Raw genomic sequence first — 70,200 nt, forward strand, 5'->3', positions numbered from 1 at the left:
TAAGCACTTGGCACAGCTACAGACACGAAAGATCGTTATACAATGCGGATGTAATTAACCACGCGTGTAAACACGTCAGGAGACCAGGCCGCGTGGTTATATTTGTGTGCTCATACCTGATATGAAGAGCAACGTACGTCAAAAAGGTCCGCGTATTCGATGGGAAAACCCCAGTGGTTTTTGGACTGTTTTAATTGCGTGGGAATAATGCCTTCACGTAGGCGATCAATAAAATGCAGGACAATTTTTAATTTATACAAAAGAAAACTCATTGTAACAGGAAAAAGTTAATATGACCTTGGTCACTTGGAGATTCAACCACTGGTTTAAAACATTTACACCAACAAAACATGTTTAATTAAACCAGGTTTAACAAAATGAAAATTGGGTAACAGAAAGTTGAACCATTGGCTTTGGCATAGGATTCAAGTAAATTTAACTTAATGCTTTCATTTGCGCTAAATCTGTAGTCGACAAAAATCCTAAAGCAGCTTTTATGAAGGAAACAATTTTAAGCTGTATTTAACTAAACAGCTTTTAAACGTGTTTAAGCCTTGGTGTGAATGGGGTATTATAACCAGTGTGAAATAACAGGGGAAAACTTCGTGTGGGCGATCGATTTTAGTACAAAAACGTTAGGGTATCAACTTATTCCCGGCCACGACGGAACTAAAATACAAAATTATAGGGGAACCGGCTTGAACAAAACATTCAGCCGGGGACTCCGTGAGTTATCCACCGCTACTTGCAACGCGAAATGTTTTCTTGTTGTTTGGTCCGCGGTTGGGCGATGGGAACGGAGCATTTTCTAGGGAATTTTCCCCGTGACCCTTAAACTTTGAATTCAATTAAAAGTTCTTAGGTCACGGGGAAAATTCCCTAAAAGATGCTTCGTTCACATCGCCCAACCAACCTAACAACAAAAGAACATTTGGCGTTGATTATAGCTACGCCCTTAATCTCTTAATCTCAGCCTGGGGTATTTCCAAAAAGGGTGAAATCTGCACTCATATAACGTTTTCAAACCATGCCGTAATCAAGGCTCGCTTGCTATTATTTATCAGCTTGTCAATATCACGGGATACGTTTCCTCAGTTGTTTTAAACCGATAACAGTGTCCCGGTCGGGGAATTATAAACGAGACTTATCTCGTGAAGACCATTGACTTCTGTTCAAAACTCCTCGGGCCACAAATTCGTCCCGGGCTATCAATTCACACAAGTTGAAGCCAAGTGGAGGGAATCGCTAATCTGCGAAAATAATGAGTAAAAACTGTCTTCTTGCCTCTTATTCGGCAATCAGGAATAAAACCGGTTTCGATCTCGGCTTCCTGTGGGAACAAGTAGTTTGTGTACGAAACTTTGTACCGGCCAACAATTAATTCAAATAGGTTCCTACGTGTCCGGCAAATATAAGGAGTTGGAAATTAAAGTCCAGAAGAAATAATAAACAATATTGCCTTCGCGTGGGTGCCGGCCGGCCACAAATTCTGACTCTGAGGTTTGAAACTATGGGAAAGACCCGGGGAAATAACATTTGATGTCAATTTATCCGCCCACGAGAACTGATCGGACAAGAATTCTTCCCATTAATTTAGTCGCAAGGTTTTATTCCGTTTCACACGGCGATTCCAATCAATAATCAATAGTTATCAATTAAAATCGATTGATATTGAAATTCAATAAAAACCAAAGCCGCAATGTTGAGTGATTTCCGATTTTCATTGAATGTCATTGATTTCTGTTGCAAATTATAATGTTTCTTTTTTCTTTTTCTTTTTTTTTTTTAGGGGGGGGGGGGGGGGGAGGAGGGGTTAATAAATCTTACAGTTTAGAAAATAGACCCAATTAAGTTAAAATGTTCTGATATTCGATAACAAGTAAAGTACCACTAATTAACAGTAACTATTTATTATCTTTGCTGTTTGACAAGTACTTCAAACATGCATTCCCTGTCATTAAATCGGAATGTTTGTTAATATGACATTAATAATAGTGTCACTCGAACTTGCCTTTTATATTGTTTCTATTTCTCAATTCTAAATGAATCACTCAGAAAAAACTGAATAAGAAATCCGGCACACACACCACATGCACATACTAATATTCCCTTGTTCTAACCAGGCAGGCGACAATAGTTGAATATTTTGCGAGAAAATCAAGCCCCATCCATTTCTCTGGTAATATCTAAATAAAAATCAATAAATTAAGACGAGTCGGCGAGTGATTTTCGATTTTTATTAATTATGCAAATTAATCAATATTAATCAATTGATTTTTATTGATTTTTATTGATTGCAATCAATGATTGGTTTTCATTGATTGGAATCGTCGAGCGTTTCAGTATAGTCGTGTGCGCGTTACAATCTTGTTTAGCCGCGGTAAATAATCTAGAAGGGTCCTATATCCACACAGCCTCAGTTTAGACCGAGCACTTTTCTGTATAACACTTGTTCAGTCTTCATTTCATTGCCGTAAGTTTGCATTTTTACAGCTCTACTTCTTTATCATCAGTGATGGTAAAACGCATGACTAGTCCTCGCTTTTTCTTCTGGAGTTCCGTACGAGAAGCGAGAAACACCAGAATTCGTTCACAAACGACAATTTTGCAGGTCATAGAAGATAGAGCATTTCAAAGGCGAGAAGAGACAACTCGCTTCTTACTAAGACCGAATTTTAATCGCGCGGAATGTAATGAAATTTTGTACACAATTTTTTACAGTTGTTATCCAGCACCTACAGCAGGTAACTACAGCGTTGAACACCAGCCTTCCTTGCTTAAGCTTTGAACTTGTTTGGCTCAGTAAAGGAGTGCGTTCCTAAATAGAAAAGGACTGGAGCCAGCACCAGAGTGAAAATTGGTCCATGTACAGCAGGGTTGCGCAGTAATGTAAGTGACAGTATTCCATAAGCATGAACCAGCCAATGAGCAACGATGATGATCACGTGACGCTTACTGCTGAGTAGCTGGCGGATATGCTGAAAATGAGAAGAAAAGCAAGTTACTATAAAAGTTGCACTGTCAGATCATGGGTTTGAAACTACTGTGATGGCCGCCTTACGATCCGTTAAATATTTGACCAAAGTAAAAGTTTACTACTTCCATTTCCTTACCCTTCTTTTTGGAAGAATTTATGACGAGTTTTAACTTTATTAAAAAGTATGTGAAGTTCCCACAAAGTGTAACGATTTCACTGAGAGATACGCTGTTACGAACGGCTATCGCTCGAAACGTCAGCTTTTTATTCTCTTTGCTGGAGACCAGTATTTACCTCATTAACGCCGAACATTAGCTTTTCAATCCCCCACCTACTCCCCCCCCCCCCCCACCCTCATTTCATAACCTTCCTTTCAGAACGAAAAAAATAGATTTTAGCGAGCAGCCAAATCTCGCTATGATCAAGAGCGCTACTCAAACTGGACCTCGTTGTAGATTACTTATTTCAGAGATAGCAGCAGTTTCCAGTCTAAACATTTTTAATTACATAACTTTGTTTGTTTGTTGTTTGTTTTTTTGCTTTTCAGTGCCAAGCCTGGGTACCGTTACAACCGAAAGAATATAGATTCATCAAAATTGCAAGAAAGAATACTGTACTGTAAAATTTTGCTTGTAGGTCCTTGGTTAAACAACGCAGTCTGTGAGGGGTATTTCTGAGAACAAGGCAGACTTGTTGTACAACAGTTTGATTTTAGGTAATTAAAATACTCATTCGAATACTCACTGTTATTTTGTTCTTGGCCATCACTACAGCAGTGCTCAAAATAGAAATAACTAATGTTGCATACGGATAGGAATAATCTGAAAACACAACAACAAGAATACATTCAGAATATTCAAAATCGAAATTTCTTCAGTTGACGCAAGTTAAGGATGGTGCATTCTTTTGTTGCTGAGCATGCAAGGTACATGTATTTTTCAGAGAAAATTATGCTCAGATTTGGGGGAAATGCTATACATTGCTTTGCATTTTAGAATCATTTTTTTGCCTTGAAATGTAGAAAAGAAAACTGTTTCTAGACAGATGTTTCGTTTTATCTTTGGCCACCGTAAAGAGATTCGAGTGCTGACGTTTCGAGCGTTAGCGCTTCGTCATTCGCTCTGATAAAGGGCTAAACGTCACCACTCGAATCTCTTTACGGTGGCCAAATAGACCCTTCTCCAAAATGGCGCCAATAGATTTGAATGAGTTAAAATTGAACTGAATGAAAAACTGATACCAGCACTGGAAAGAGCACCTTTACTTTAGTAACCTTGCAAAGTTTCAGCATATTAGGTGTTATATCAGCTTAGGAAATGTAAGATGAAATTTGACAAATTTACAAACATTTGTATGACTGGGGGTGTACGTCATGCCTCCAGTCATACAAACGTCTGTAAAATTTTCAACTTACATTTTCTCAGCTGATATTATACCTGATATGCTGAAACTTTGCAGGGTTACTAAAGTAAAAGTGCTCTCTCTAGTGCTGGTATACGTTTTTAATTTTAACTTATTTGAATTTTCGGCCGCCACTTTGGAGAAGGGTCTATTACCTTTAACGTTGTTCATAAAACCAAACATTCTTTTCTATTCCCCACCGACGCAGCACCACAGTTTCTTGAGAAACTAACCCCCTTATCCATTTGTTTCTAGAGAGGCTGGCTACCAGCACAGTAATAACTAATACTTACAAATAAGTCCACCAAATAAGGCCTGCAGTAAAGCGAGAGAAGGCAGGAAGTACAGAGCAGCATAGGTGGAGGTCCGTCCATGGCCATCACAGAACTGGTGCGAGATGATTGGACGGAACAATAATAGGAGCCCAACTGAGAGTGCATAATACTTAAGCACTATGGTGTACCTGATGAGAAAGCCCAGTCACATCAAATCAAAATTACAACGAGTTGAAGGGTTTCGGTTTATTTTAAAAAACAGGGTTGACGTAAAAAAGCTAATGGTTGAAGTCGTTTGCCTTAATTGTTGTAATTTTCAAGGAAAGTAGAAAGCAAAGTCAACTGACATTCCATTCGGAGCATGATTGAGTGTGACATTTGTTTGAATAATTTCAAACTGGTCGTTTGTTTCCACCTCACTGAAGTTCAAAGAACTATAATGATCATTTTTTCCATTATTCAGATTCAACCGATTTATTCTTTATTCCATACCCATGACATCCTGGGCCTAATAGTTCAAAGAGCAGATAAGTTACTTTATCCAGTGGATAAGTCGCTATCCAGCGGATACTTAACATTAATTGTTAAAAACTGGATCATTGTATAAAGCAATTCCAGGGATTTTCCATGGCTTAGCGGCCATATGAGCCATTATACCATGCCCAAGAAATAGCGACCATTAAATTGTCTTCTGGTTGTTCTTGCAAAGCAAAATCAGTAAGATCTAGCAACATTTCTCGATTGTTTTAAATAAAACAATATTATTCCACACACGCTTGTTGGATATGAGATGATTATAGCCAACTCGGCGCTACACGCCTTGTTGGAATAATTGTTAAACATCCTGTGAAATCATCCGGGAATATTGCCTTTCTGTGTGATACTTAGGCCAAGTTGTTCAGTGGATATTCTACAACAACGAGCAGGATAATTGTTTTATTATTCAGCACATTGATAACAAAGCACAGTTTTATTGCAGTAAAGAGGAAGACAATCTTCTGAAGTCATTACTTGTTTAAAGCACTCTACCATTTTCTCCCCAACACACAAAATTACGCAACATTGCAGGGTATCTGATGTGTATGGACAACGCAAATGAGTGCACCATAACCATATTTGAGATGTAGTTAATACAGTGAGTTCTGAATAATAAATGTATTAGTTTGACTACATTTAATCTGCTTGATAGTGATTATCCACTGGTTAATGTTATCCACTCTTTGAACATTACAACCGGACCCAGTGTGGTACATCTTTCTTATTTCATGATCTTGAAGCTTGAAAGTTTCCATGCCTTCTTTTATAAGTCAAGTAGTTGGTAGATGGAACATCACAATTCTATCACAGAGGTCAGTCATGGATTCAAATGGTGTTGAAGCCTGAATTTTTTTTCAGGCTAAGATAATTATTGCAGTTGCAGAGATTGCAACCATACATCAGTCATCTTATAAAATTTTATTATGTTAACCCTTTCAGGTCTTTAAGCCCTAACAATGATCAGCATCAAATTTCTCCTTGTAAAATCACTGTTTGTTCAACCCGTGAGGTCATAGGATTAAGGATACAGTCGAACCTCCAAGTGCGACCACCTCCCATAAGCAACCACCTATCCAAAGCACCAAATTTTTCCCAGTCAAAGCCCTATAGTTGGAACCTCTCATAAACAACCAGCTCTCATAAGCGACTGCGACCACTTTTTGAGGTGACGTCATTATAATTTTTCATTGTTTATAACCTCTCGTAGGCGACCACTTGACACATGGTCTGATCCTCATTTTCGCTGTATGTACTACACTACTCAGATTTTATGAGGAACTTTTAGTGAAAACCTAGCACTGCTCACACTGTTACCAGGAAAATGAATGCAATAAATTCTCTTCGAATAAGTAGATGTGTCAGACCTGTTCGCAAAAGAGACCCCCTCTGGTTCGACTCTCGTAAGCGACCACTAAATCTTAGCATTTTGGGTGGTTGCTTTCTAGAGGTATGACGGTATGAATAGCCGAAGGTGAATTTTCTTGATATTTTAATGACTCCCCCCCAGTACTTTTATAGGAAAAGTATGGGGACAAGATAGGAGAACTTGTTCTTTGATATTTAGGAACTAAAGGATTACAAGGTACTTACAGAGGATAAACCACTTCCTGTGTACAATGTAGAGTGTTCACATGATCAGGTTTGGGGTTAAAGAATATCGTGTACCAGTCAGACAACCCTTCAGACTTACAGGATGTTAAACTTAGGCTGCCTACAAATTAATTAAAAGGAAAATAAATTATTAGATGTCTCCTTAAATAAAAAATTATCATAAAAGTGTTGGATTAAAGTCAGGCATCAAACAATAAGATATTTCTAAAACATCCAACTAATTCTAAAAAAGTATTTTTACTCAAAAATAAGGTCTATTCACAGAGATGTACATGATTGAACATCAATGTACTGTACATGAATTTTCGAAGTCACAAAAATTAATAGATTTAAAAAACTAACCTTGAGGTTTGCTTGCAAGAAGAGCAAGGATGGCAGCTAAGGCACTTTCTACAAATGCACTCAAGAAGAGTAGGTAGGTTCTATGAACAAGAACAAAAAATAAAGAAAATTGAAATATTGCAAAATGATAAACAGTCTGTTTCAACCTAAGAAAACGTCAGACATGGAGGGAGCCGGAGGATGATGGACTCACATTCTCTTTGTACGCTTTAAATTAAATAACTTCTCGACATGTCTTGTGAAGTCGTGGAAACTAGATTTCTCAAACTCGTAAATAATTCATGAAGAGAAAACAAAGGAAATCACTACCGTGAAGGAGGTTTGGAAATGTGATCTTAATTATCATAAAATTTTGTGAACTTTTGCTTCAAATTTCTCCAAGAATTATCAATAGTTTGAGAAGCTATATCAAACACTCGAAAGAGTGTTTCCTCCTATTTCCAAACAACTCGAAGTTGGTTAAAAAAACTCAGCTGCGCCTCGTTTTTCCAACCTACTTCTCGGTGTTTGGAAATTGGAGGAAACATTCTTCCTCATGTTTTATCTATTACGTCAACCACAAATCTATTAAAGTGAGGTGTTGTACTAGCTCTCATCAGTTCTTCCATGGTCTTGCATTCAGCATCGTCGATAAGGGTTCTGACCATGATGGATGATCATAGTCAATGCAGAGCAACCAATTAAATACATGTACAAAAATTTTATACTCAGTCAGTCTGATAGGCATCAATACCTTTTTCTTTCACTCTTTATGAAGAAGTCGATAAAGAACCAATGGAATATAAGAGACAGGAAAGACATAAATCCCAGGTAAAGCCAGTCATACAACTCAGGCGATGATGAGCATTCCAAGCATACTGTACCATTGGTGCGATAACCTCTTGGACAAGCCTACACGTAAAACAATCAAAATAATATTTAACAAATAACAAAGCCTCAACTGTTCTGTTGTAAAGCATGCAGGAAGCGGCAAGGCAATTGTACTTGTTTCGAGCTACAAGAAAAGCATAAGCTTTACCAAAACAGGCGGCCGGTTAACCTCCTTTTTCAGCTGCAATTTAGAGCGGAACACAGCAACGCAATAAATTCTTTTCTCTCCTTGGTCTCTTGTGTTGCTTTGCAGTTTACAATGCAAGATTGTTCGTGATCGAAGGTTCAAATCCATTTGTGAAGTCAAAACATTGTTGTGTCTTCGATCGTGTCCTGAGGTACGATTAAACAAGTCATGTGCCTGCATTACTACAGACAGCAGTTTCCTTTCCCATCCGTATAGTGTCAACGAAAAGTCTTCTCATTTCTTGTGCCCAGTTTTTCGCAACATTAATCTAAGAACGCCTGGTAGTTATGGTACCTTATGTTTACTCATGGGAGTGACGAAATTTCAAGATAAATTTGCATTTACGGAAAGTAAACAGTCTCAGTAGCCAAGATAAGTTTCAAATATGTTGTACTGACATGTATTTGGTAGGATTTTAAACGAATTTCGCGGTATTACGCGTTTTTTTGTGAGTTTCGCGGGATTCCGCGGATATACCTGAATTTCGCGGCTCCACGACCGCGCGAAATATCAGAAGCCCTGAACATAGAAAGAAAAGTATTTTTTTAACAGGCAATAATGATTAGGTTCACGATGAATGACAACCCACGTGACATGGCATGAAAATAGCAATGTGACAGGTGTGAACTTTCTTTTCTTTCGCCTGCTCACCGTGCATGATGATGATGATGATGACCAACTTTATTTAATGTACACGAGATACTTGTGTGCTAGTATGGCTGACATGTTGGGATACTCTACAGTGTACCTGGTTTTCGTTTTGCCTGGTAGTAATCTAGTCAAAAAGATCATCAGAAGCAAAATTTGTTTTCTATTGTGTGTTGAAAAATAACTTGTACTCCTTTATTGACACTATCTGGCATACCATAAACTGCCGCTGATAAGCCTTGGGTTTATACAACTTTGCAAGGGGTTTTAGATGGGCTTATAAACGGAGGGGCTTATATCCAGGAGGGGAGGGGGCGGGCTGAGGGGTTATAACTGGAATACAAAAAAAAAAGTTTCAAAATGAGTTATAGCAGTGTCTGGGTTCATACTCTTTTGAACTTTTGAAATTCCATGACTTTTCATGACCTTTTCCATGACTTCTCCAAGTTTTCCATGACCTAAATTTGACCATTTTCTTGGAAATCATCTTTCATTTTGGGTATGTTTTTACTGTTTTCTTTTCAAAAACCCCAATTTATTTTGTACTTTTTAATAAACATCATCTTCCGTGACTTTCCATGACCCACACCTAAATTCCATGACTTTCCAGACCTGGAAAATGAAATTCTAATATTCCATGACTTTCCAGGTTTTCCATGACCTGTATGGGTGGGCCTATAACCAGAGGATGGGGGCTTATAAGCTGCAGTTTACGGTATTTTGGTAGAATGATTTCAAGAACGTTTGATTCTGTTCAATCAATTGAGTTTGGAAACCAAAAAGGATCCAACCCTCACAAAAATGTTCTTGATTTCAATAACATGTTTGTGTACTAAACCCAATCAACCTCGGTCATACACCTGAGTTCAATTGAGCTCAAACATTTTATTAATAAATGATGGTTAATAATGAGTCAGGCTATGCTGGGAGTATTTTGTATTTCATAACCCTGTCAATTAGAGTAATGGCTTTTAAACAGACTGTGTATTTTTTAGATTACTTACACCACAATCTCCAATGTCCCCATTGTTATCAATAGTTCTTCCACAGTACTGACCAAGGCATGGCTCCAATGAACCTGAAAAATGGAAGGATCATCCCCTTCTTTAAAATTAACTATAGGCCTGGATAATTCAGGGGGACCCAACGGATCGTTTCGGTAAATTATCTGTTCGGAAGGCCCTTAATCCCCTACAATTTTCTAAAGGGAATTTTCACCACGAACTTTCGCAATATGGGATATTTAAGGCCTAGTGTTTTCGGATTGATAAAAATGTTGTTTCAGGTTCAGAGAAAAGGTCAGCTAAGATTTTTGGAAAGGAAATAAGACCTAAGGTTTTCGGGAAATGGACAAAAATGCCCTACTAATTTCGAAAAGACTCAAGTTCCCCTAGAATGACCAAACAGATAAAAATATTATAGCGTTGCCTAAAATGAACCTACAGAGGTCTATTTAAAACCACCCCAGACCGCCTAAAATAATGTTTCAAAGGATCTGAGAGAAAATTGTCGTTGGGTGCCCCTGATAATTTTACACTTCATTGATTCTTAACTTGCTTCTTCTTATACAAGAAACTCCCAATCAAGTCAGTTTTTAGCAGGATTCTGCCATCTAACTTCTGGAGGCCATTCCCCCATAAAATTCTTCCAAGGATCCTTTAGGGGTAGATTGGAATCTTCTTAATTCCTACATGATCCTTAAGGATCTTTGCCAAGATCTGAAATGGCAATAATCCTAAAAGACTAATAATTAATTACAAGTATCGGTTAATCCGGACGATTTGGCCCAATTTGACAAAGAAAATGATTGCGCAGACAAAAAGTGGCCTGATTATGATAAATCTGTAGCGGTAATGAAGATTTTTGAATCAGGGCAAATTTCATCCAGCGCTACACCAAAGAAAAAGAAATCGACTGACAAATTGAAACATGCAGATTGACCCATGCAATTGAAGCTGCAAATCAGGACATCAAATTGGTACATGTCAATTTGCTTATTTTGAAGGATCCTTATAAGACTTTTGAGGATCCTGTAAAATGCAAGATCCTTCAAGATTTGTGTAGGGGGTCACAGGATCTTTGCAAGGGTCATTCTTGACTAGCTTTGTCAAAATACACTACAACAGCGATGTTGTTTACTTTTAAGCTTATTTTCACATCATTTTTTGCCCTTCTAGTTATTATCAAAAGGTAGCCCGTTTAAATTAAACCTAAGCCAGCTTAAGCATGGTTGTAAAAGTTTACTGCCAACTCCAAATTAGTCTTGGAATAGTGGCTGCCATAACTTGCACTTTACTTACCACAACTCCCCGTCTGTAACGTCGCCAATAACCAAGTGATTGCCAGGAGAAGAAGATTCGAGAGTTGTTTTCTCAACATGCCAAAATCAACATTTCAATCTACATGTTGTCGAGAGTTTTATCACCAGTGTGAAATGCCAAACGTCAAAAAATGTATTTTAGCCTTTCAATCAATTCCTTGTTCCTTTCTGTCCCCAAAATTAAACTCCAAAATTGTTAACACATCGACTTCGCGAAACGACCTATCACCTGGTCGCCATTTTGATTGCTTAGTGGCCGAGCTTCGCGCGTGAAGTTCCTTACGTTCGCCCGCGCGCTCGAAGAAAGAGAGGAAAGCCCCTCCCCCATTCCTCACAACAGAGCTGTACTGAGCTACTGGGAGCTCCTGGCAAGCAATTCAGTAGCATACAAACAAGTGGTCTTTGCCGTGTGTACCAACTACCGTGAGTGCTACCCGAAATACATCAAATGTGGCGGCAATGTGTAATTTTTTTTAATATTGCGTGACACGTAGTTGGATGTCACGGAACACATTAGAGATCCTGACAGCTCGTGAATTGAGATAGGAAATTGAAATTCAATGCAACATCAAACAAATTCAAATCCTCTTCGTGTTATGACTGCGTTTTCGGTATATTCAGTTCCGCTTTGTATAAATCAACTGAAGCGCAACCAGTCTGTCAGTCAATCAGTATTTCGCGGAGAGGGTGAATGATTTTTTTACCTTTTCATATCGTATCAATTTTCTATCATCTCGAGTAACCCAGCTGAAAGAACCTTTACAACTCCGGACTGAAAGTCTAAAACGGACCATATACCACAGCTAAGGTAAAGTTTCTTTCACATCTTTGATCTCATTTGTAACTAGCTTTGAATAATCAGATTCCAGTCTTACACTTTGTCTCTTACTTGACTATTGCATCTGGTAAAAATCTCTTGTGATCACGATCACCATAGCATGTGGGATTATCCACAATGTCAGCAATGTAACAATCGTGAGCACTGGGTTAGCGACTGCAGCTGCATGCATTAGCTATCAATACAAGAAACTGAAAGAACGTTTGTTTTCTTTGTTATTCTGTAGCTGGTAAATTGCAAAATCGTCGAAATCGGATGAACGCGTGCAGCGGAGTCAGAGTTGCGTGTATCACGCGCGGAGAGCAATCTTCCGACAATTGCTCTGATTTCAAAATTGATTTAGAAAGGAAATACAGGAGAATAACTCTCCGCCTCTGGACACAATTTTCCGGTCGTCTGACATTGGGAGCTTTCTAGTAAGAGCATCTGTGTAAATGCATAACAAGAATGTGACAAGAACTCATGGCCATTGCCATTGCAGAGAGCTGTAGATCGAGGTTAGAAGAGGCCTACCTATAGAACAAAAACTTCTAATTTTAAAATTCTTCTTAAACAGAAGACTCATTCTCGCAGGGTCGCCCGATTTTTTGACCCCATTTCACTTTTTATCGTCATTTATTTATTTTTACCGTCTTTGTCATCCATTATTTTTAGTGCAAATGTAACATAACAGTGGCGTTGGGCCAGTCTGTGACGACTTCCGGTGAATTGACGGTTTTTGTAGGGAGGGATCTGCGAAAGGAAGTACAACGGAACGTGTTCCTCTTTTTCCGAAAACATCAGCTGATGCGTCAAGGGAATTAACGGTCGCGAAATACCGGAACAAGCTGCCTGTATAAACGTGTATACGGTAAAGAAACTTTCCGCAATTATTATCAGACTCCAAGCAAGATCACTGAGGACTCGTACATCTATCAAGGTAAACTGAGACGAAACGTTACACTGCTATATCGCTTGTATTATAATGATTCCTGCCCCTTGCATCGAAAAGTGGCACGGAATATTTAACAGTGTAAGGCCATTCCTTGAACGCTTCGTTTTCCATCGTTCGAATTATCCGTTTTTCCAAAAAGGTTCAAATTTTACTGCCTACATGCACATCGGTCCAGTTTTCTCGGGGCGATTTCAGATAGCCTGTTCAACGAATACCAGCGCGCGAACGAAAAATATTGCGAGCGGGAAAAAATGAGAAGAGACTACTTTTTGAACGACTGGAACAGGCGGGGGGTGTTTGAAGTTTCATTTGCCTTGTATGCATCTGAAAGTGGCTTGCTTTCTTAACGGCAAAACTGTGTAGGGCGATAGCGGCTCGTTGCATTTCTTGTTCGTCTGGTTTAGACGCATTATGCGTCTAGACGAACTATCTTCTGTTGTGCGTCATGCAAGACGTTCAACAGAAGATACTTCGTCTAGACGGATTATGCGTCCTCTAGTATAATCAAATTATAAAGGCTCCTGCCGGTGAGCCAACTCGTAAACGCAGAAGTGAATAGTGGTAACCATAACGCAGTAATCGTATCAAACTACGCTACAACTAAGAATTCATGGACACCATGCGGGAATGAAGTTTGACCTGAAAGGTATAAAACATTGTTCGCATTGTGTTTGGTTGGCCCAGGACTCGAAATATATAAAGGACCTCATTTTTTCCGCATTCTTCGCCGCTTAGATTTTAAGCCGTTCCTTTCAGCGCGATTGAGCTCCTTGAATAGTTTTGTATCCGTCAAGAAAGTTTAAATTTTGAAAATTGTTTAGAGCCTTTGGAGTGGTTGGCTTTTAAAGGTGAAAAGAAAAGGAACATTTTACCTTAGTTGTCTAGGTAAGTTTGAACCGGGACCCTTCGCCTCAATAGATTTCCATCGAGGAGACTAATTTTAGTATTAATTGATTGTTTAGGGTGTCTAACCATGATCTGGCACCCGTGGCGCAACGATTTTAACAGCCAAATGACTTCAGACTGCCAAAGACGAATACGCGAATGAACACGGATCACCCTCAGACGTTTCTCCATCGTATTTTCCTCCTTCCATTTCGCACAAAATCCCTGTTGACTTAGACAACAATCACGGCTTTCAACAAGGACAATGCGGGGCTTTTTCTCAACAAAATAAAAACGCATGAAGACTATGTACATTGGTCGAGTATTCTATAGGCTATTTCCTTTAATTTCGAACTCCAAAAAACGTGAATTTTCATATATGAAGGAGGAGAAAAACTAAAGCGAGCCGTGTGAGTATGCCATATTTGAAAGTTTACAGCCTATCGATTGACCAGTGGAACGAGCGAGTGACATTTTCCCCACATCACGATAACCCGTTCATCGTGCATGCGCGTATTCACGGCAGTCACGGGGAAGATATATCGGTCCCGTCCACACGTCTCCGTTTTTGTTTGAAAACGCAAAAGTTTCTTTTCGTTTTAAAAAATTTCTAGCGTTTTTTAATCATGTTTGCTCGTCCACGAGTATCCGTTTTCTTTTGAAAGCGCAAAAGAATTTTTTTCCGGTTTTGCCTGCAGCTAAAACCGAAACGGAACTTACGAAAACGTTCGACCTCGTGACGTCATTGAGTCCGAAGACTTCCGTTTTCAGGCGTCCACATGAGAATACAAAACGGCGTTTTCAAAAATTTCTACTCTAAGCAAGAGTTTACTCTAAGCGTTTTTGGAAAGTTGCGTTTTCGGCAACCGTCTTCACCGGATACGTGTGATCTACGAAAGGCCAATCCGTAAAACAAATTGTGTTTTCATTAAACGAAAACGGATACGTGTGGATAGTTTCGTGCGCTATTTTGGTAATTTCAATTTTCATCGTCAGTTTCATTGCTCTCCTCGACAGAACGTGCCGCCGACATAAGTAACGCGGTTTTAGCCTGTGAACAGGCTCCTATGTGGGGAATAGGGAGGGGAGAATAATCGAGCTCGGTCTGGGGGCCTTTCTCGCTCCCATGCCCAGACCGCGCTTGGCTTGCTCCGCACACCGATTTTTCTCTTCCCGTATACCAAACTTTGGGAGCCTGTTCGGTATTTCGCCGATTTTCGACACGATATTACGGGTTTTAAAGCTTTTTATTCACGGTGTTGCGATTTCGGGTATACCCGAAATTATCCCTCCTTCCTAATTAATTCCTGTAACTCTAGTTGCGTTTGGCCATTGCTAGGTACGTTACACCATGCAACGAACAAATTTTTTTATTTTTTATTAATTCAACACAAATTTAAAATTTGCAAAAAGAAGAGAGAAAAATATTCATAAATACACTAGAGCAGGACAGGTTCATGGGCTCCTGACTAGAGAAAGATACTTGTGGAGCGTGCTGGAAGTCTAAGGAGACGTCAGAAGGCTGATGGGATTAGACTTCCTCTTGTAATTAAGAAGAATTAAAGTTTTTAACAATACATCTCATACAATTTTTCTCCAAACACCGTTGTCGAGGCAAATTGTACGAACCTTTGCTAGACCGTGTATTAACATCGCTTTAGTGTGTTTTCTATTCCTCAAACCTGCAGGACTCTTGACGATAAGAAACTGTCCGAAAAACAAACAAACTAAACAGAAGGAAAAAGATCCGAGAAAAAATTATAACGTACCGCCTAAAAAATTTCCCGGAAAATTTCCTAGTGATAGAAATATGGTGTTGGCATTTCGCCACTGACGGTTGCGACCAATAATTACTTATACATGTTTTCGCTACTTTCAAAGGTTTAATTTTTAACGGCGTGTTGTAATGGCGGAAGACCAGATTGGCTTGGCTTTCTCCGGTGGTGGGATCCGTTCGGCTGCAGTGAGTTCCGGAGTGTTAAGGCGACTTCTTCGCCGCGGCGTTAAAATCCATTACGTGAGCTGCGTTTCTGGAGGAAATTATACCGCCGCGGCTTACCTGGACTGGAAATACAGAAACAACAATGAAGATGACCATAAATGGCATAAAGCATTTTTCCAGCAGATGCGCACCAGAGTAGGTTACGTTTGCAACTGGCAAAGACCCCTGCAAGGCATTCTGGAGACTGTGGTACTTGTTTTGCTGCTCATAACAGTCAACCTTGTTATCCCCTGTGTTATGTACAGCACATGCGCTTTCACCACTGCATTCATCATCGATTACGTGTTTGGCTCAATCATGCGCGAGGGTTTTGAATGCATTAACGAGCCTATTAATGCAACCGGAATCGCTGTAAACATTTCGACCACAGAGCGACGCTGCACGTTCGAGTCCGGCATGAGTGACCCAGAAGTGAGGGATCAGTGCGTGTTGTTTATTCTGCTGACGATTTCGTTCATCGTGTGTCACGCTATCAAGCTTGTGGCTTCGTTCAGAATCAGCTCGATTGCCCGCTTCTTGCAGATTATAAGCGGACTGCTGTTGGCGTTTACTTTCACACCGTGGTTAATCCAGCAGTTTATCAATGTGCTCCCTTCCTGGCTCAATATCTCGGTGATCGTTCTCAGCATCTTCTTCTGGCTTGGGTTCCCGCCCTTGCGAAGGAAAGCTTCCCTCGCAATCGTGCTCTATTTCTACGCTTTTGTGATCAAGTGGCGAGTGTACCAGACTAAAGTGATGGGTATAGCATATGATGACCATCTGTTTTACGTCCTGCTGTTGGTTTCCAGTGGCTTTATCTGGATCAGTCCCTATCTTGGCATTTTCAGCGCTACGTCGATTTTCACTTACTACAAGTAAGTTGGCTTAATATAATACTGTTGTCTTTCATCACAGATCATATTGGGTCGTTATGTTTAATTTAAGGCCAGGTTTGTTTTTTTTTACTTTATACCACAAGTACGTCGCCATAACTAGTACTGGAGATGTTTTTTGGTGAAGATCAAAGAACATTATTATCTAAGGCCGATGTTAAGCATACAATACTTACACATCGAAATTCTGGGTGTCTGTTATACTTGCCGATGTTAATAGGGAGCAAAATTGCGTGAAGATGTTTCACCTGACAGTGCTGTGGTTCTATTACTTTCGGGTTGGTTTTGGTATATTGTGGTATGCCCACTCCATTCCCCCACGTCGCTCCGCACCCCCCCCCCCCCCCGCCCCCCTTCCGTGCCTCCCAAGCAAATAGGGCACGCAAGTGAAAATTGTCTGTCTTGGTAAAACTCTAAATTGTTGGTTATGCTTCTAGATTATTGATTGTAAATTGGAATCTGTTTAATCGTAACTTTTCCCAAGCATATATATAACCGGTATTTAGTGGAGAGTTGAATACGTGGTAAAATTCCGTTGAACTTTGGACGGCTATCCAAATCACCGAGAAGCTGGAACACCAGCAAGAAAAACCTTGAAATGGTAGAGTTTCTTGAACCTGGCTGAATAAGTCTCATTTTATGCTTTTGCAGATGTGAATTTTAATAGCAGGCGTTTTCCACTCCTAGAGCGTGGAGGCGCCGTGTATCCTAGAGCGTGTAGGTGTCTTGTATGTGTTAGTGTATCCGACAATCGTCGGACGTTCGGTCGGAAAATCGGACGGTCGGCAATTCGAGGCTGGATTGCTCTCCTCTCTCCCGTCACACCAAGACAAACTGATGACAGCCTTTTTTGTGCTTTTTCAGGTGGAGGCTTCAGAAAGCGTTTTTTACCGAACAGAGCGTTGGCTCACTTGGATGTGGAGGAATCAGTTGTCGCGACTTCTTTCCAATTCTCTCCTGTTGCCCTCACAAGCACAACGCAGCCAACGATCCTCTTCTCATGGCAGACTTGAAGGAAGTCAAGCCAGAGTACATAAGCAACGTGGCGGTAGATTACTGGCGCAAACACCCGTCGGTGACGAAAGAACCATCGTATGCCGTGATGTCTCTATCTCCAGAAGAAAATGAACGCATCGATCATCAACCTGGAGAAACATCTGATGAACTCAAGCTGACGCCTTATTACGTCCATCAACCGGATGCCATGGTAACCTCAGCTGCTGTAATGGCGCTTAGTCCAGAGCAAGACGAGCCGTTCAGGGATCTGCAGATTATGTTGGGACTCACTCTCAGGAAAGGATTCAGGAGCAATCCTAATGAAACAATGGGGTGCTCTCCACTTGTATCCAGGGTAAGAAGAACTAAGGTTTCGAACGCAAAGTAACATCTAACAAGAATTACCCTGAAGCTTATTCTTCCAGCTCTCGCGACAGCATGCGGTGAACAGTCCACAAAAATATGCGCACAAAAAGTTCTGTTATCCAACCAAGATTGTATTGACGAATCGACGGTCAAACTGTTTTCAACAAATAGAACTAGTTTGCAAACTCGTCAACTTTCTTAATTCTTTCTTGGGCTTGGCAAAAATTGCATTTGACACGTTATTCTCCTAGCAGAAATTTCTCTTTGTCGTTTCTCTTTTCTTGTTTAATTTTGTCGCTCTGTAAACGGACACAACCAAGAGAAACCTCTGCTAGACGGATATTGACACGCGAACGTTTGCTAAACACTCGATGTTTACTTCAAACGCCAGCGAGAGGTGTGTAGATAAATCAATACACAATTGCGCCAAATAACTACAGATTAATGGAGGTTTGGTGTATGAAAGCACAAGTGTGCCAAGTTTTTGAAGTTTGACAACGTGACTTCACTTATTTAAAGTTTTTCCTTGGAAGTTAATGGCTTTACATATCGTTATTACCAACTGTCCAAACTCACTGTAAACGTTTTATTCTATAAAAGTGAGTACATATCAAATTGTTTATTGTTTTCTTCGCTGTTGCAGATTTTCACAGTACTGATCCAGAGTATCGCTGCTTTTCCTGTAATGTTTCTTGCGGTCATTGCGTTAAAAGACTGGGACATGAAAGCTGAAGAGGGTTACGCTGTGGCTGTTTTTGTGTCGTATTATCTAGTATTCATTGGCATTGCCATTGTGCCAACTGGGGGTGAGCCACCATGGTTTTATGACAAGTTTGCGAGGTACGAATTGAAGTCTTTCTTTTCGTTACATTTTTCAGAAAAAGAATAATTTTTCAGCCAGTTTGTGTCTGTTGCGATCAGCAAGTAATGTACGACTTTGCTTCTAAAATATCTTGCACCAGAGCACCGAAAATAGCTCAGAGACAGTGGTTTATGGAATACAAAGGTTATCCCCCGCATACTCGCTATTATGATTAAAAGAAATTTCTTTTTTGTGTTTTTCTTTACACAGATGGTGTCACGTCCACCTCTATCATGTACGATTTTTACGCGAAGTCTTCAAAGTTAACAACGTCGGTCCCAAGCCTCCCGCAATTTTATCTCTCAGTGACGGAGGTCGCCTGGAGAAGTATGGTCTGTTGTATCTGCTGAAGAAAAGGCTAAAAAAGATTCTTATTGTCGATGGAAGCTTCATTAAGAGTGACGCAGACTATTCCAAATACATTCTGAAATCCATGGATCTAGCGAGGGAACAGCTGCATTGCGAGTTCGTTGGCTTGGGTGGCCGAGATGTCAAAGAACAGATGCGTAAAGAGTATGTAGATGTCCCACGCGGCCGACAGGCAAGGCATTTTCAATTTTTAGTCCGATATTTCGAAAAGAAGACGGATAGCGGTTACTTTGAGGTGGGCACAGGTGACATTATGATCATTGCACCTCGCCATCCTAGCTACGGAGTCAAGCCTTCCGAAGACATGGGCACAAGTTGGGCAGACTATGAAGAGGACCTAGACAAGGAAGAGTGGGGCCCAGGTCCCGTCCTGAAAGAAGAGGAGGTTGATCGCCTGACATTCTGCTGTTGTGAATGTTGTCACACAAGCCGGGGATTCCTTTCAAAGATATCTAGAAAGATTTGCTTGGGTTTCCCGAGTACTTCGACGATCAATCAATTTTTCACGCCCTCGCTATTTACAGCCTATCACCGCGAAGGATACCGCGCATGCGTGGAGTCACATGCTGAGGAGTTCTTGACTAGGCAGGTGACTGAGCTGGAAAACGTCGTTTAGAAAGCTTTAATCAAGTTCCTCCTTTCGTTTTATACACAAGCACATGCCTTGGTCACTTTCAAAATTCGTTCCGTTTCAATGATTGAAACAATGGTTTCGTAATACTGCTTTGCAAAAGTACTTTTTGGAAAAACGCAGCAATCAAATATATGTTCAGAAATGACGTTTTCAATATCAATTGTCAAGAACAATTAGGTTCAAGCTATTTTTGGTGAACAATGAACAACGAATTAGATATAGCATTGTACCTGGCTTTGTAGTAGGCATTTTCATGTAGTCATTTTTCTTTCAAACAAAAATTCAATATAATATTTGAGAATGATGTGTTGTTTTCTCAGTGGAATAGGCATACTCGAACGAAAGAAATCCGAGTTTTACCAAGAGGAGTCGAACCTATGAACTTGCGATTACAAGTCCGGCTGCTCCATCACTTTATTCTCATTTTACAAGGCTTAAGATATACCATCACATTTAATCCATTGCGCACTATCAAATATTTTCGACTACTCTTTTGGTCATACACTTGATAATTTTTTTGTTTTTGCGTTAGTAGATACATGTAGAGTGACGTAATTCGGAAGAGCTGTAAAAATATGCTTGGAGTAAACGTCTTTTACTTCACTTATTCTCTCTACTTTCTCTGTTGTTGTTGTTGTTGTTGTTTTTTTTGTTGTTTCTCATTTATTTTAATTTGCATGATTCCCAACTCCAGATTTGCTTTTTTGCCTCCAGTCCACGCATGCTCAATAAGCCAACATCATCCTAGGAGGCAGCGTTGTCGAGTGGTTAGGGCGCTGGACTTGAAATCCGGTGGTCCCGGGTTCAAGTCCCGCTCTGACCGCTAGCTGGAGTTGTTTCTCGGTAGCCCCGGCAGTTAGTCAACTCTCTCTAAGGCGGACACCCTCGGTACCAGATTTACTGTCCGCGTTAGAGAGGTGTCCGCCTTAGAGAGAGTTCATGTAAACTGGTACCCGAACATCAAAACTGAAACCAGTGCTTTATTACTTTAGATACAGTGTACAATGTAGTCATGACAGGCCGGCTGTGTCTCTTTTATATATTCCTTACGGAATCCAACACAGTTCATACACACTTTGAACATTTGTGAATCAACCTTACCAAACCTCGTTTGTGCCGCTTGTTATTTGACAGTACGTGGAGTCGGGGTTCATAACCCCCATTCACTACGAGAAAAACTTTGTAATGCTGCACTGTTGTTGCATTAATCTACACCCGCTATGTAAGTCGTTTCTTGGAACTTGAATGAAGTAGCGTCTCTTATGAAGTTACAGAAAAAAGATTAAACCGTGGGGGTGGCTACGGGCTTAAAGTCCCATGCAAAGCTATGCAAGTACAAGTTTCAAGGTGTTCCAAAGGTGGTGGCCTGGATAGCAAAGTGCATAGGTAAAGAAAACGAGAAGATTACAACTGCGGTTGATCTAAACCAAGACGCGAAAAAGCGAAGGAAGAATACAAGTGACTCAACTGATTCCAGCAAACGGCAGCGCAAATGAGTTGTTGTATAAATGACGGGAAAAGTGACTTTAATATTGTATTAAGACATATTGTAAGGTCTGGTATATTTTATTAAAACCACTGTTATCAGATTGCGCTAATTTTTCGGAATTTTGGACCTGTTATAAAATTTCAAAAACATCCGGTGTCCACTTAAATTTGAGAGGTTTTTTAAACAAACATGTTGGAAAAAGTGTCCGCTGTCCGCCTTAGAGAGAGTTCAGTTACAGAGAAACAAGCGAAATTCGGCAGGGACTAAATTTTCTGTCCGCCTTAAAGAGGCGTACGCTTAGAGAGCGTTGACTGTATGTGAAAAGAAAAAAAAAAACAGATCTTAGTAAGGGTTATTGAAATCCAAAATGAAAATCAATAGGGGTAACTACGCTTTTGTCAGAGAAAACTTCAATATGAAAAGAACTGCCATGCATTGTTGTGTATTTTTGACCTTTTTATAATTATATCAGTGTTGTTGCTTAATATCTCTGAATTGCGAAAAATGCGCGGTTACCCCCGATTCCCATTTGGATTCCAATAGCCCTGGCTAACATCTGCTTTTCCCACGAGTTTGGTTGGAGCGGACGGAAAAATAAACATGTTTATTAAACAATGACTCGTTAGCTAACACAGTTCCAGAGTTTTGATTGGTTTACTGGCCTTGGTATACATATGAGCTAATCTCGTACCCAGATCTCCCACGAACCGACGACTGAGATCGGGGTACGAGATTACATATGAGCCATTATACCATGGCCAACAAATATGGTAAGAGTACGCATCCGGGGGAAAAGAAAATATCACTAAATTAGCAGGAATTAGCGATTTTTCGTGGTTGTTAAAAAAAAAAACAATCATTCCACTCACACTTGTTGGACACAAGATGATAGGTAGCCAACTCGGCGCTGTGCCCCTCGTTGGCTATCTATCATATTGTAACCAACAAGTGCAGTGAGCGGAATAATTGTCAAACGTATTTGTCTCTTCGTGATAGCGCAAGGACCTTCGCTGCGATCGATCCGTCAGCGAAATATTCCGGCTCCTGTGCGACCCTCTCTCTCAATCAGTAACATAAGCAATATTTTTTCGACTGAATTTACAGAAAAAAGGTGCTCACATCCACCCATTTCAAAATTATTACATCCGCCTTTTCCAGGTGTCCCCTGCTTCAAAAAAAAAAAAAAAAAAGATAAATAAATAAATAAAAAAACCGTGAAATCCCAGTTTTAACTACCCCCGGTTTATGGCTCATCTACGTGTCGTAAAAAAATAATATTCCGGTTATAAGCCCACCTCTATTTTTTTTTTATAAATTTATTTAGTTGTTGGTTTTGTTAGAGTGTTGTAGTTGTTTTTTGTTCCAAATATTAAAAGTAATTTCCATTTCTTGTGACGCTTCAAAACCTGAATAAAAAACGTATTGTATTTGAGTGTCGCTTATAAGCTTCATAGTTTCCTTTAGGTCTCCTCGCCATTGTTAAATCTATTTCTATTTTTTTTTTTTGTTTTGTTTTCATTATATTTGTGGTGTGGCAAAATAAATAAACTTAATTATTATTATTATTATTATTATTATTATTATTATTATTATTATTATTATTATTATTATTACTATTATTATTATTACTACTACTACTATTGGTCGTTGTTTTTTTGCTAAAAAGTTCACTCAGGTAACGTGACTCCACACTTTTTCTTTTCATTTTTTTATCGTGCGTGAAGTGCGTGACACGTTACACGACAGTTTCTTTGCAGCGCAAGGAATCATGGAATACTTCGACGTGTCAAACGCATGCGTGGCATAACCAACCTCCGAAAGTTTGTTGTGCAGCACATTTTCAGCCGTGTTTGGAGGGAAACTTTGTTTTATAAAACCACTTTTATGACGGATTGTTAGCTTGATATAACTGGGATTGAATACATTTGTGGCCATGTTACCAGAGCCTGCAAATTCGCCTCATTCTTCATCAACAAAGAAGCGTTCAAGATGTCTGTCTACGTCGACTCAGTACAAGTACCTTCGACGGATTCTAAAATATCGACATATGGATTTTGAATTTGCCCTCTGGCAAATGCTCTACTTGTGTATTTCTCCCAGAAAAGTGTAAGTACTGGTATTATTTTATCTCGCTGCATAATCTTTGTCGGCGAGATTTCTGTTTTAGGCACCTGTTCCCAAGGTTTTGACAGCGCTACTAATTTTAAAGCTTTCCTGTAATCCTGTTGTCAGACGATTTCTGAGACTAAATTGTACATTTAACGTCAGCTGAAATCTTTAGTTACGAATGGTAGCTATAAAAATGGTTCCCATTTCCTCAAAGTGATATTGATAACTAGATTTCCTCAAAATAATGTTCATTTACTCTGTACGCGTTGCTGTTATGGCCGAGTTTATACGAAAATGGTGGAAATATATTTATATACCGCACATATTACATGTTATAAAGGCCATATTTTGATCTTACCCACCCACCCAACCCACGCATGAATCAGAATGTGAAAGGCCGATGAAATCAGAGATAGAGAGAGACCAAGAAGACTAGAATGGTTAACCATTTGCAGATGTCATTACAAGGGCAGCACTTTTTTCCTCAGTAATTTAAAGACCCTGAGTGTTGGTCCAGCCGGGATTTGAACACGCGACCTCCCACATGGTAGTCCCATTGGCAGATAGCTCTTTCTTAATTCAAACAGTTAAATTGGTTTGTTAAGTGACATGTAGAACTGTCTTTCAGAATGAGATTGATGCAATCATTCAGACAAAGAAATCAACCTTGTTATTTTGTTTTATTGGGACTAACAAGTGCTAGTTTTCTTTATACTAGATATAAAAACAGCAGATATTAGTGTAAACAGCCAAGTATATAGCCTTCTTGTCCTGCTCGTGAGATTTCTTTGGCAGGAAACAAAAATAGCACTTGTTAATTAATCCCAATGAAACTAAATAACAATGTTGATTTATGGGTGGCATGTTTGTTTTTGAATTAATTACTGCCAACCATGTTCTTAAGCTTCAAACTTAATTCTTTGTAAATTCTTCAACCATAGGACTGTAGGACTGCAGTTCAGTGCTAGTCTTACTGCAGGATTGTTGGGAATTGCTGGGTTTAATTTAATATTTGGCTACTAAATGGGTATGCAGTTATAGTTCGTCAGGAAATTATCGATTGCTGTGGCTCAGTGACGTAGACCCGGTTCAGACACCATACTTCACATAAGCCAAATTGAATTCAAATTTAAACCAACCCAAATTAATTAATCCCAGATTCATACGCTAAACTTAATTCAGATGAAATTAATTCACAGAAGCACACATGTACTATGACTGAAGAAAAATGACAGATTTGTAATAATTTATGCATTAGATAATTATGGCTCGACCGAAGTGTGGCATCTGAGTCAGAGCCAGTCCACAGCTGTTATTCCTAGCTGAGCCAGGCAGGTAAAATGGCTGAGCCGATCCGAATTAGATCAGCTGTTCTGGATTGATTCAGATGCTGTCCTTCACATGAACTTACTGTAATTCATTGAATTTGATCCAGTAAGGTGTCTGAACTGGACCTTAATTATTTTAATAGTGGAGTCATTTCTGATTGTGATTGGTGTTTGTATTTCAGGCATTGGATTAATTTAAAACAAGCATATTTATAAGCCTTTTCTTTGTTTTAGGAACATCACCCTTGTAATATTAAAATAAATTTTATTTTGTTCCATTTTCCATATTTCAGATACCGTAACTTTCATTACCACAAACGTAAGTACCCTAAAGTTACATATATTCAGATAACCACATTTTGTTAATATATACAATCAGGTTCTCATTTAAAGTTTGTGGAAACATGACTATAGTGTAGCTTAACAAAAAGGCAATTTGCTTCCCAAGTTCAAACTCAGTGACAGGGCATTAACCTTTGGTGGTACTGTACATGTTGAGCTATTGGTCATTAGTTTGGCCTTTGCCTAATTAAGGACGGTGCCTACAAATACCGAAGTATTTTTGTGCGGGTTATGACTATGCGGGAAAAGCAGATCTTTGCAAGGGCTATTGGAATCCAAAAAGAAAATTGGGGGTAACCACGTATTTTTTAGAGATAATTAAGCCACAATTATTCTAAAAAACAGTAAAATACAAAGCAAGGTATGGTTACCCCCAATTTGCATTTTGGATACCAAGAGCACTTGCTGAGTTCTGCTTCTCCGAATAGTTTTAAACCTCACAAAAATATCCCTGTATTAGTAAGCACCACCGGTAGGAAACCCGAGTATCTCCAGATGCACAGAACGTATGCTCAGTAACAAAAGTAGGCACCGTCCTTAAGCAGGCCACTCAGAAATTAGGTAGAGGTGACCTGGGGTTCTTTCCATTTGAGCAAAATTTCTAGTTCTACCGATTGTGGTAGGTCATTCATTCTTACAGAAATGATCATATATGAACAAATGATGGCTATATTTCATAGTGCTGACATGGCCCTTTCTCTTTGGTGTTCACAATTGAAAGTAAAAATAAATAAAATCACTTTATGTATTTAGCGCATACATGTAGCACTAATTGGGGACACTTTCCAGATCGAATTGGAATTTAGAAATGTTGGTTTTTGAGGAGAGGGGAAAATCGGAGAACCCGGAGAAAAACCTCTCAGAGCAAGGACAAGAACCAACAACAAACTCTACCCACATATGACACCAGGTACGAGAATCAAACCTGGGCCACATTGGTGGGAGGTGAGTGCTCTCACCACTGTGCCATCCCTGCTCCTGAAACTCTGATCTTGTTGCCTTATGTATGTTATCTTTTCGCAGAAACAAAAGATCAGTGGGCAAGAGATGATCCAGCTTTCCTTGTTTTACTTAGTATTTGGTTGTGTGGTAAGTTCCTGGATGTCCATCATTTCTTTTGACTCTGTCTAGACCGGGAGAGGGGGGAGCAGATAGTTCTGCCCATGGCAACTTTGAACTTTAATTACTTATTTAATATTAGAGCAAACGATATGAAACGTCAGGACTCTTTCAGAAATTTATCTGGGAGAAATTGGATGTGTTTGGTTAGTGTTCATTGATTTTGATGTTACTATGGCAACCAAATTTTGACAGGCAGTTTTTCTGAAAATAGAAAGTCCCTTTTTGAAATGAGGCAAAAATTACTTTTTTCACTGTAACATTTTAGTGTTCCTTTATTGGTTGTGATTACTCTTCATTCAATTTTGGTGCTTTCCTGAAGTTTTTGGAAAATCCAGAAATTCAAGGTAATAAATCCAAGATGGCCGCTGTTGGAAATCACAATGTAATTACTGTGTCATATGACATTATCGTTTCCCGTTGTGGACCTCAAAGGAAACATCTTTTGATATAGTATCCTTTCAAGCCCCGTCATAGCTTTTATACTTACAAAGTTGTTTGGGGGAGGAGATGGGGGGGGGGGGGGGGATCCACCATTATTTTAATGTTTCGATCAGTACAAGTTTATTGAATTTTTGGCTATTCAAAGTCATGCAAAAAAAAGGTGATAATGCCCCTTTAATGCTACTGGTCGTTAAATGTTTGAAAAGAACAGCCATGTGTGCTGTGTTGATATGACACTTGCTTCTGCTACTGGTGTTGTTGATTAGAGGGATTTTGTTCAATTCATGTTACAGTCAGTGTTAATTTATTGTTAGGAGTTAATGCCAAACAGCTAGGAACACTAGCTACCCTTTGAAAGGATGTGCATACGGCTGCTTTAGTTTGAACTTCTGTTTTTTTTTTTTCTCTTCCTTGATAGTGTCTTCAGTTGGCTTTGCTATTGCACTCAAGCTACATTTCCTAGGATTTTTCAAATTCTTATTGTGGGTGGTGTTTGTCGATTGTATCGGTGTTGGTCTTGTCGTTGCATCATTGTTTTGGTAAGTGACAGGTGACTTAATGTAACCATGGGATCTACAGTGTATTATTCTCAAACTTATTAAAATAATTCTTGAAGAGAAAACAAAGGAAATTGCCTCCCGTGAAGGAGGTTTGGAAAAGTGATTTTGAACCTCAAAGTTGGTTTCAAAACATTGGCTGCGCCTTGTTTTTTCAACCAACTTCTCAGTGTTTTGGAAATCGGATGAAACACTCTTCCTCGTGTTTGACATAATTATTATGTAAAAAAATTGTGATACTTGTTATGAATATTCAAGAACAGAAATATTAGCCTAAAGGTTATTCTGGCTTACAAAATGAAATTTTATATGGTAATAATTGTTAATTACATCAATCTGATTATAAGTATGTTTTTTGAACACGGTTCCTTTTATTTGCAGGTTCTTTTGCAACAGATACTTGCGGATATCCACTGCATATGATCCAGGCCAAAGAGTAGAATGGGCATATGCATTTGATGTTCACCTTAATGCATTCTTCCCACTGCTGCTTATTCTTCATGTCATCCAACTTTTTTGTATGCAGAGTAAATAGCCTTTGTTTGTTCATGCACCATTCAATTTAACTTAATTTTCCCCCTTTGAATAAGCTGTTGGGTAACACATTTGAAAATTTACAATGTATTGGTTGTGAAGGACTGTACCGTGATGCTACTACTTGGGCATGGCATGTTGCAAACATGCTTGACGCACAAATAGCGTGGATGCAACATTTAAAACTTTTGTTCTTGGGAGCATAATGGCTGTTGTTGTGTAAAAGGGTTGCAAGTTTTCAGTTTTAGGAGAGATGATTTAACTTAGTTGCACGCTTTGAGTTGTTAACTGTTTGCTGACACTTCCTTGAAATGCTGTTTGTATCAGGGGTATTTTCAGTCACACTGTTTTGTATTTAGAATCTCCGTCTAAGCTGCCAACTTCAGTGAGCAACTGCCTGAAGGGTTGAGACTATCTATAACCTGTGTCTATTTAGAAAGTTGTTGTTGTTGTTTTTGTTAGTAGTAGACACATGGCTTTAAATTCAGCAATTAAACATTGCACTAATTTCTACCAGTAACAGAGACCAAGTGTCACTGATCAAAAGTAAGGGTACATTTAAGTGGGACAAAAACAAACAAACAAACAAACTAACCAAAAAACATCTAAGTTGGACCATCCAAATTAGCCGTAATACAGTATAATATCTTGAGTGGTTTGGGCGGTAACTACTACTCTTGGTAATCGACCATTAATACTGATGTGGTCTTATTATTTTTCTTTCAGTTATAATAGATCATCCATTGTTCATTTCAAGATTCATCGGCAATTCCCTTTGGCTTATAGCTCTGGTTTACTATATTTACATTTCATTTCTTGGATACAGTGGTTAGTGGAATAAAATATATTACAACAGCTGGTGCTAGCAAACTTTCCTATTTTTAGATAAGACTTTTAATTAATTATTAATAAATTTGTTTTACCTGCTGTTTTCATCCTGGCACGAGATTTAGAATTTACAGCTGCTTAAAATTAATGGAAAAAGTCATGCAAAATCACTGATCAATAAAGTTTATTAATTTTCTCTCATTGAATTGCTATTGAGCAATAACTAAACCAAATCAGTCATATTTGTGTACAGAATTCCTGTTTTTTGCAATACGGTGATACTTGTTTGCTTCTTTTCTGCAAGGTTTGATGAATTAGGTGCAGCAGAAAGTACACTGTCTGAAACAGTTGTCGCTTCAATTTCGCTCCAGAGTCGAAGTTAAATTAATTATTACTGTAGGTTCATCACATGACTGGAGAGGTGTCTGGAACAGGCCTAAAGGAAATTATAGATAAATGTTCTCAACTGTGAATTTTGGCAGAGTGAATTGCAAAAAACAAGTGCTGTAATGTTGAAGCACAGCTTTGGTTAATAATAATAATAATAATAATAATAATAATAATAATAATAATAATAATAATAATAATAATAATAATAATAATAGGATAATTTAGGATTGATATGGTTTTTGGAATTTTCACATTTTAGTGTATGATATGTATCACAAGGAAATATTTCCTTTCTTTTTCAATGCAGATTGAATAGAATATATATATTTTTCTTTTTATAAATATTTTGAAACTTCACGTTGAACATGTTTATCCTTATACCACAAGAATTTGAATACAAGAATTTTATATTTGCTGAAAATGTACATAATTTTTAGGAGTGCATAGGGTTGTGTTAAGAGTTGGTCATTTTTAGTAAAGTTTATACATTAAAAAATTTAAAATAATAATAATAATAATAATGATAATGATAATGATAATGATAATGATAATGATAATAATAATAATAATAATAATAATAATAATAATAATAATAACATGTTAAAAATCCCAACTGGCAGGGGGCAGACCAGCTGGCTATTTACAAGCACAGCCGAGGAGTTGAACTTGGGGCTACCGAGAAATAACTCCAGCTGGCGGTCAGAGCGGGACTTGAACCCGGGACCTCCGGATTTCAAGTCCGGCGCCCTAACCACTCGACCACGCTGCCTCCCACTAACTAATACACAGTTTATAGCAGTTTCATTGGTTGTAGCAGATTGTTTATAGATATATCTTTTTCTTAATCCACAGCATTACCATTCCTTCGGAGTACGGTAGTCATACTCTATCCTGTCCTACTGGTTGTGATAGCATACATTGTGTCCCTTGCTGTGGGCTGGAACATTGGCCAGGCATTTATGCAGTTTTACAGGTACAGAGTGGTATAGCTGCATGAAACAATAGAGAGCAACAGAAGAAAGACACCTGCCCCTCCCGCTGGATATGTGGGCTAAAAATGTTGTGGTGAAGGAATGCCGCACACCCAAGGGATGTTGATAGATTTGCAAATCATTGGACAGCAGCATTATTTTCAGAGATGGAGGAAGAAATTCAGGAAGGCTTCTATCAACAAGATTCAAGATTACAGCAACTGGAAAGCTAGGAGTAAGCCTCAGCTGAAGAGATGGTGGTAGGAAACCAAAGGAAACATTTTTACTTGCCATGGAATGCTTTTTTGTGGTTTTAAAAACATAATAGATTAATTTTTGTCCAGAAATTACATGACTGTATAATTTTATTCCACTCGCGCTTGTTGGATATGAGATGATAGATAACCAATGACTGAGGTGAGTAGCGCTGAGTTGGCTATAGTTATCTCAGATCCAGCAAGCGTGAAGGGATAATTGTTTTATTAAAAACAATCAAGAAAATTAATATTGCTAGATCTTGCTGATTTCGCTCTGCAAGAACAACCAGAAGACATATAGGCCATTATACCATGCCCGAGGAAATGGTGACCATTAAATTAAATAAATGGTGACCATTAAATTATTTAATGGTCAATATTTCTCGGGCATGGTATAATGGCCCATATAACTTGGCCAACTAACTAAACCAATCAAATCCCTGGAATTGTATTATAAAATGAGCCAGTTTTTAAGAATAATTATTATGCCACAACAATGGGAAGCTGGGTTAAGTGAAAATATAATATGGTTGTCAAAATGTTAGAAGAAAATTGCGTTTTTTTATTTAAAGGGGCATTACTTTGAAATGTTAAAAATGTTGAAGACTACATAATCTCTTAGTTGTTAATGTTGAAAGTAAAGGTGGATCCTAGGTATTGTTCTTAAAACACAGGTCTTTGTTTTCAAACAATACCTAATGTATACAGTGCTAGAAATAGAAGTCAGTTGTTGGACGTTGTCCGACCATACAAATGTCCGACTAATAGTAAAGGTCGCTCCGACACGGTGTCCATGCATGGAAAAAGAAGTCTTTCTAAACAAATGACTCCATAAAATGTATGACTAATGTTTTGTTTAAAATGACCACTAAACGGTAATAATTTCGGTGCTTGATTAAATAACAGCAAAGCACACGTGTGGCAAAACTGCTAAGAAACGGACAGGACTGTTGTTAGCAACCCGCATACTGCCGACAACTGCAACGAAAACAGCTGAGAGCTTTGAAAGTGACTAAACGAAAATAAGGTTGGGAGACTTCCTCTTGTTTATGAAGTTGCTGTAGCCGTCTTCTTCAAAACTTAATAGCAGCCTTGAAAGTATAGTTTCTTGCCCCTGTATGCTTTTCTGTGCTTGCCACACGTGCATTACATTAGTGTTTGTTATTTTTTTTTTTTAAAGAGCGGTTTTCAATTTTGTGTCGTAAAACATTACTCTGGCCAATAGCCTCTTCCAGGCTTCCCCTCGGGCGCTTTTTCTTTATTTTTTGGCGCGCCTTTTTTCGCGCTGCGCCCCAACTAACTGAACGCCTGGAAGAGGCTATCTGGCCAATCATAACAGACGTAAACAACGCAATGAACCAATCAGAGCTCGAAGGAAATACATTGAACCGGTGCCAAGCGCGGGAAAATACGTGCGAGGAAGTCACGATTGGTTCTCATTGGTTGAGAAGCGTAGTAAAGGAAAACCAAAGCCAACGCGAAATTTTTTTTGACACAATTGAAAGCCGCTCTGTTGTGAAGAATTAATCATGCATGGAGAAGGGCGATATCTACGCGCTGTGCTTGGCCTAATTATTAAAATGTTTGTATAAAGTTTGTTACTGAGAAAATTTAAAGTATAACGTTCTCGTACAAGATTAGAGATAAACCAAATTAATTACATTGTACATACAAAGCAATAACCTTGTAAAAAAAGTAATCCTATTTTAAGGGTAAATAATTACTGCTGCTGATTTGTCAGCATTTAATTAGCGAGAGGTTCAACAACATGAAGTTTACTCTAATGTTAGAATCATGACTTTTATTGGATTTTGTTAATTATAATTAGCGAGATTACATTTAATGTGTGATATTATAGCAAAACCGTACATGTAAGTTAATATATAAAAAATGCTATTTATATACGAGGACTTAATATTGTTCTTCTCAATTCATTGTCTATCTATATATTATTGATTACGATTCCTAACTCTTTCTTGTGGACATTATTTTCGTTATAAGTTTTTCTGGTCTTATACCCGTATGCTTCCATGTGTTGTGAATTGTTTGACTTCACTTTAACTTTGTGATCCTTGCATTCAACGTACGTATGCTGCAGCAAACTTTTTCATAATCGTGGGAAACGTATTTAACTTCTCGGTGGCTTTGGTGTTGATCAGGTTGACAGCAGCGTCGCAGATCTTTATGGCGAAAAAGAAAAAATATTTATAGTTACTTAATCCAATTTTAGACGTGAAAGTACATTACTTGCAAAAAATTTCGGACGTTTAATTTTCGGACACTTTTTCTCTCATTTCGGACAATTTTCGGACAAAAATTTCGGACACTGCGCTGAAACATGCCCAAAGTAAATTTACGACTAAAAAACATGAATTAGACTGAAATAACGTCTGTGAATATGATAGTTTTACTGTACCTTCAATAAAAGAAACAAATATTTTCCTTTCCAGTGATAAAAAAAACGACTGAGCAAAGCCGCCTAATCCGAATTCTAGCCATATCATGTATATTGGCTTTGAATATGTGATGCGTCGCCCAGAAAGTACTTTTAAAGTTTTATACTATACTGTACAAATTTCGGACGCTTAAAAATTTCGGACGGTTTTATTTTCGGACAGTATTTTTGTCCGAAATTAACATCGTCCGAAATTTTTTGCAAGTAATGTAGTCAAAATAGTTTCAAGATGTTGTGCATTCAAGACTGTTCAATAAACAATTCTTGGAGCCTTATCTTGTATAATTATAGTCAGTTGCCAAGCCGCGAATGTTCGGTTGTCAGCTACTAGACTGCCGGCGGTCTCTTTCTCAAAATAATCCGCTATGGCTCAGAGGGAGCAAAGAGCGAGAAATTGGGACGAAGAGATTGCTGCACTAAGCTCTTCTTATTCAAACCGTGCCAGTGTTTTTGGGCGCCCTCACTGAGATAAAAGGGAGGCTAAGAAGCTACTACGGCGACGGCAGCAAGAACGTCACAAAACAATAAGATATAATGAGAAAAACAAAGTTGTGGTACATTTCTTTGTCGTACTCGGCCAAACAACAACGTGAAATGACCAAATTCATTTAAGGTTTCGTGGAGAACGTGAGCACATGACGTTAATTTTTTCATCCTCTGTCTCAACTTGAACGCCGTTCCCACCTGTTCTGTTTAACAATTAGATTATGAGCTCGAGATTTCTACCGCGTGATAGTTGATGAGGGCGAAGCCCGAATCAACTATCACGCATAGAAATCGAGAGCGAATAATCTAATTGTTTTAGTATAAATCTACTAGTCGTTCAAAACTAAACAAGTAAATTATCTATTTCCTCATCGCAGACACTTCGAAAACGCGAAGAAGCGGGCGCCATTTTGTTGAAAATCGCTACTCACTATCTATCACAATAGATAGCGAGTAGCGTAGCCAATCAGAGAACGGCATTCGTGATAGAACACTAGTAGATTTATACTAATTAACAATTAGATTATGAGCTCGAGATTTCTATCGCGTGATAGCTGATGAGGGCGCAGCCCGAATCAGCTATCATGCGTAGAAATCGAGAGCGAATAATCTAATTGTTTTAGTATAAATCTACTAGTCGTTCCAAACTAAACAAGTAAATTATCTGTATCCTCATCGCAAACACTTCGAAAACGCGAAGAAGCGGTCGCCATTTTGTTGAAAATCGCTACTCACTATCTATCACAGAATAGATAGCGAGTAGCGTAGCCAATCAGAGAACGGCATTCGTGATAGAACACTAGTAGATTTATACTAATACTGGATAGTTCGGGCGCACTGTACAAGTTGTAAGAATTGGAATAATCGCGAAGTAGTACAAGTAACGCGAACTTGTACTTTTAGGCCGTCCGTTCCCGTCGTGGTTTCTTAAAGTCCCTAAACACTCAACGCGGACCTTGGGAAACAATGGGTACTGCGAGCAGTCCAATCAGCTTGTAACTGTTGGAGGCACCCGTTATCTCCAGTTGTAGGAAACGCGCCTTGGTATGGCATTTCAACAATAAGTAAAATTTTGTGTGAACATTTGAATATTTGGTTTTATTTTATGTTCCATCTAAACCAAACGAGAAGTAGAAAGCAAATGAGATTCAACATTTTGATGAACCCATAACGTTATAAAAAATCAAATACCCAACTTCTACCCAGCGTACCCTACTCCTGGGTGCACTACAGCAAAAGTAATAAATTTGAACGTACACTGCTGCCAGCTATTCAAAGAAACGGAACAAAAGTGTAATTTGTCTCGGCTTCCACGAAGAGGCATCTGCCTTGCACAGCGTTTTACTTGCACTTTGGAGTTGCAATGATTGTGGTTAAAAAGACACGGGTATGGTGTGTCATGAGCATTATCAAGGATAATACCAAACCTGGTTGGTCAGCTGGCCTTTGAGGCGTGATGCCAATCCATCACCAAACATGTTATAAAGCCAGCTGGAAAGAGAGGGAGAGATGGTCAGTGCTTGCATTAAGATTTCAAGTTTTCTCAAAGCTTCAAAAAGGCTAAAAAGGTATCTGCTAGGATGAGTGAAAAAAGCCATGTACTACCTTGCACCGCCTTTGAATTTGACATGAAGGGAACCAATCTTTATGTTGCAGTTCTTGGCTCTGACCTTCGCGTTCTCCTTTTCCAAATCACCTTCAAGGCACAGTGAAATGGTTATCAGTTTAGAATATACCAAAAAGACAATGTAAAGGGTACTCGGTGCGTACAAAACGTACCATCCACGTAGAAAGCCATTCCGAGTGACAGATCTGTTATTGACAGGTCAAATGATCCTGAATCAGAGATGTGGGGCCTAGAACAAATCATTTATAAAACGTTTTATAATTCATATCGCTGAGGTGCGTCAATAACAACAGTTTCATTTAAAATTTAATGTAACAAATTAAAAGTCCGGCACAGTTATCAAATTTGATAACCAGGACCAGTCTATACCCAGTCTCCCCTTACCATGCACTCTGCTTGTAGTGCCAGTTAGCTCCTATGTTTCCCGAGGCGTGGTCAGCAACAATCTGTAAACCATGTTCAGGTAACAAAGACACCTTGGATTTTTGAATTATAACATTTGCAAGCTTGATCCTGGGGAAAGAAAAAAGGTGCGATTAGATTACAGACCATTCGTTTCACACTTGGTGCCTCTTTTCATGGCCTCTGAGCCATCGCCTTACCTCCAACCCCTCAACACACCTCTACTAATCTCTTACCCAGGGTCCTCAGCCTCTTCGGCGGGCGGTTACTCGCCGGGGGACCTGGAGGTTTTTCACTGCAGGATTTCTGCAGTAAAACTGATGGAACCCGTGACGGGGTAGCCTCCCACGCAGTCGTTTTGAGGGGACTCGTATTTTTTGTGGGGAGGAGGTAATACGAGTCCCCTAAAACAACTGCGTGGGAGGCTAGTTACAGGGCAGCCAGTCAAAAAAGTTTTTATGATTATGATTATGATTATGATTATGATTATGATTTCCCCAGAGTGCCTTATCGTACCCAGAGTCTTTGCCCTGCACAACCTGCCGCTGACCAAGGAGAGCAGAGACTCCGGGTACGAGATTGCCCAGAGTTATGCCCAGTGCCTCTTCTGACGACCAATCGCTGGACAAAGCCTGGAATCCCATACCGACTTCGGATTAATGATCACAGTAAACACGTTACCCTATTACACAAATATTTAAAGGAAACAAATAAAGGGTTTAGAGACATCAAGATAATAAAATATCTAAAAAATACAATGATTATGTTTGTGTTCCCCTCAATATTACTGCAACCCAATAGAGTGTTTTCACATGACGTCACGGCGGCCATGTTGGTGTCCCAAAACAAAGAAATGGCGGCCATGTTGGTGTCCCAAACTAAGCCTCTGGGAATTGAACTCTATTTTTATGCAAATACTTTCTTTTGTTTTAGTAAACCAATATGGCCGGTAGTCACGTGAATGAAAACACTCTATAGGCATTGGATCGAGCTTTAAAGCTTAATTTCACCATAGCTTTGTATGATCACTAGTGTCCAGTGGGGTTAGACTGTTAATTGAGATACATAAACTAACTTACTTGTTCAAGTCGTACTGCACAGTTCCCAGCGGAGTTCCAATGTTTCCTGTGAGTGATGGTACAGCCAAATCGTTCAGTTCCTTTGCCACAAATGGAAGAATTGTGTGTTCAACTATGGCGAAAGGCAGAAGAATGAGTAACAAGTGCTGTGATTAATCAAGATATTACGTTCTTATTGTATTTATACTTCATAAGCAGAAACGTGACCACTTCATATTACTAAGTACTAGCTATATGTTCCCATTATACTAGCCGGATTATAAATCTTTCCATACAGGAACAAAAATCTGTCCGTTATATAAACTCAGTGGATAAAATGATGCATTGCAGTTACAGAAAACAAAAATTGGTTAGGATTTGCACCGCAGAAAGTCTGTAAAAGTATTTGACTGTCTCTCGATATGCTAGCATCCTAGCCGTTCAAATTATTAAGATCAAAGCGCCACGAAGGTTATCACCACTTTCAAACTAAGAGTGGCCAGCGCGTGCACGGGCGAGTTTTATGCCTTAAAGTCTTGATTCTATCTGGTGTAGTACTATTACGAACGCACCCGAGCCCGCAATTTGAGTAGAAAAAAATAATTTCCTTTGAAATTTGTGAGATCAGATATTCAATCCGCAGAAATAGAAATTAGTGCAATTAAAAGAAACTATTTTGACTTTGTTTCTTTGAGACTGTAATTGCTAATTAAATAAAAGTGGTCACCGCGCACTTTTGCCAGCTTCCATTAATTTACTGTGAAATGACAGTTTCTTGTGGTCAGTATTGAAGGATTTAAAGGGACATCCACTGGTTCAATTCGGTGTATATCTTTTCGAAAGGCATTAATCGCCTCAGAAATTCAGATTTACCTGTAAAGAAAGTCGAAAGCTTTTAGTCCGGCAAAATGTAAGCTCAAAATTTCTTAACACTGGAAAATTAATTGCTTTCGTTTTCGGCAAGAGGAAAATATGTTGTCAAAAAGGCGCAAAAAGGTCAGCTAGCATTTTTTAAAGACAACAACATCTAATTTTGTTCTCTAAAACGTTTTGCAACTTAAACTGATTTTCAGCTGAAGCACTCGAACAGATCAAGCTGTATTAACTTACACAGGCGATCTTGCAATACAGGAGGGAAAATTTTAAGTATTTCAGTTGCTTAAATGTTCTCCTTGGGTGCTGCTGGATTTTTTACGCGAGCCTTTAGGTGTGTAAAGTACAATACATGAACGCGAGAAAAAAATCCGTTTAATTAACCCGCTTTTTATATAATTTTGAGAAAAACTTTCACGAAACATTTAACTGGTCATTCATGGTCATGTAATCCTGATTAGAAAAAAAAAACATGGAAGTAGAACTGACTTGAAACACCTGCTAAAATTCTTGGGTGCAGGGTTGACGGTCAATTAATTAAGACCAGGTACATGTATTGAAACTAAGTGAATAGACAATTAACAACCTGTTGTGACATAAATTAGTACCCTGCTGGATAAAACAAGGCTGATTCATCAATGAACAGGGCAGCGAACCAAATAAATATAACTCTATGTAATATTGTTGCGATCATGAACTATATCAGCTAGATTCCTTCAAGAAATTGATAAAGGTGTTTGAATTCATAGACCACCTGAAAATTTTAAAATGCATCTACTAATTAAAGAAATATAAGTTTATGATAACATTATTTCAGATTATAATTAAGGGTTCATTCTGTGTGGTTAGACTTCTATCACATTTAATACGATTCTGGCGATTGTCTGTACGAGACTTTGTTGTTTACAACCAATTCGTTTGATTCCTGGCAAAAATAAACTTAGATTACCGTAATCTGATGCTCTCTGTGTTATCTCTGCTTTCCACTCAGGAGACAGCTTAGGAGTCAAGGTTAAATTCATGGTCATCGATTTACCCGAAGAATCTTTTAGAGATAAAACCACAAGCGAAATCACGAGTAAGCCTGTTGTGATCTTTAGTTTCGCCATTTGCCGTTTAGCGAAAATCAATCTTATTGACCTGAATTAACATTCATGATCAAGAATCACGTCATTTTGGCTTCAGTTTACTCGGCGGTTTCTTAGCTTGAAGGGATTGCTCATCAAAAATGTATTTCGACGTTTTGAAAACATTCTCGAAGCGAATTTTTTACTGATACAACAGGTGCAACAGGTGAGCAATTACTTTCAAAATTTCCCGCCAACTTTGCCTTTCGAACGCGCGAATGCACTCCGTCTACGATACGAAATCATCCGGAAATATCCGAAGAAAACCGAAGAGACTCGTGGATCAAAGATGGCAGACGAGGTAAACAGCTTTGGGCAAGACATCTATTTTGCATTAAATTGTTTTGAATTCGTGATTTAAAAATACCACCCGTTTGTCTCTTTTGACAGAATGCGTTGGAGAGACAACGAATCAACGAGCTCAGGCGGCGATTTTTTCAAGAAAACGGTGAGCATTTTCAGGGGTCTTTGCCACACATGTAGCTACATGTTTAGTCACGGTCTTCTTCGAATATTGCCGTTGTTTTTTTTTTAACGAGCTTTGATTTTGCAGAAAAAAAAAGTGATCAAGAGCATTATTTTATGCATGATTTTCTAAGTTAAGCTATACAAAGCTGATGGGTATTTTGTTACATTATTGACGCGGCTCTCTGCTGTGGCCAATGCTTCGCTTGGACCGGTCAATCGAAACCAGGATGGATATACGGAATTCAGTCTCTTGATCATTGAACAATCAAAGTTGGTTTCGAAAGTTCCCATTTGTTAAATTTCAGGTAAAAATTTGCACGACTTCTATGAACACGACGTGAAAAGAGTTCGAGATGATGATCTTTGGCTGAGTTGCTTTTTGAAGTCTCGTAAGCAGGAAGTGAATGATTCTCTACCGGCCCTGGTAAGTTTTATACGAACGAATTTCTCGTAAATCTATCATCTGCGTAGGGCGAAAGTACCCTGGTTTGGCTAGCAAAATTTGATGGCAAATAAAATTTTCTTTATTAATATGTTAGACGAGTCCTTACGAATTATTCCCAATCCATGCCAAATCATGTCAGTGATCATGATTGGTCGGGTTCCTCTTTGAATAATAACTACCTCTTTGAAGAGACACCTGTATAATTTGGTAAAAAAAAGGAAAGTTGTACTTCGATCCCAGGTGACCCAAATAACTGCAGGTGAACCTTGTACAAGCAGATGCCTGCTATTTCCTTTGCTTTATTGCACCTTACCTATCAATGGTTTAGCCCCAAGGTTTGGGGGTGGGGGGAGGGACGAGTGTGGCCAATGTGCGAGCCAGCGAGCCAGCGAGCCAAACGTGCGAGCCATGCGAGCCATGCGAGCCAAACGTGCGAGGCATGCGAGCCAGACGTGCCAGCCATGCAAGCCAAACATGCAAGGCTTGCGAGGCACGAACAACCCCCAACATAAATGCTAACCATTAAGCTAACCGGGGAGCTACTTAAGCTAACCTTAGTGCTATTTAGGCTAACCGGAGTGTTTTTTAGGCTAACCTGAGTGTCTCGCACGTCTGCCTCGCATGGCTCACTGGCTCGCTGGCTCACAGATTGTCAAGACCTGGGAGGGACAAGGAGAATTTGGCATTAATAATTTCCATGCAGCCAGAGCCCAATTCCCACCCTCAGACACCTCTTTTTCTGCCACTGACAGGTTGTCAATTCCCTTCCTGGAGCAATTTGTGGTCGCGTGTCAAAATCCCAACCCAGGGGATAGCTCTCTGAGTCAATTTCCCGTGGTCAGGCCCCCCACCCCCATCCCCCACCCTGGGTCTTAACATTGACAGGTGCATGATAGGAACTTTCCACATGAAACAAAGGAAACAGAAAATGTCTGCCATAGGTTACCTTGTTTCTGACAAATGAAACAAATATCAGAGTATTTCTACTGTGACCCACAGGATAGCATGCTAGTCTGATCACAGCAGCTAGGCAACTGTTAGCATTTTGTCACTGGTACCCATTTATATACCAGGTTACTGTAGCTCGAGATACTTCATGTAACTATATAATTTGAATTCCTCTTTGTAATGGTATGTCACTTCCATCAATCAAAATGGACCTTCAGACATGCAGCAACATCATGCACCTCCATATAAAATAATTATACATAATTCTACCACCATACTTAGAACATGGCTATGGACAGTGTTAATATAGATGCATATTGCCATTGCGTGACTAACATGTAGTTCTTACTTTAATTTCTTATAATTGTAAGGTGGAATGTGTCAGGTGGAGAAAGTCATTTGGAGTCAATGGTATAGTTTAATAAATTGTTACTTTATTAAGTTATGTTTGGCTTATACATAAACATAACAACTTAAGTTAAGTGCAGTAGTCGGGCGATATCGTATCCTGAGTGTGAATTGGAAATTATGGATGCAGGATGATCAGAATTTAACAAATTCTTGAACAAATTAAAGTTGTATATTAAATAATTAATTAAGATTCATTGTTTTCTATACTACTAACATGTGAATAGGACTTGCATGTAAAACAAAGGTTATTTAAAGCATTTACAGGCACAGGAATCTGCTGTGATAGTACTGTCAGTGTATTCTGGCAAATATATTTAGCCAAACGACTTTCATTAGGTTTGTAGATGTAGAGATGGTTCAAGAGCTGTAAGTGGGTGTCACACTAGAGAAGGCTGATGTTTGCTTTTCCTGTTCAAATTACAGTAGCTAGACAAGTAGGAAATTGAAGAACCACTTTTCTGCCTGCACTTACTGAGAATTCTGTCATGGTGTTGGCTAGCTGAGCTTGTAGACTTGTAGTTCAAAGATTTCTTTACATATGTAGCTTATATAGGGGTAAATACTTGAAAGCTATGCACATGTCAGTAATTATAATTTAATACACTTGTAATCCTTGTTCCATAGAGCTTACAGAAAGATCAATTGATCGTAGACTGTTTGAGTCAGGCTTCCTTTTTGCACATAACCAAGATAAAGATGGCAACACCCTGGGTAACTAGCTTTAATTGTTCAGAGTCTATAGATTATTGTAGTTGTTTCTTTTAAATTTCTTTCCATATATTAAATAACTAAAGTTGATTGTTAAAGTGATCATTACTTAAATGTTTTGTTTAGGTATAACTGTTATTACAATTTCCTTACAAGTATCTTTCACCCTTTCCTGGCACTTGGAATCTAGTCTTACAGTTGAGGAGACTGCAGGGATCTAGAATTTGGACAGAAAAATGTTTTAGGGTTTGGGAATGTTTACCTTTGAATTTCAAACAGTGAACTTGAATGAACTTGAAAGAATGGCTGAGAAATCTAACCTAAGGTTGTAAGTGATTGAGGTGAACATCTCTTTCTGTAAATATATCTATTCTAATATCTGTAAAACAATATTTAATTTGAAATCATTATGCTATAAGATAGTTAGTATGTATTATGACTAGAAATACGTGACTCCCAAAACCTCGGAAAGCTAGGGCTAGGTGGACAGTTGATTCGAAGTGATGTTGTCTTTTGTCTTTGCTCTGTAGTTTCCTGATGTCTCCTTCTCCTTTGCTGCTGGTTTTTAGTTTATTAAGTTTATTTATTTTTGCCACACTACAAATATAATGGAAACAAAAAAATAGAAAAAAAAAATGTAACAATGGCAAGGAGACCTAAAAGAAACTTTGAAGCTTATATTAATTAGGCCTCCTCAGTTACTGTTTTACAAGAAGAAATCAATACAATTGCAATTTCATACGATTACAATGTCAAACGGAAGGATACAATACGAAAAGGAAAGCTACAAGAAAAGTTAATACTTAAACACATTTGTCTGAAAACTATTAATAGTTATTACACAAAAACGCTTTAAGTGCTTTCTTAAAGGAGACACAGGAGGACGAGTTGACGATTTCGTTACACAAGGAGTTGTAAAATTTAGGTCCTTGATTAAAAAAACGGGAAATTGTTTGATGTTAGTTTGACAAAGAGGCAAATGATATAAATGAGAGTTTCTTGCATGATATGAATGAATTTCTTTCTTTAAGGTGAATTTACAGTCAAATTTTAAAGGAAGGGTATGGTTTTGGTAAGAATGAATGTGTAATGAATGTATAGCCTAGCTTGTTTGTTTTATTATTATTATTTTTTTTCACTTTTTCCCCTTTAGTTATCTTTACTGGAAAACTTTACAAGAAAGATCCTCAGCAACTTTCAGAAGTTAAAAGATTTTTAGTTTTTCTCTTGGAAAAGCATGTGAGTAAAATGTGATTTACTGTCAGTATTTATTCAATTGACCACCCACCTTCAAATAAGTGCCCACCTCAAGTAAGCATCCACCCTGAAAGCCCAAAAAGTTAATATTAGGGCCACTCTGGAAGCCCAAAAACGTAATAAGTGCCCACCCCCACCCCCTCCCAATGAAAAACATCTTTAGTTATTAATATTAGCCCAGCTTGAATATTAATACAGTAAAATTAATATAAATCTTAGAAGCTACTTCATTTCGTGTTAATAATAACAGTTCTTAGCCAATCATGTTTATAGAGGAACTCTCTTGACTGTATCGAAAGAGTGAGGAAATAACGTAATTATTTCAGTTTTCAAAGATTCATGCTATTGATCTAGATATTTAGATAAGGGAATCTATCTTGAACGTGGATTTAGCTTGTGTGATAATATGTAAAAGAGATTGTCCTTTAAGAAAATGGACAGAAAAATCAGAAGCAGCAGAGAAAAGACTGCAAAAGTGTGTTTAAGACAAAAAGGAGAATAGACAAAAAAATAAGGACAGCTGGTTTCAGTGAGAAGGGGAAAATTGTGTCCTCTATATGGCTAGTTTGTCTCTCTGCATGACAAGGCCACGAACTCAACCTAACATATTTATACGCTTGCTGGATCATGCAGATGAGGCACCCATTGGCAAATTTCAAAATAGAACACCAAAGGTGGCCAGCAAAGCCTTAAGTATCAGCGAAGACTGGAACCCAGTATGTTGCCATGGTAACGAAACTGATAAGCTCATATTATGGAGCGCACATAGAACAATGTCACTGCAAAGAATCAAGCATTTCTGATACAAATTGGCTGAGATATCTTTTTTCATAATATTTGACTAAAATTCGGTTGAGTTTATGACGTCATCACTTGGCTAATTTGCATATTTTTAAAACTCGAATATCTCTGGAACAAAAAGAGATATTTGAAAGTAGTAAACAGCATTCTTCACGTACACACTGTGTTTATGTTTTAAAATGGCTCAGATTAGAAAGACGCGAATTTCGTCATAGTAGCACTTTAAATGTATGGAAAGCAGCTTTGTTAATTTGTATTTTTATTTTATTAGCTTCACAGAAGTAAGTTATATATTAACAGGCACTGGGTGGCTGCTACAGTATGGATCCAATTACTGTGGGCCAATTGTAATAAATTAAAACAATAATATTACGATGTTTGTACAGTTGACTACACTGAATAATAACCAAGTTGACTATAATAACAGACTTTATTATATGGCTGGCTCCGCGAGCGGGCAAGATGAGTCAAATCCTGCGCTGTGATTGGCTGCCCGAGCGGGCAAGATGGAGCTATCTTGCCCGCTCGGGATTACCCGTTGCCCGTCCACTTGGCATCGAAAGTTTAATCCCAACAACAATGCGGGTTTTCTTCGATTTTCTTGTTGTTTTGGGGGAAAACGCTCACTAAAAAAGTTCGGTAAACTCTCAACATTTACCTAAAGGAAAGGAAAGAGAATGGAATCGTCCTGGTGTAGTGAAAACTTTGTTTCAGCTACAATGAATGTGAGTTGAATCGGTGAGTTGCTCTGCGTGTAGTATTTTCGATCGAATTGATTTTGAAAAAACTTATTGTCTCAAGTCGAGTGCCAAATTGATAAGTTCTCTAGGTTTGCAATGACTGTATTTAAATCATACCGTAGTGGAAGTTGCGGTTAGGGTTTACAGCAGTTCAGAAAAGTATTTTTTTTAAGGTGATTCCGTTGAATTGCATTGCGCATCCTTGCTGCGCATAATTTTTTGCATCATTAAGCGCGCGCACGCACAACATTGCGGGATTTCCTTGAGGTTAAGCTCGGCAGGAAAGTAAATGGTCCTTTTCTCCTAAACGAGCACGGTGACCCCCATTTTTTAATGCATCAATTTAAATGTCATACGGTTGACTACTATATATAGCGATTTAAAGAAAAGTTTAATACTCTATTTTCAGATATTTTTATTTGAATGCTTTAAAAAGCACGTATTTAGGTAGTACTGCTTATGTGCACACGCAGAAAAATCTTTAATTTCTTTCATTCTTTTAATTCCAGTTCAATGAAAATAGTTTGTTGTGTAAGATTAAAGTAAATTTTGTTGAACTGTTTCGATATTTTAATGCAAGAAATTAATTTTCCTAGAAATAATAGTTCCCTTTTCTGATAACTAGCGTTCCAAATATAAACCTCGTGGGTCATCTATTTACTATAATAGCCATCCAGGTTGTACAAAAAAGAGCACGGTGACCCCCATTTTTTATTGCATTTTTTTAGTGCTCATAACATAGTCATGAACTGGACCAAGTCTTAGACAATTTTAAATACTCCTTCTTTTTCAGCGGAATCACCTTAAGTTCGCCGAAGAAGCTCACGTTTTTAATTTAGCCGCGTCTTGCTTGTTGTAAACAACAAAATCTTGTCAAAGTTTCGCCCAGTTTTCTGACTTATCCGCTCTTTTTTTCGGCTTATGTTTGCACATAATCTCAAAATCTATTGTTTCTTTCAAGAATAAATGATTGGAAGCCGAAAACTGTGTAAAAAATTTTATTATTTATGCCACCGCGCGATCGGCTGAAAATGGCGAGTTTGCCGGATTCTATTCAAATCTTCCCGCTCATGCGAAAATCTAAATTTTTCGTTCTCAATAATTGTATACTCCCTTTAAGCCATTATAAAGTTAGAACCCTAAGATAATTTAGGATTCCTTGTTTTCCACGATTACATGCTAATCCAAAAATGCACTGAAAATAAATCTTGCACCGGCCGGCTAATGAAGAATTTCTTTCCGAGTAGAGCAGTTTCATGTCGTGTTTTGTTTTGTTGTTGTAGTTTAACTTGATGGTAAAGCCATACAATAAATCCTTTATTGACCAAGCTTGTTCGGACAAGATGGCTGGATATTGGCCTCGTTCTTTTTTTGCGTTTTTATAGACCTCGACTTCGTCTCAGTCCATAAAAACGCAAAAAAATAACTTGGCCAATATCCAGCCATCTTGACCTCGCGCTTGGTCAATAACGCATATATAAAAACTGCAAAAAAGAGAACAAAAAAATGTTTGTAACATGTTAACTTTAAGTGACCTAGATTTGCAAGTTTGTTAGTCAGATTGCAGCATTAAGTTAACATGTCTGATCACTGTAACAATTATTACCACAAAGTAACCAGGCCCATTGTGTAAACGGGACAGTATTAATGTCTGGGTGACATTTGGAACAAGTCTGTATGTCTGAAACAAATTTGCTACTTGTGCTACAAATTAAATTATCTAATAACTTAGTGAAGAAATTTGTTTATTATTTGCAAATGCAGGCAAGAATGTTTCCAGGGAGGAAAATAACTATGATCTTCGATATGCAAGAGACTGGTCTTGCACAAATGGTATGAAATTAAGTTTTGTATGCTTAAGTAGAAGTTATACTGAGTCAAACAAATGAGAAGACTTAGCCATGTAATTATAGTCAACTGGTTTGTCTCCCACCTGTTGGGATGTTTAACAAATGTTATGTTTAGTTTGACTGCATATTTAGTTCACTGATTTATAGCGTCACAATAATATTAGTACTGCAGTACTAAATAACTTTGACACTTTCAGTGAACATTGAACCTAGGGGCAGTTCACTAGTCTAGGACTAATAAAAAATAATTGGGCTTTGCTACACTAAAATTTAAGGTTTCCTAGCCACTGGGCTATATATACGGTAGTCCCATATTGATAAAAAGAGGTTCTAGAAGAAGAAGTAAACAAACTAAGAAGAAACAAAAATAAAGAAAGGAAGAAAGAAAGAAAGTGGGTTTTATTGCAACTTTATTACTTAAACATGGTGGACCATAAACATTAGATGGTGCCTTTTGACTAGTAAATTTTACACCCCACTTAAGCCCAAAGACTTATTAATAGTTAGTGAAAAAGATAAGTTGGAGCATTGACTTTAATAAAGTTATTATTAATAAGTATTATAATAATTATAATATTATGCTGTCTCCACTGCAATTTTTAAATAAATGCACAGTTATTTGTATCACTGAGCCTGGTAGAAGTTAGGATTTTGATAATATACTTTTTTTTCGTAGGACATGGATTTTATAAAATTTATCATACAGTGTTTTAGGGATTATTTCCCTTGGACATTAGGTATGTGATTACATGCTACATATAACCAGTAACATGAGAATGAACACATCAGTGACAATCATTTTGGTAATTAAAATAATCATTGATTATGTCAAAATCCAGTCAATATCAGCATAATGTGGATATATAAATTTTGGTCAGATGTCTATGTTATTTCGGTAAATAATTTTTACGTGAACCAGAGCAGTGTACTAGTTGCAGAGCATCCTGATCATGTCATATGTGGGTTGAGTTTGTTGTTGGTTCTCATCCCAGCTCCAAGGGTTCTTTATTTGGTTCTCTAGTTTTCCTCCTTCCGCATAAACCAAAGCTTCAAAATTCCAATTTGACTAGGAAACAGTGGATGAAGGGCCACTCATTGAATATGCCACTGAAATTCTAAGTTTATTTATTTTTACTTTATTTAATAAACTGTGTAAATAAAGACATTTTTTCTGGAATTATGTGAAGGTTAATTTTCCAAGATTTTGCAAATAATTAATCACAAATGACTGCCATTATTGTAGTGTGTACTGGCCATTGTCAAATAATTACTTGTCTACTGACATGAGGCAATTCTTCAAGTTTTTTTTAAAAAATAAATACAACAGTTGAACATTTCACACATTAAAACAAGTCTATATATAATGGCAATTTATTTAATTGAGGAGAGATTTTGAGCAAAATATTTTATTACCAGACATTTTTGCTGATAAGTGAAAATCTGACGTTGTGAAAAGACAAATTATTAAAATAAGTCATTTGAATACTTACTTACTTACTTACTGACTGACTGACTGACTGACTGACTGACTGACTGACTTACTTACTTACTTACTTACTTACTTACTTACTTACTTACTTACTCTGTCAACAAATGAACTTCTTTTAAAACGTATGAGGAATAATTAATAATTTTTCCAACCAGGAAGACTGTATTTTAAACAGCAATTTAATTTTGAGACTCTGCTCATCAGATTGCTGCTCTTGTTGCTAATGAAGAAATTCTTTTTCTCTGGTTATTAGCTTGGTTGCTAGTTGTTGAGTTACCCTGGATTTTATCAGGTAACTAAATTGTTTCATTGTTTGATAGATTGTGCAGTTCCATAAAATATCCATACCCCTCCCCCCATGGAAGGTTTTTTGTTTTGCACCCCCCCCCCCTCCTCTCAAGGAAATTCCAGTTTAGCTTCATAGAACTTTGTTTCTAAAATTTTGAATTTTAAGATCCCCCCTCCCACTAGGAATTTCCGATGACCTTCCTTGGGGTGGGTATAGATTTTTTCTGGAACTACACATTTTATGTTGTACAACTTTGAGAATGTAAACATTGTATTTTCTTCTTCACAAACTGTGTGAAGGGGGCATAGCTAGGCAAACAAAAAAGATCCTCATGAATTCCATTTTGCTACAACTCAAAACTTACTGTATTTCATACTTGTCAGTGAATTAAGCACAGTGGTGTGATATTAAGGACATGAGACTTGATATCAAAGTTGCTAGTTGGCAAGTGGGATCTGAATTTATGTCCCCTCCTTTGCCCCTTTATCTCTGTATCTTATGCTCCTTCCTAAATGGTATCTTCCACAAGGAGCAAGTGGCTGGTAATCGAGCCTCTTCCACATAACTGATACTTAATGATTAAATTATAATGTCAGTATTAGGTAATTCCTATTGTCATGCTATTGTATCATCATGAAAATTGAACACTTCCTGGATTGTTTTGCAGTTTTCATAGTTTTTTTTATTACTGCAGTCCCTGTTGACAGTTAAAGTGCTGTTTATATTAAGCTCCATGTCGTATGCTTTGTTTCCTGTATCAGCTGCATGGAAAATTGTCAAGTCCTGGTTGAGCCCTGAAGCTGTTAATAAAATCAGGTATAAGCTACCTTAAGTGCATCAGAAAAAGTCCTTCAGGAGCGTGTTTCGGATACAAGAAGAAATCAAATGATAAAAGATGATGTTGATTGTCTTTTGTATGAGATGCTCTACATTAATTGCCTGAATGTGCAAAGTGACTCAGGTGTCGTCCACACGTATCCGGAAATTTGTGAAAACGCAAATTTTTTTTACGAATACGGCTTGCGTCCACACGTATCCAGCGTATTTTCCGGCCGTATCCGAAAATTTTTGAAAACGCTCTCGTGTGGACGGTCGTATCCGGAAATTTTTGAATACGCTTTCGTCATTCTCTTGGATCCAGTCTTCACGGCGAGCATTATAAACAAACATGGCGTACAGCAAGCCGGGTTGTAGCTTCTTTCTTAGTTGCTCTGATTTCTAGTTTGATATCATGCGTTCAGATAAATGCAGCTGCGATAAATTTACACAACCAATACATTAGAGATCGACAGGATGTTTTGAGATTGTTATTCTGGATACAACCAAGAAGGAAAAGCGCATAGTGGGGCAATTTTATCAGTGGCACAACGATCGAAGAAGAATGGAGAGAGAATTTTAGAACTGCGAACTAGAGCAAATCAGAAAATTTCCGGATACAATCGGGGCTGAAAACGATTCGAATACGCTGCGTGTGGACGCGAAAATTTTCGCATCCGCAAAAAAATATTTGCAGAAAAAAAAATTTCCGGATACGTGTGGACATGGCCTCAATTCGCGCCAGACTGTTTGTGTGACAGCGACAATGCTTTTCTTATGCTAATTTATTCGGTTATTTCTGACAATTTTTCAGCATTTACAAAGAGGAGCTGTGAGATAAACAGGGTCTAATTTACACTTCAGCTTGATAATGGTGTTTTGAAGATGCTGAAACGTTTTTTATTATTTTAGATTTGTTACAAACATCTAATACAGTAGTATATACATTGATTTTAGTGAATGATACAGTTGTATAAATGTGTAGTCTACACAATAAACAATATAGTGTAAATATTCATTTTAATGCAGTGATGAATAATTAATTATTGTTAATATTATCGTTGTTGTTGTGAAGAAATTTAAGGTGCTAATCATTGACATTTTCCTTCTCACTCTGCTTTTGTCTCCTAGATTTTTAGGCAAAGCTGAACTTTTAGACTTGATTGATGAAGATAAACTTCTTACAAGATTAGGTGGAACGGTTAGTTTGTTCAAGCTTTCCATTGCTAGCTAGTCAAATAAAACTGGGTAGTTTCTAGATTTTCTGTGCACTAATTTCTAACCAGGTTTAAGGAAAATCAATTCACAGGTTCTGAAGTGGGGAGAAGGGGTCCAAGATATCTGCTTGCTGAACACAGTTTACCACCCCCCCCCCCCCCCATCCCCTTTCCCACTCGTGGTCACCTTGGTCACCTTGCTAAATTGCCCAGCAAAGCTCTAGCCTGTTCGAGATCAGGTTCTCATTCGTGTGTAATATTGAAGCATATTGAATCTAGTCAGGTGCATGTAAACGCCTGCCCTGGATACCAGAGGTTTTTGCATGGGGTAGGATCATAATCATCCAAAGACCATCAGGCTAACTCAATGAATGGTAAAGCCACAAGAAAATAAACCTCTGCTTGGGAACCAGAAAGTGTTCAAGGAAAACCTCTGGCACCCAGGGAACTTCAGTGTGATAATGCCCTTTTCACAGAGTTACTTTCTGGTAGAGAACTGATGGTGAAATTATAATCAAACACTTATGTGTTTTAAATATCTGTGGAGTGCTTTTACATTGGTCATGATTTTAGCAAAATATTTATTTGCCCACAAAAGTAATCATCATCGTCGTCGTCATCATCGTCATCATCATCATCACTATCGTCATCATTATCGTCAATCGTTAGAGTGCATAAGTGGCACACCAGGCTTCGGCAATAACCAATAACATCGACAGTAATAGCTGAAGGCTGCTGAACAAAAAGTGACATCACCAGTAAATTCTTGAAAATTGGCATTATGTGTAAAGTTGTCCACGCTCTATGCTGCGTTCAAAGACGTCGTCTCGTGTAACATAAGCTTAAAGGAGAAAGAACATTAATTACAAGGCTGTTGTCAAGTGAAACGTCTTTTTCTCCTCAGACTCTCAGACTTGAGAGGCCATTAGAGTTGGTCATGTTTTTTTCCTGTTTAGTCTGCCGGCTTTTTAAAAATTTGAAAATTCTTTGAATTACATCCATGTATGATGGTCTAAAGTCTGGACCAGTTTAGAAATATTATTAGATACTGTACCGAAGAAGAAACAAAAGGTTTTGTCGATAAACCTAAAATAATTCTTGTATCGACTGTCTTTGCAGGATACCTATGAATATTCTTATCCGCCCACGAAAGAATCTCTTGGTATTGGACCTGTAGATACGTAAGTTTGCACTTGTTATACAACTTATACAACCAATAAGCGTTTGTGTAAAACTATCGTGACGACGATATGACAAGCAAACCTTGTGGAACCAATCTTTTCGAAGTTGTTAAGCTGATTCCCTCAAAATAAAAGTTGTCGTAAAAAATTTTTTCAAACTTTCTGTGGTTGTTTACTAGTATGTTTTATTTCAAAAATACAATAAAAATTATAGGTCAGCGCACCCGCGAAAGAGCTACGGTTCATTCAAGTTTCTTCGTAATTGCTTGCAATATTCAGTTTCAAATATGAGTCTGTTTAATTAGTTTTTTCCATGTCTGGTGAGAACAAAAGTAACACGGCATAGACAAAGAAGAACTTAGAAAAACAAGTTAAACATAGAATGTATCAAGCATAAGCAGCAGTTAAAGGTACATTCCTTGGCAGGGAAGCACAATGTGAAATAGTATTGACCCAAAGCTTTTCTTGCCTGCTTGTTCTTAGTATCACTATTTTATACTCGCGAGCGGTAAGCAAGCTCGTGTTTCTGACGATGACTCATTTTTCTGTCGTCAATTTTTTCTAAACATTTCAACGTAATGAAGATAATAGCTAAGTTAAAATAACGCGACAGAAAAAAGAACAGATCCGACGGTGCTCGTTTAGAAATTGTGCGCAGTAAAGACGCTGTTACACTAGGCAATTTTTCTAGCAACTTGTCTCGCAATTTTGTTTTGACACAAGTTGCATGAATCGTTGCGTAGAGTAACATTACCTGAAATACATGAGTACATGAATCGCTTTTTGTTGTTGTTGCGGAAACCGTTGTGCAAAGTAGAAGTCGGTTCTACTTTGTGAAACGGTGACTGCAACAAAAACTTTGCAAGACTTACTCATTTCAGGGCATGTTACACTAGGCGTCGATTCGTGTAACTTGTGTCGCAACGGCGCAACGAAATGGCGAGTCAAGTTGCAAGACCAATTGCCTAGTGTAACAGCGCCTTAAGGACGGCGCCTACTAATAACGAAATATTTTTGCGCGGTTCATGACTATGCAGAAAAAGCAGATCTAAGCAGGGCCTATTGAAATCCAAAAAGAAAATTGGGGTAACCACGCATTTTTTAGAGATAATTAAGCAACAATTGTTCTAAAAAGTAGTAAAATACAAAGCAATGCAACTTGCTAAGTTCTTCTTTCTCCGCATAGTTTTAAACCGGGCAAAAATATCCCTGTATTAGTAGGCACCACCCGTAGGAAATCCGAGTATCTCGCGATGCGTAGAATGTATGCGCAGGAACAACAGTAGGCACCGTCCTTAAGAATGCGCAGTACAATTCAATGGGATCACCTTAAGCGGTCTTTTTTTAAAACTAATATATTTAATTGCATTTTGGTAAAATTGAGTTTTACCTCCTTATCCGTCATCAGTTTAGAAGATGTACAAGCTACAAATGGTCTCTCCCAAAGTCTGGACTTTGATGATGATAGTAGTGAAGAGCTGCCCAATCAGATTCCGTCACAGTCTTCTGAAGAACGTGAAGAAGCTCCAGTGACATCAACAAAAAAGGTATCAATAACTCTCGGAAGTAAAAGGTTGGCTTTGGTAAGCTGATTTTTGACAAGTTTAAAACCTTGACCATTCCTGGCGTGGTTTACACGGATTCCTGCTCTTGACACGGGTTACACTTTTTCCCGCGCTTGGCACCCTTTGTACTTTTTCCCGTGCGTGGGACCTTTACACTTTTTCCCGCGCTTGGCACCAAGTGCCCTTTTTTCCCGTGCATGGTATCCCTTGCACTTTTTCCCGTGCTTGGCACCCTTTGCACTTTTTCCCGCGATTAGCACCCTTTGTACTTTTTCCCGTGCGTGGGACCTTTGCACTTTTTCCCGCGCTTGGCACCAAGGGCACTTTTTTCCCGCGCATGGTATCCCTTGCACTTTTTCCCGCGCTTGGCACCCTTTGCACTTTTTCCCGCGATTGGCACCCTTTGTACTTTTTCCCGCGATTGGCAGCCTTTGCACTTTTTCCCGCGATTGGCACCCTTTGTACTTTTTCCCGCGATTGGCGCCCTTTGCACTTTTTCCCGCGATTGGCACCCTTTGTACTTTTTCCCGTGCGTGGGAGCTTTACACTTCTTCCCGCGCTTGGCACCAAGTGCACTTTTTTCCCGCGCATGATATCCCTTGCACTTTTTTCCCGCGCTTGGCACTGGTTGCAGGTTCCCCGCGCTCCACCGGATGCATTTTACCTACCCTTAGCACCGACTGCAAATTTCCCGCGCCCAGCATAGGTTGTCATTTTTCCGCATATTTTTCTTGTATCAAACAGAGATTGAGTGATTGTATGTTTCAGGCCGCTTGACTCCAGCTACGTGTTTTCCCGCCTTTAGCGCTGACTCCATATTAATGCGTTTAGTTCTGATTAGCTTATTATTTCCTTTTCGGTCAGATAGTGGTTACACAGAAGTATTTTGGTTGTGACTTTTTTCGTTTAAGGTAACTTTTGAAGATGTGCCTTCAACATCAAACCAAGGTCGTGACAGTTTTTCTTCCTCAACGACCACAAAACAGGTATTTTAACGGAGCCAGCAGTTTTAGTAGCAACAAATTCATTTGATGTTTCATTACCACGTATGACCACTGTTTATAGTCTTGCCTTTACGTTTGATACAAGCCATGAAGTCCAAGAATAAGCGTGTACTTCAATGGAAGTATAAAAGCAAGCACTGTACCTGCCAGCTGTCCTGATTTAATCGGAATTGTTTATTATTCCGTGGCAGAACATAATTCTTAGTTTATTTTTCTGTAATCACAGCCTGAGTTGACTTACAACATTTTTTGACGTCATTCTATGGTCTATAAGAGAATAGACCATAGAAAACTGCCATCGATTTGTTTAAAAATGTTCAACCGGTTCAAATACAAGTGGAGCGCGTGGATAGCGTGGACAGAAATTTTCGGATCAGTTGCGCAAAATTCCCATACCATTTTGTTAGCTTCGTGTATCATCAACTAAATTGTTCGATTTACTAATCAGATTTGTAACTGAAAACGAAGTTCTTCGCCCGGAGGGGTAAAGTGCCTTGAAGTTTGGCTTGACTTTAAGAATAAACTGGTAGAGTTTTTAGTAAAATAATTACTGAATTGGCAAAGCCGCACACTTGTTGCACAAACCGTATGTAAGCATATCTTGTTAGGTACAAGGTGGCCTCAACTATAAGCCTGGTGGTTTCTAGAGGTCACCTCGCCATACATTAAACAATGAATTAATTGTAAATATATTAGGAAAAAGGCAAATAAACGTCAAACGTCAAGAAACGTTTCTGTAGTTACTAACCGAAAATTGTGACTAAACGGAAGGCGTCCCTGGATTCCACTGGTTCCCTTGGAAGTAGGTTCTCGGCCATCATTACTCTTGGAAAAAAGAGTAGCCAAAGGTCAAACCCAAGGGAAAACAAGTGCAGTACCAATGGTGCAGTATTATTATACGATTTTTTTTGTGATTCGATTCAGCTTGAAGCTTGAGTTCATTCGTATTCACTTCTTGGCTATTCGCGTGTTAGCGTTGTTTCGTTTTTTTTTTTCCTATATTTTCGATACAAACTCTTGTGGTTTCGCTTTATGTTGAAATCATTCATTTCACTTCATTTCACTGTTCAGTTGTTCTATTTATGTTTGCGCCGCTCACAAAGTAACGCTTGAATATACCCACGGGGATCAAATAAGTTTGAAATTCTTTTTCAGAGGGAGAGCTCCAGCAAGTCCGCGATACGAGCCGTTCATTCACGGTCATCTCAAAGACGAGCTCCTCCAGACGGCTTTGTGAACACAGCGAGTTTACTTAGTATTACGTAAGTGTCTTTCAATCCATCTTGAAGATCCCGAAGCGTTCGAAAATCCTACGAAGATTCTTTGTAGCTTCCACGGAGCATTTGCGAAGCTCCATCGCTTAATGTGTCATTAAACCGTATTGTTTAGACGCCCTCCTCAGCCGTCATTGAAGACGGCCGCAACTTGCCAGTTTTCATGTGATGCTAAGTTCTACGTTTCTAGTTTGTTCGTATTTCAACCCGTTTTCTTCCTCGCCAACACTAGTCATCCTTACTTCCCAATGAGTTCCTCTAGTATTTGCCTACTGCCGTACGAAAGCACATGTTTGGTTTTCCTTCGTTTGGTGCTTTCTTGACTGAAACCACCTTTAAAAAACGCAGACAGTGGAAATCCACCTTAAATGAGAATGACAACAACCAGAAAACTACAGAGGATAGGAAACAGGAAACAGTGTTAGGTCTTATCTCGGATAATAAAGGAAGAGTTTACCAATATGTTTGTTAATAGGTAAGTACCCTAATTTTCAATTGAATGGTCATTCTTATCACTAAACTTTGGCGGATTTTTCCTTTACAGGCCTTCTGAGGAATTAGTATTTAGCGGAACAACTTCAACCGGAGAAATTCTTCAATCTTTGTCACTCTCCAACAACACGTTATCAACGGTCGCTTTTAAGGTTTGTATTTCCTCTTCCCCGTTAGTTTTCGCAGTTTCGTATAAAAATAAATTTGTTTTCTTAGCATTTTAAACTCAACGAATTCAGTTACATCTGGGATACTAAGTCTGCGGGAAGTTTGTCTGAAGGGTTACAGTTTAAGGTTAAGAAAAGAGAATACCAATTTTTCAATGTCTTGTTTTTTTGTTAATATATGTCGTAGGATTGGCGAAGCCGAAGTACCATTAAACTTGAACTTTCTGTTTGTTACTTTTCATGTCTAAAACTCAGTAGCATCTTAGTACATTTTAATTTGCCATTTCATAATCTTTTCACATTTGTTTCTATATAATTATGCAGGTAAAGACGACCTCTCCAGAGAGTTACCGTGTCCGCCCCAGTTCTGGAGTGATCCCCGCCACCTCATCTGCTGAAGTCAGCGTCTTTCTACAACCAGGTGAGAGCAGGATACAACTAAGCTGGTCATAGTCTCCCCTGTTGCTGTCTCACTTGCCATTTCTCCCAGGGATTAGGTTTCCTTTCACTTGCTGAAATAGACAGGACAGACTACGCTAAATGTAGAATGGATACATGGGTTTAACGTTTTGCTTTATCGCTCTCTGTAGCCTAAGACGGCTATAGGTCCACTTTTAGAGACCCAAGTATGCCCCCTCCGACCCTGTCGTCGATCAGTTGTTATTGCCGCTGGAGAGTAATTTAAGTCTCATCCACTCTTTAGTATTTACAACTTACATTTTCCCCATTGTGAATTTCGAGTGTCTCTTTCTAGCGGGTGGCGTGGCATTATTCTCAGCCTTTTTCTTCTGCTTCTCCTTCGTCTTGATTTTTTTTATTTTATTTTACTATTATTATTTTTTGTTGGTTTTGTTTTTTTTTTGTTTTTTTAGTGTTCAACTACAGTGGAGCCTCTTTTTTACGATATGGCAAGGGGACAGCAAAGTCATATCGTTAAATCGGAATATCGTTGTAAACGAATTTATAAATAACTTTTGCCGGGACACAGAATGTTGATCGTTAAATCGGAATATCGTTAGATCGATGTTCCACTGTGTTCCATCTGCAACATTTAAGTTTAAGTATTAAATAAATCGTATCTTCGATATGACCAGGTGAAAATCAACTCTTGTGTTACTTCTATTACAGGACACGCAGCGAGCGTTATCAGAGATAAATTCTTGGTGATGTCGACCGAGTTACAAGACGAAAAATCGCCCGGTGAACTTGCGGCATTGTGGAAGACGATACCCAAGACAAATATAGTTGAACATAGGTATGTACATGTGTGTTTTGTGATCTCTTTTGTTTAACAAAGCCTTAAGTCCGCAAAGTATTGCGCCCGACAATTGCAGTAAACCGCTAACGCGTGCACCAATGAGAACTCGAAGCGCAGCATGTGGCGGGTACTCTGATGTGTATTTTGTGCCATGCGCGCTGGCCCACTCGCATGAAAAAGTGTAACCGGTGCCAAGCGCGGGAAGTATGTGGCGTGTGCCAAGCGCGGGAAAACATAGTGGGCTATTCGGAGAGGCTCTGCCCGAAACAAGTGCCTTTTCACTCTTGCCGTATACGAAAGGGTAGGAAAATTTAAAGTTTTATTTTTGTAGTTTAGCAGTTAAATCCAATTGTTAGAAAGGGTGGCAAAAACTAAGCAGACATCATGACAGAAATTACAACGCAAAGGTTACGCTTGCCACCTGGAAAAATAAACAAGGCGGGGCAGTATTTGGAAAGCAAGAAAGGGACATACAACTTTTTGTTTTATGTATGTGAAAGGGGGGCTGATTGCGGTAAAAGTTGGTATAGGAAAGGTTGATGGTTTGAACTGGCGGACGGCACCTTCCCCTTTGACTCCCCGCCCTGTTCCTGGGATTAATTACAAAACGTATTAACTGTGCATCCATTTGTCTTCAGACTCCGATGCCGGTTTGTTGCGTCCAATTCTCAGCTTTCTAATCAGTATTCCGATATCGCTGAGGGCAAGCCAGTCACTTTGAGTATGGCCATTGACAGTATTGAATCACTTCAAAGACAGCTCAATGATGTCGAGAAAAAGGTTGGTTTGTTATCATCCATGAAATATATATACTTGAGAACATCTTTGGATCTTTGCTGGAAAACTTGGGCACCAATTCGATTATCAAATTATTAATGAAATGGTGGGGAAAGGTCGCTTGACCTCAACGGAAAATGTTTGGAAAATGGTCGGGCTGAGCATTGGAAGAAAAACTTCAAGTATAGCAATTTACCCCTTTTAACTAAAATCAGCTACAGTTAGAATTCAATGATAGCATCATTCGAGAAACCAACTCAAGACAGGAAAGTGACCCGATTATTTCAGTGAACTTTTTAAAAAAATTTTGAGCGACATTCCGTGGCTCTTTTAACCATGAACAAATGCCCTGCAGTGTAGCAAGTAGCTTCGTGATGTAGTTTACGTTCGTTTAGGAGTAAAATAATTTTTTTCTTCTTTCTTTCTTTTTCAGCTTGATGTTACGAATAAGAAAATTGTCCACATAGAGGAAGGCCTTCGCGTTTTTATTAAAGTTCAACTGGGACTGTTTTCTGCAATGGTAGTTTTATTCGCTATTGTGATGTACTATGCAACACACTCCATGTAAGGCATCATCAAATATCGTGCTCACAAGTCCATTGGTTGCAAACTACATTGTGGTCATGGAAACCTCGAGATAAAACATAATTTGGAGGGCGGTGGATTTTACACTATCACCAGCAACCTTGTCTTAAATCACTCTAGAAGCATGGTTCGGATCATGCTGTTTGTGCAGCCGAATAGCGTAATTTAACTGAATGAGTTTTTTAGTGATTTTATTTTGGGTACTAAGATATCCATCACATAAAGAAACACTAGGTTAAGGACGATGCCTCTTAATACAGAGGGAAATGTCATCATGTTTAAATTCTCCCAATTTGTTTCGTAAAAACTGATATATGATCAATAGTATGAAGGAGAATTTGCATGTTGATATCTTTTTGTTACTGCGCACATGTTCTGCGCATCTGGGGATGACGATGCCTACTAATACAAAGGTATTTTGAGCTGTTTGTGACTAAGCGGGGAAAACAGATCTTTACGAGGGCTATTGGAATTCAAAATGAAAATTGGGGCTAAGCACGCATGTTTTAGAGATATTTAAACTTTAATTTGGACATAAACATGCCATACATTGTTCTATATTTTAAAGCTTTTTAGAATAATAGTTGCTTGATTATCTCTGAAAAATGCGTAGTTACCTCCAAATTTCATTTTTTGTATTTTTATAGCCCTTGGTAGGATCTGCTTTTCCTGCATAGTCGTAAACTTCGCAAAAAATACCCCAGTATTAGTAGGCACCCGGCGTCCTTAAAGTATTTGACGCCGGCAATGTGAAGCCTACACGCCAACCTCTTCTAAGGAAGCCAACTCATTGCACAGATCGTGTTTATAATTTAGGCTTAATTTATGCTCGTGGAGTATGCAACTGTTAGTGGAATGGGTGTGAGGAGGAGGAGGGAGCAAATAAGATTAGGTCTCGTCTTGGAGAATGTACAAAATCAGTTGGGTTGTGGGGAATAACGGACAAAATAATAAAAGCGCAGGGAGGGGGGGGGGGGATGGCGAATCATCGTTGTAGTTGGTATTCATTGTAGATATTTTTGGTTGAAAAACCAAATCACTTGAGGGAAAATGATGTCAAATAATGTAATGTCGGCTGCCACTTGAAATGAATTGAGCACGTTAAAAGTGTGAGGCTAGAATGTGAAAAAAGCTTTCAGTAATCGTTTCTGCGACAGAGGCATAAGTAAATTAAGGAATGGGGAAGAGGGTAGCAACTAGCTTGAATGTTGCAGGCGTTCAGCTCAGAGGGGTGGAGGGACAAAGAAAATGGGCGCTCCTATAAATCCTATTTTCTTCAAGATACAAGTCGATTTACTTTCCTTGCGCCCCATTTTCTGATTTCTTCCCCACTATAAACTCAGCGCTCGGAATTACAGAGTGGGAACTTATTTGACAGAGTTAAGAGTGTTTGGCTCATATCATGTAGGAACCTAACATTTTTCAAGCCGTCTCTGCTAATTGTTATCCACAATTCCTGAAATGCGGAGGTGGACAAAGAAATTCTATTTTAGTAAAATAAATTATTTTGCTCCAATACCGTGAATAGAGTAGAAAATAAAGGTGTTGTTACTTCTAAAAGCTAATTAAACGGGCCAGACAGGAAGTTATTTTCTTGTTGGTCTTGCGAAAAGGAAGGTGATTTTAATTTGTTTTGTTTCGTGATATGTAGTATCGGGAATTTGCAGACAGCAAAATCAGTGTCTCCTCTTTGCGTTGTAACTACATCAGTGAGATCTTCTCGTGGTTCACTTCGCGCCCCAAATAAGTCTCGCCTGAGACCAAATAGAGAGCTTGCTCGCAGGCTAGACGCGCCAGTCTGGCATTGTTCACAATGCTACTTGTACCCACCCAACCCATCACATGCGAAGAGAAAGAATAAAATGGAAAGATTAGGGACTACATCACCACGATACAACACAGAGAAATGGCGATCCCGTCTCCAATTTGCAGACGCAAAGGAGCAACTGAGAACCTAACGAACCCTTGCTGTGACCATCCTCAGTGCCATCGTGTGATTACCCTTCACAGAGGTTTTCTTTTTTTCTTTCTCCTCAAACAAGTTTGAGCCGCGAAGTGACGCCGACAACGAGCTGTAGAGCGGCGAGAGAATACCTGTTAAGTTCTGTTTTCTTCTCTCTCCGCTACGCAGCTCGTTGTCGCCACTTCCCGGCTCCATTTTGTTTGAGGAGAAAGGAGAAAAAAAAACTTCTGAGGCCAGGGAAGCATGTGGTCGTCAAATCTCTGAAAGGTTTCTTCGACAACGCGACCACTGACTGTGTAACAGCCACACAGTCACAGTGAGATGTTGCAGGGATACACAAGTATAAACAGGAATAGGGAACGTGTTTTTCTCGAACCGTGTCGGTTTCGCGAATAAACGCGCTACTTACTTGATTCATTAGCATTCATTAGCATAACATTAATCAGTAGGGAAAAGTTGATAAATGTTTTAGCTGTCCGGAGCTGGTTCCCCTGAAGATTGATAAGACTCAACTGAAATTTGTTGCAGCGGCGCTAAGCATAAAATTCACAAAACATCCCACAATACAGATTCACGGGATGAGTGTAGAGTTTTTGGATTGCTTGAAACGTGAACGAGATATTTCCATTAAAGCCATGTCAAGTGGCGGAAAAGTGGCGTTTAGGTAGAATCCCCCCTTCAGAGATAATAACGACGGGAGAAGTTATGCGCAGTAAAATTTAAAACCTTTCGCTTGTTCGTACGCTAATAACACAATCACATTTTAAATAATTCGTTTTGAGCAGGAGATAATTTCACGGACGTTGCGTTATTTTGGCATCTTGGCAGATATTTAGCATTATTATCTGCCTGGCTAGTTATCGCCAAGATTCCAGCGTTTTAGGTATAAAGCTATAAAAACGTCATTTGGTGTTTCGAATATGTTCCTTTTTCGAAACACCAAAGTTTTTAAAAGTGGTTCCAACGTTGCCAGCCATGCGTGGCTCGAAGGCCATACTATTGATTTTGAGAATGCACGTGTCATCGACAGAGGCAATTCGCGCGTAAGAAAAACGCTGGAATCTTGGCACAATGCGATAACTAGCCAGGCAGACAATAATGCTAAACATCTGCCAAGACAATAATCAATTTTTTTATAACTTTATTCATGTCATATTTTTTCTTCACACTAGTATTCCCCTTGTATCATTGTATTTATTCAAATTTGTTCGTTTTTTTTTTTTTTTCTCACCTCTTTGTATATATATTTCTGCCTTCGCTTTTTACATCTCACTTTTTAAAGATTGCAGACTGGCAATCGAAAGCTTAGTGTTTTTAAACTTTTAACCAGAGAACGTTTTCAGAAATTTTTTTAATTATGCCTGGTTAATTATTACACGCTCTTTAGAAAAGCGAGCTTGGCCAGCCTGTGCTTTCACGAACATACTTGAAGAAAGGAATTTGTGACCAATCACAGCAAGCAATAGAATGTGTTTTCCGGTGACGTCAGGTATGGCGCCAAAACCTCGCACGTGAACCGGAGAACTGTCACTTGCGCCTGACGAGGCTCTGTCGACGAGACTCTCGTTGCGTTTGAAAATTTGAAAATAACAACAGCATTCTGCATTCTCACAATGGACAGAGAACTCATGTACTACTACCAGGGCGAAGGAGGTATTTAGTGTTCATTCGGTACTATTTTGTAGTTTCTTTGGTTGCTTTTTAGTCAGATGGACAGAAAGCTGCAGAAAGATAAGTCTTATCTTGCAATGATTAATTGTGGTTCACGTGGTGTTTTCAAGTTGACTCTCTCGATCTGCTTGCAGTAGAAGCCAATTCGAGGAAAGGAACCCCAAGTAACAACAACCAGGAACAACTGAAGAAAGAAGTAAGTGTGATTATTAAAATTTATTTACTTTTTATACCGCCCAGCCAACTGGAGTAGTTTGAAATGTGCGCTCACGTTACCAACTCGAAATGTGCGTGGCGATTTCTGAACCTTCTACTTGTTCTTTCGCTGTTTGTTTTCCGACGTCAAGACTGACTTTTAATGTCACCTTATAAGATGCACAGTAAAATGTTTTTTAAATGCTTCGTTAAAACTCAACTACCCGGGTTCTATCAAGGAATTTAACAAGAACAATTTTTTGCAGATTACATTTTCACACCTCAGGTTGACCTTTTAATACCGCGGAGCGTATTCTTCATACAGGCGCGTTCTTCAACCTTAAGTGATTTCGACAACCTAGAAGATTTCTTTGATTTCTCTTCCCCGAGAATTAAATTTTTAGGCCTCTTGACAGTTGCCTTCTCATTCCTTCCAGTTGCGCGAGATTAAACTTACGTGACAGACCAAAAAATATGCTTCTTTTGCGTCAGATTGCGCGCATGCATTGAGAGGTATCCGGTCGTTTCGCGACGCTTGATTGTTCGCTGCCCTCATTTTATATACACTGATTTTAATCGTATTTATTGCAATTAGAACAATTACATAGGCAACATACGTAGTTGGTAGGTTTCAAGTGATGACAGGAAGCAATGCAAGAAATGCCAAACCTTTCCTTTTCCGACATGTGAATATTGATGGTGGCCGTCTGGCCAGCGACATAAGTCAGAGTTCTCCTGAAAACTTTTCTGAGGTCCCATCCACACTAAAACGATTGAAAACGCCGATAGATGGGTGAAAACGATACAAAAACTAGTGTGAACAAAAATATCTTGCAAAGTTTTTGGTGACATGAAAATGGGGACTGTTTAGTGTGGATGGGGCCTGTGGCTGATGTGCTGCAATATGCCATAACTTCACTGTAATACATCTTCACTCTACTACCTGGCCTTATTGTAATCTGACTAAGGACATTGGATGTGGTACCACTTCCAGTGCCAGTGCCAGTGCCAGTGCCTAAATCTGATTTAGGCACTAAATCTGAGTTAGGCACTGTAAACCACTGCCAAACAACTGCATACTACAGTCAACTCTCGCCTTGCAGACACCTCGCTAATATGGACAGCAGCTAAATCCCCAGCAAAAATTAATTACAGACGCTTGATTGAAATTAATTCCCGTTATTACGGACTCTCGTTATTAAGGACACTAACTTGTGGTCCTGAGGGTGTGCACAATAAAGGGAGTTGACTCTGCTTGGTATGGCTTATAACAGGTACCAAATCTACTGTATGGTATTTTGCATCAAGTTGTATCGGCTGTTGGTAGGGTGATAAAGACAACAGGAGCATGGTGGATTTTGGGTGACCACCATCTTTCTACCTCTTGTTGGTTTCTCTTAAACACTTGTCTTTTTGAAACTTTTTTTGTAGGTGTTAGTGTGTAACTGCCACAGGTCTCCAGAGACAATACTTTGTAAAGTGTGTGGACGATCTTTTGTCGGCCGCAGAAGGCTGCAGTGTGAGAAGCACAAAAACACGATACATTTGATGGATTGTGCATACTGTGTTTTCTGCAAGAGGCAGTTGTGAGAGTATGATGTCAGCAGATGAATGATTGCAGAAGTGTGCAGTGAGGCTCGACATGTTCCATACAAGATGAACTGAAAAGCTGTTGTGACATACTGGAAGCCACTTTTAAATTATTGATAAATAATTATGATAGTATATTGATATTAAGTCACAGCAAAAGGAGAGTAGTTTTTGTTTTGCATGATCATTTGCAAGAGTAACATCTGTCTTGCAAGTGACTGCCATTGCATTGCTGATTGCAAGAACAGTAAGTTAATGTCTCATGCAACACGATCTGTTAGCTCATTTAGTGACTGCTTTACAATTAGCTACTGTGTAACTAGTGTGGTTCCGAGAAATAACCATACCTCCATCCTGGCATGAAGGTCATTGGAAATTGGAGGGGGAGAGGATCGTGAAAGCTAATGTGTTAAGGACAGTGCTTCCTTTTGCCACTCCCAGGGGGGTTCTCTGGATTTCAAGTGACAGGAATGATCGATTGGGGGCAAAAATCAAAACCCAAAAAAATCCCTGGACCAAACAAACAGCTGCAAAACAAATTTGGTTGCACTTTGTTTGCAGAACTTACGCAGCACTACCACAAATCTTCAGATTGTTTTGAGTACCCCCAAAAAATCCCTTCTTAAAGCAAACCACCCAAAAAAATACTTGCCAAATTTTCCTACCCGAAAAAATCCCAGAATCGAAAATTTCAAACCCAAAAAAATCCTTCAATCATCCTCATCACTTGAAATCCGGAGTACCCCCCCCCCCCGGGTTACCACTGCACATCTTAGAATGGTCAGAGAAACTCTGATTTCTGAAGAATGATGCCTCATAATTTGTTTGAAGGTATTTTTGCACGGTTTATGACTAAGCAGGAAAAGAATATCTAGTAAGGGCTATTGAGAAAATTGGGGTAACCACACATTTTTCAGAGAAACTTAAGGTTCAATTTGGAAAAAAATACCATTCACTGTTATATATTTTAAAGCTTGTTAGAATAATTATTGTTGCTATTATCTCTGAAAAATGTGTGGTTACCCCCAATTTTCTTTTTGGATTCCAATGGCCCTTGCTAAGATCTGCTTTTCCCACATAGGAGGCACTGTACTTAAAGGAACGTGTGAAGCCAGTAGGAATTTTCAGAGGGTTGGGGGTGCTAAACCAATAAATCTTAGAGTGCAGGAATGGTATGGATATACCATGGAACAACGCAATGAACTAGCAGTAACAGTAACATCTTTTCAGTTAGGCAGGCTACTTTCAGGGGTTTCATCAAGGGCCAGGCACCAGGCAAATTGACCAACTGTCTACACAAGCGTCTGCTTTTAACAATCTCAGCCGTCATTTTCCATAAAATAACATATCCAAGTTAACATGCCCGGGTGCTCTGATCTTTTACCTGCCTGTTTAAAGCTTAATGAAACCCCTGCTACTTTTGCTTTTTTAAAGATGTTAACTGACTGGACAAATTTTACATTCTATCTGGTTTCCACTGCATCTAGTGGCCGTGTACTAGACTGTTGGTAACATATGTAAGGCCTAGGGAGCCAAAATTATTTTCATTTCTGAAGGATTTTTACCTGCCCCCTTTTTATGCTGCCCACCCAGCTTGTACAATCTTTGCACCTACCACTTGTGTTATTTAATCGGGTATTGTCCTGGCAATTTAGTTGCATTTTGTTCTTGCATGAAATTTCTGTTAGAGCACCAGGGAGAAAATATTAAGGGATTTTTCCAAGGAAGAACAAATTATAAATCAGTTTTTAGCAATTTCTCCAAAATACATGTACATAGCTGGAAGAACTTGAAAAAAACAAGCCCATTTTTTCAAGTTGCAATCCAGAGCCAAACTTAATTGATACCAGTTTCTGTACGTTAGCAGGCTTATTAACAACAGAACATCCTATCAATTTATTCAAATAATGTTTTTTGGCTATTCAAAATGACACAAAAAAATAGGTGACAATAACCCTCTGCTTAAGGTTGGTGGTTGAAGCCCTGGCATGTTCACCACTGACACCTCACAAGAATCTTCATTTTTGACGGAGGTGGCATTTCTTGGAAGGGGAAGAAAGGACACAAATCACCCTGTTGTTAAGAATAAGAATTGTTGTTGTGTACAATCATAGGAAAGAGTTGAGTTTATTTTATTGAAAGATCATTGATCAAATCACTTAATTTATCCAAGGCATATCAACTGGGAAGGCTAGAAAGACCAGAAATAGTGCATTGCCCCTTCTGGTAACCTAAGGTATAATTTCTAGAACGTTTCTGGTGTGGAGCTTTTGACTTTGTAACCTGAATTTCTGGTTTGTACATTATGTTGACCACCTCAGGCTTGGAGGCACATGTTGTAGTGGTGGGTTGCACCAAACACTCAGCTGGATGGTGCTAGGGTCGGTGATTAAAGGCTTGGTTGGTCTCTGTTGTGATGCTATTTCCTTAGATGAGAAAGTTTACTCTATTTTGTCTCTGTGGCAAGCTGTATAAATGGGTAGCAGTGACAAACTACTGGGGAGGAAAGCTTCCTCTTGCAAGGTACAGTAGTGAATAGTGCCTTAGCTTGTCCTTACAGTATAGGCACCGAAACTGGAGAAAGAAAGTAGTTGTAGGTTGTTTAGGGTTGTTCCCTTATTTCTTTGTACCTTGCAATTCTGATCACATACCGTAAGAGATACATTTGTGCACAAAAACCAGTGTTGACAGAATTTGGGATGATTGTTGTTGCGTTGAGTGCTTTGATTCAGGGATGGAAATATGTTGAACAGGAATGATTGCGTGACAAAATCAAAGTTTAGTATCCAGCTTGTCTGGCCAGAAGTAAAGTCCAATAAAAGATGGAAAGTTTTGCAGAATCCTATTCACAGTTATGTTAGAATTTTGTAGACAATTTAATGGTCTCTGTTTCTTGGGCATGGTATAATGCCTCATATACCATGGCCGCTAAGCCAATCAAATCGCTCGAATTGCATTATACAATGATCTTGATATCAACATGTATAGTCTCCCTACTCTTCCCTACATATATACTGGGTATTTTGGGACAAGTTGAGAGAGTTTGTTTATCAATCAATGCATGTTAGATCTTTTGTGATCATTTCCTCTATTCTCATTATACCTGAATGTTTAATCAAGCAGTGGTATTGTGAGGAGAGATAAGATGCTGATCACCATTGGGACTTAACAAGGGTTAAGTGGTTCTTTTATGCTGACTGAAGCACTGCATCATGGCATTAAAATTTATTGTTGTTTGAGCTATTGTCGTGTTGAAAACCCATAAGGGTTTCTGGTATTATCAAGTATAAGCATTTTACCATTATAATATTATTATTTAGTTTGATTAGTTCTCAAAACTTCCAGTCAAACATAAATTAGGGGGCCTGGGACCTGTTTCTCGAAAGTCCTGGTAACTTACCGGGCCCGATAAATATATTAATTTTTTAAATGTTTTTTTCACTGATTACAGTGATTACAGACATGGTACTTGGCCAATGTTTTCATAGAATTACAAGATTTCAAAATTCAGTATTCAAAGCTAACAAAAATTGACTTCTGTCAAGAAACATTTATCACCAAAGACACTTATCGGGCCCGGTAAGTTACTGGGACGTTCGAGAAATGGGCCCCTGGTGTTTTAGGGCCAGAAATGGATGCTGGGTCCTGCAGTTAAATTGTTTTGTTTTAGACACTTGTCCCTGGGTTCACCTTCATTTTGAGTTCACCCATGCCAGGGTTAATGCTACAGTGTAATGTGGATTTGGCAGGATGTGTTGTGTGCTAGTGTTATGAGAAATAACATACTTGAGGATAAAGGAATATATTTTGTAAATACAATAAAATCAAATTTTAAAGTAAAAATAAGTAGTTTTGTTTCTGTTGCTTAGCCTAGAGAGAATTATTTTCCTTTTCAACGACTTGATTAACAAGTTACTTATATTTTCTGCCGTCATTTGGAAGATCTGTGGTACTTGATACTTACAAAAGAAGGTAATGTAAGTTGAATAAAGAGGTTTTGATTGAAAATTTTATTGAATTGTGACCAATGTTTGCAATGACTACTATGGGCGGCATGTACTTTAAGTTTGTTTGTAGCGTACTCTTGCGGCAAAATGTAAACAATAACGTCAACAAAGATTGTATTAAATAGATTGTTTTGGGTCTGTCCAAATAAAAATGTAGTACCTAAGTGGTGAGGACTAAGCTCCAATACCAGTGCTAAACAAAACTGATCAGATTTCCTTCTATTGAAAATTGAACTGAAAACGCATTTCTAAAGAAGGGCTTGTTTGGCAGTCCACAGTGCACATATGTTCTGCACATCTCGAGATACTTGGGTTTCCTATGGATGGTGCCTACTATTACAGGAATATTTTTGAGCGGTTTAAAACTATGCCGAGAAAGCAGAGCTTAGCAAGTGCTCTTGGTATCCAAAAAGAAAAGTGGGGGTGGCCGTGCATTTTTCAGAGATAATAAAACTTCAACTTGGAAAAAAATGCCATACATTGCTTTGTATTTTACTGTTTTTAAAATAATTGTTGCTTAATTATCTCTAAAAAATAAGAAATTACCCCCAATTTTCTTTTTAAATTCCAATAGCCCTTGCTAAGATCTGCTTTCCCCACATAGTCATAAACCGCGCAAAAATACTTCTTTATTAATACCATAAATATCACTTGCAGATGATTAGACTTTCAAGTAATAAAATGCCAGTGCTTATACCAAAATTCAGGATGCCATTTCAAAGAAGTGAATCAAATTAAGTAATAGAAGCACCGCTAGGGCAAGGGTTTCATAATTTTTAAAATCGCTCATGTTGCCATCCTTTCTTGTTGTACCTTGAGCTGTTGGTTCATTTTCATTGTGCCTGTAGTTTTTCTGTGCTTATTTGGTTTCTCTCCTCACTAGCTTACAAGTATGCTCTTTTAAAAGCTTACCTCGCCAACGAAAAACCAGCCTTTTTAAAAGCTTACATTCTGCAAAGTAAGTGCTTCAGAAAGTGCTTAGCAATGTGAAAAACAACGATAAATTACATACAATAGTCACATACTAAATTACCCTATCATTAATTGTATGGTCTAGTTTAAAATCACATCAATTCACCGAAATTAATGTACTTCAAATCAACCGAAGGAGCTCACAAATACAGGGTAGCTTTCTGGTGGCTAATAATTACCAACAAGTAATGACTTGAGCAGTATTCACTAAATATTGAGTTATGGATGTGTGTAGGGAGTTACTCAGTACAAAATGTAAGTTGAGAGCAACTCTAGATTCTTGAGTGCTTACATGTAACAAACCCACCCAAGTACTGTGTATTAACCACCTGCTTTATAACCTAAACCAAGCAACAGAATGGTAATACAAATCCTACATTTCTCAAAGTTTTTTATGTTAACTATAAGTGGATGGTAAGACCTTTTTTGTTGCCAACCTGAATGAATATGGTATAATAATTGTTGCTAGCAATCTGTTGAGCGGCAGATAAAGTGCAACCTCAAAATCAGAATTGTATTCAGGTACATGAATTAGAGGACTTGAGGTGGAATGGCCTAGTGCTAAGGGCATCAGAGGTTCCAGCTTCAACTCCTGCTCTGACCACTTGGTTTTGTTTGAAGGTGGCCCAATTTTCAAAACCAAGACCATCAGGGGTTTCACTAAGTTTTGAAGTAGGTGGGCCCCTATAGAAGGGTAGCTGGGAAGAAAATTACACGTGAAGTGGGTTTCTCTATGTTCAGTTTGAAAGTAGGCAGGCACTGACTCTTGTGTATCCTGGTACTGGTACCCGGGTCCCACCTTCTAATGACAACTCTGGACCATGCTATGTTAATAGCCAGCTGGGATTTTTCACAAATGTTATGTTCAGTTTGAATAGCTTGTTCAGTGATTCATTCCAAAATCCCCTAAACTACTACTTACACAGTTGAAAGTTATAAATTCAGGAGTACTTGATAATTCGACATAAAGACGTTCATTATTACTTATTACTTAAATTAACATGTATGCACAATTAGCTTATGGGTAAATCGTATTTAAATGAATATAAATGTACATGTATGAAACATATATTTGAATTGTAGGTGAAAGATTAAATAGAAGAAAGATCCTTGCAGTTAAGCAACTTAAGCAGTCGTGAAAAGAAGGCCTGAAAATAATTATTTATTATTAATGCCTTATTGGCAGACCAATAATTCTTAGAGAGCATGCTTTACTTTAGTCATGTTATTGCAGATTTATAACATGTAGAGGCCTGTGAACACAACAATTTTGCACAATAACTAAAACTACATACTGTACAGTAACAGCACACTTGTTCATGTTCCATTGATTTGAACTTTAATAACACATTCCTTCCAAAATCCCCTAAACTACTACTTACACAGTTGAAAGTTATAAACGTATGTAAATGTGCTTTTATACAGAAGAGTAAAAACCAGTGAAAGAATTCCCTGCCTTGAAGAATTATGAATGACAAGAATCATTATTCATTGCTGTTTAATGGACGCATTGTAAAGGGTTTTTTTTATGAAAATAGAGATCCTGCATAGATAATATCGCTCAGTAACTTAGGTAGCCTTGGAATTCCAATCACATTGGTTGGCACTTAAAATGAATGTACACTTCTGCAGTATGCTATATATCCCTTTTTTTATAACAATCCGGTTAAATCTAAAAACAATATAAAAAGTAGCAGCTGATTTGAAACTGTAACTGAAATTTGCAAGCATCCTTGTT

General features: G+C 38.6%; 6 protein-coding genes across 8 annotated transcripts; 4 read left to right on the forward strand and 2 right to left on the reverse strand.

Moving 5' to 3' along the window:
• Positions 1 to 2,223: 2,223 nt before the first annotated feature.
• On the reverse strand, positions 2,224 to 11,417 carry LOC146451726 (JNK1/MAPK8-associated membrane protein-like). The gene is made up of 8 exons (XM_085098740.1): positions 11,149 to 11,417; positions 9,853 to 9,926; positions 7,877 to 8,034; positions 7,144 to 7,223; positions 6,781 to 6,901; positions 4,672 to 4,841; positions 3,722 to 3,798; positions 2,224 to 2,978 (listed from the first exon to the last, which is right to left on the reverse strand). The coding sequence occupies exons 1-8, from the start codon at positions 11,225 to 11,227 to the stop codon at positions 2,778 to 2,780; spliced, it is 960 nt and encodes a 319-aa protein (XP_084954866.1). The 5' UTR covers positions 11,228 to 11,417; the 3' UTR covers positions 2,224 to 2,777.
• A 172-nt stretch (positions 11,418 to 11,589) lies between these two features.
• Positions 11,590 to 21,395, forward strand: LOC146451727 (uncharacterized). The gene is made up of 6 exons (XM_085098722.1): positions 11,590 to 11,976; positions 12,661 to 12,925; positions 15,707 to 16,681; positions 17,564 to 18,050; positions 18,705 to 18,901; positions 19,134 to 21,395. The coding sequence occupies exons 3-6, from the start codon at positions 15,732 to 15,734 to the stop codon at positions 19,906 to 19,908; spliced, it is 2,409 nt and encodes an 802-aa protein (XP_084954848.1). The 5' UTR covers positions 11,590 to 11,976; positions 12,661 to 12,925; positions 15,707 to 15,731; the 3' UTR covers positions 19,909 to 21,395.
• Positions 21,396 to 23,191: 1,796 nt separating this feature from the next.
• LOC146451728 (protein unc-50 homolog A-like) lies at positions 23,192 to 32,209 on the forward strand. Of its 2 annotated transcripts, none has more exons than XM_085098743.1 (7): positions 23,192 to 23,521; positions 25,146 to 25,171; positions 26,218 to 26,283; positions 27,176 to 27,296; positions 27,696 to 27,841; positions 28,575 to 28,676; positions 29,919 to 32,209. In XM_085098743.1, the coding sequence occupies exons 1-7, from the start codon at positions 23,349 to 23,351 to the stop codon at positions 30,053 to 30,055; spliced, it is 771 nt and encodes a 256-aa protein (XP_084954869.1). In that variant the 5' UTR covers positions 23,192 to 23,348; the 3' UTR covers positions 30,056 to 32,209. The 2 variants fall into 2 exon arrangements, with proteins under 2 accessions (XP_084954869.1, XP_084954870.1); XM_085098744.1 differs by having other exon boundaries at positions 27,696 to 27,832.
• LOC146451729 (bactericidal permeability-increasing protein-like) lies at positions 31,900 to 54,474 on the reverse strand. 2 transcript variants are annotated; one of them, XM_085098746.1, is made up of 7 exons: positions 54,260 to 54,474; positions 36,344 to 36,455; positions 35,247 to 35,375; positions 35,015 to 35,091; positions 34,841 to 34,931; positions 34,663 to 34,726; positions 31,900 to 32,474 (listed from the first exon to the last, which is right to left on the reverse strand). In XM_085098746.1, exons 1-7 carry the CDS (start codon positions 54,330 to 54,332, stop codon positions 32,373 to 32,375), a joined length of 648 nt encoding a protein of 215 aa, XP_084954872.1. In that variant the 5' UTR covers positions 54,333 to 54,474; the 3' UTR covers positions 31,900 to 32,372. The 2 variants fall into 2 exon arrangements, with proteins under 2 accessions (XP_084954872.1, XP_084954871.1); XM_085098745.1 differs by lacking the exon at positions 54,260 to 54,474 and adding an exon at positions 38,145 to 38,437.
• Positions 38,473 to 58,973, forward strand: LOC146451730 (motile sperm domain-containing protein 2-like). The gene is made up of 20 exons (XM_085098723.1): positions 38,473 to 38,623; positions 38,713 to 38,770; positions 39,096 to 39,214; positions 40,555 to 40,594; positions 41,219 to 41,305; positions 42,456 to 42,541; positions 45,865 to 45,933; positions 46,627 to 46,687; positions 47,693 to 47,731; positions 48,490 to 48,544; positions 49,676 to 49,745; positions 50,881 to 50,942; positions 52,351 to 52,489; positions 53,419 to 53,493; positions 54,667 to 54,773; positions 55,330 to 55,429; positions 55,769 to 55,865; positions 56,573 to 56,699; positions 57,341 to 57,482; positions 57,913 to 58,973. The coding sequence occupies exons 1-20, from the start codon at positions 38,612 to 38,614 to the stop codon at positions 58,045 to 58,047; spliced, it is 1,680 nt and encodes a 559-aa protein (XP_084954849.1). The 5' UTR covers positions 38,473 to 38,611; the 3' UTR covers positions 58,048 to 58,973.
• A 2,552-nt stretch (positions 58,974 to 61,525) lies between these two features.
• On the forward strand, positions 61,526 to 67,496 carry LOC146451731 (uncharacterized). Its single transcript, XM_085098918.1, has 3 exons — positions 61,526 to 61,680; positions 61,833 to 61,894; positions 63,325 to 67,496. Exons 1-3 carry the CDS (start codon positions 61,641 to 61,643, stop codon positions 63,481 to 63,483), a joined length of 261 nt encoding a protein of 86 aa, XP_084955044.1. The 5' UTR covers positions 61,526 to 61,640; the 3' UTR covers positions 63,484 to 67,496.
• The last annotated feature ends 2,704 nt before the right edge of the window (positions 67,497 to 70,200 follow it).

This window comes from Pavona decussata, unplaced genomic scaffold (assembly GCF_977016875.1).
Source record: "Pavona decussata unplaced genomic scaffold, jaPavDecu1.1 SCAFFOLD_386, whole genome shotgun sequence".
NCBI lineage: Eukaryota > Metazoa > Cnidaria > Anthozoa > Scleractinia > Agariciidae > Pavona > Pavona decussata.

Coding starts and splice junctions, on each gene's coding strand:
- LOC146451726 (XM_085098740.1), bottom strand. CDS start 11,227: ATGTTGAGAAAACAACTCTCGAATCTTCTTCTCCTGGCAATCACTTGG. Junction 9,927..11,148: donor GTTACAGACGGGGAGTTGTG/GTAAGTAAAGTG, acceptor TCCATTTTTCAG/GTTCATTGGAGCCATGCCTT. Junction 8,035..9,852: donor GGGACATTGGAGATTGTGGT/GTAAGTAATCTA, acceptor TTTTACGTGTAG/GCTTGTCCAAGAGGTTATCG.
- LOC146451727 (XM_085098722.1), top strand. CDS start 15,732: ATGGCGGAAGACCAGATTGGCTTGGCTTTCTCCGGTGGTGGGATCCGT. Junction 16,682..17,563: donor TCGATTTTCACTTACTACAA/GTAAGTTGGCTT, acceptor GTGCTTTTTCAG/GTGGAGGCTTCAGAAAGCGT. Junction 18,902..19,133: donor TTTTATGACAAGTTTGCGAG/GTACGAATTGAA, acceptor TTCTTTACACAG/ATGGTGTCACGTCCACCTCT.
- LOC146451728 (XM_085098743.1), top strand. CDS start 23,349: ATGTTACCAGAGCCTGCAAATTCGCCTCATTCTTCATCAACAAAGAAG. Junction 26,284..27,175: donor ACTTAGTATTTGGTTGTGTG/GTAAGTTCCTGG, acceptor CTTCCTTGATAG/TGTCTTCAGTTGGCTTTGCT. Junction 28,677..29,918: donor TTCATTTCTTGGATACAGTG/GTTAGTGGAATA, acceptor CTTAATCCACAG/CATTACCATTCCTTCGGAGT.
- LOC146451729 (XM_085098745.1), bottom strand. CDS start 38,304: ATGGCGAAACTAAAGATCACAACAGGCTTACTCGTGATTTCGCTTGTG. Junction 36,456..38,144: donor ACAGAGAGCATCAGATTACG/GTAATCTAAGTT, acceptor CTTTCGCCATAG/TTGAACACACAATTCTTCCA. Junction 34,727..34,840: donor AAATTCAAAGGCGGTGCAAG/GTAGTACATGGC, acceptor CTCTCTTTCCAG/CTGGCTTTATAACATGTTTG.
- LOC146451730 (XM_085098723.1), top strand. Junction 46,688..47,692: donor TTATTTCCCTTGGACATTAG/GTATGTGATTAC, acceptor TCTGGTTATTAG/CTTGGTTGCTAGTTGTTGAG. Junction 53,494..54,666: donor CCTCAACGACCACAAAACAG/GTATTTTAACGG, acceptor ATTCTTTTTCAG/AGGGAGAGCTCCAGCAAGTC.
- LOC146451731 (XM_085098918.1), top strand. CDS start 61,641: ATGGACAGAGAACTCATGTACTACTACCAGGGCGAAGGAG. Junction 61,681..61,832: donor CTACTACCAGGGCGAAGGAG/GTATTTAGTGTT, acceptor ATCTGCTTGCAG/TAGAAGCCAATTCGAGGAAA. Junction 61,895..63,324: donor AGGAACAACTGAAGAAAGAA/GTAAGTGTGATT, acceptor CTTTTTTTGTAG/GTGTTAGTGTGTAACTGCCA.